Source organism: Xiphophorus maculatus, chromosome 11, assembly GCF_002775205.1.
Source record: "Xiphophorus maculatus strain JP 163 A chromosome 11, X_maculatus-5.0-male, whole genome shotgun sequence".
NCBI lineage: Eukaryota > Metazoa > Chordata > Actinopteri > Cyprinodontiformes > Poeciliidae > Xiphophorus > Xiphophorus maculatus.
Window position 1 is genome coordinate 4715183 of NC_036453.1, and position 71358 is coordinate 4786540.

At 37.3% G+C, this 71358-nt stretch overlaps 4 protein-coding genes across 5 annotated transcripts; 3 read left to right on the plus strand and 1 right to left on the minus strand.

The window, feature by feature from the left end:
- Nucleotides 1–969: 969 nt before the first annotated feature.
- Nucleotides 970–13451, plus strand: LOC102222629 (sodium/hydrogen exchanger 6-like). The gene is made up of 16 exons (XM_023342682.1): nucleotides 970–1358; nucleotides 2238–2437; nucleotides 2794–2871; nucleotides 3252–3328; nucleotides 3463–3575; nucleotides 3789–3894; nucleotides 4745–4886; nucleotides 5560–5665; nucleotides 6358–6446; nucleotides 7436–7549; nucleotides 7884–7995; nucleotides 8306–8459; nucleotides 8545–8575; nucleotides 9506–9594; nucleotides 10058–10163; nucleotides 10538–13451. Exons 1-16 carry the CDS (start codon nucleotides 1079–1081, stop codon nucleotides 10844–10846), a joined length of 2106 nt encoding a protein of 701 aa, XP_023198450.1. The 5' UTR covers nucleotides 970–1078; the 3' UTR covers nucleotides 10847–13451.
- A 298-nt stretch (nucleotides 13452–13749) lies between these two features.
- Nucleotides 13750–27764, plus strand: LOC102222378 (four and a half LIM domains protein 1-like). Its single transcript, XM_005805962.2, has 6 exons — nucleotides 13750–13914; nucleotides 24274–24453; nucleotides 24538–24712; nucleotides 25589–25758; nucleotides 25858–26044; nucleotides 27068–27764. The coding sequence occupies exons 2-6, from the start codon at nucleotides 24298–24300 to the stop codon at nucleotides 27220–27222; spliced, it is 843 nt and encodes a 280-aa protein (XP_005806019.1). The 5' UTR covers nucleotides 13750–13914; nucleotides 24274–24297; the 3' UTR covers nucleotides 27223–27764.
- Nucleotides 27765–28260: 496 nt separating this feature from the next.
- LOC102230291 (adhesion G-protein coupled receptor G4-like) lies at nucleotides 28261–45780 on the plus strand. The gene is made up of 32 exons (XM_023341942.1): nucleotides 28261–28328; nucleotides 28507–28592; nucleotides 30594–30718; nucleotides 30788–31025; nucleotides 31119–31403; nucleotides 33348–33445; nucleotides 33745–33806; nucleotides 33948–33993; nucleotides 34187–34215; nucleotides 34567–34721; nucleotides 34798–34995; nucleotides 35078–35151; nucleotides 35233–35300; nucleotides 35391–35424; nucleotides 36985–37007; nucleotides 37259–37401; nucleotides 37482–37611; nucleotides 38407–38507; nucleotides 38776–38980; nucleotides 39069–39234; nucleotides 39876–40022; nucleotides 40130–40261; nucleotides 40346–40391; nucleotides 40469–40572; nucleotides 41474–41595; nucleotides 41775–42043; nucleotides 42147–42258; nucleotides 42460–42538; nucleotides 42793–42994; nucleotides 43719–43820; nucleotides 44564–44728; nucleotides 45088–45780. The coding sequence occupies exons 2-32, from the start codon at nucleotides 28514–28516 to the stop codon at nucleotides 45168–45170; spliced, it is 3822 nt and encodes a 1273-aa protein (XP_023197710.1). The 5' UTR covers nucleotides 28261–28328; nucleotides 28507–28513; the 3' UTR covers nucleotides 45171–45780.
- Nucleotides 45781–46920: 1140 nt separating this feature from the next.
- On the minus strand, nucleotides 46921–55661 carry adad2 (adenosine deaminase domain containing 2). Of its 2 annotated transcripts, none has more exons than XM_014471384.2 (12): nucleotides 55589–55661; nucleotides 55014–55052; nucleotides 54150–54318; nucleotides 53473–53614; nucleotides 52392–52527; nucleotides 51909–52037; nucleotides 51685–51835; nucleotides 51114–51284; nucleotides 50731–50945; nucleotides 50131–50365; nucleotides 47672–47804; nucleotides 46921–47219 (listed from the first exon to the last, which is right to left on the minus strand). In XM_014471384.2, the coding sequence occupies exons 3-12, from the start codon at nucleotides 54302–54304 to the stop codon at nucleotides 47109–47111; spliced, it is 1578 nt and encodes a 525-aa protein (XP_014326870.1). In that variant the 5' UTR covers nucleotides 54305–54318; nucleotides 55014–55052; nucleotides 55589–55661; the 3' UTR covers nucleotides 46921–47108. The 2 variants fall into 2 exon arrangements, with proteins under 2 accessions (XP_014326870.1, XP_023198523.1); XM_023342755.1 differs by lacking the exon at nucleotides 55589–55661 and adding an exon at nucleotides 55424–55449.
- Between the last annotated feature and the right edge of the window lie 15697 nt (nucleotides 55662–71358).

Here is a 71358-nt window from a genome sequence, read left to right on the forward strand (position 1 = left end):
AGAACACATCACTCTTATTCTGGCTGCTCTTAGCTGGTGCCCATTTTGCAACAGAATTAATTTTAGCATTCTTTTTTTTGTTTTTAAATGTGTTAATTGACTTACTCCACCCTATCCATCATACCTGCTGTCCAGCTGCTCTTTTTTATGTATATTATGAGTTACTTGTACATTTGTGTGAGTTGATGTGTTGTGAAATATATTTTTATGTGTTCACTTTATTTACTATTTTATACTTATTCTCTTGATGCACAGCACTTTGGTAAACCATTTGTTGTTTTTAAATATGCGTTATAAATAAATTGGATTGTATTGTTATTTTAATATATTTTTTTTTTACTGTAAGCAGCTGCTTGTTTATATATTTTTGAATGATTGTGGGGTTTTTAACACTATTACCTTACAGCAAGAAGGTCCTGGGTTTTTATGTTCTCCACATGCACGCATGAGTTTTCTTAAGGTACTCTAAACAAAACTTTAGGCTTATTGGTGGTTTCAATTTGCCCTTGTGTCTGTGTGCATATATGGTTTATTTTGTTTGTCTCTGTTGAATGCCTTGTCTGTCATCTGACTGCTGGAGATCGCCACCTGTGCAAGGAAAAAATACAAATAAAATATTTACAAGAATAACACCATCCATCCATCCATCCATCCATCCATCCATCCATCCATCCATCCATCCATCCATCTCACATCCTTATCCCTAGTGGGGTTCAGAGGGGTGCTGGTGCCTACCTCCATTGATCACAAGAATAACACAAATAATAATAAAAAAAAGTTTTAATATCTCCAGCATAAATAACTAACATAAATAACTAACTAAATAACATAAATAACTAAAAAATGTTAGGAGAAAATATGTATTGTTTCGTTCAGGAGAACCATGACGGGTCGCTGTTGGTTTCACAAGCTAAACCAGTTATGATGGGACTTTTATTTTGAAAAACCGGAAGTCTCAGTGTTTTGGTAAAGGCTGCGGAAGGAGCTGTCAGTTGCGTTCCACCGAGAGAGGCTATTTCTTCTGCTAAAGCGTCGCTAATTTAAACGACAAATGTAATTTCCCCAACACAAGGCCAAAATGGGATTCACACCGAGGCGCTTCATGGGTTCCAAACCGCCCAAAGCATCTCTTTTGCTGCCTTTCCTGCTACCGGTCCTACTCGTCGGTGGCCAAGGCGACGAGAACGCCGCTCTGGATAATGTCGTTACCGAGAGGATGGCCGAGGAGAGCCACCGACAAGATAGTGCCTATTTGCTCATATTCATAATGCTACTAACGCTCACCATCCTCACCATATGGCTCTTCAAGCACCGCCGCTTCAGGTTCCTGCACGAAACTGGGCTTGCTATGATCTACGGTAAGAACATTAACGTTAGGTAACAGTCGTGTCAATCAGTCAAAATAAAAGACACCTCATGACTGACTGTCTGTGACGGAAACAGTCAGCTGCTTAAACTTGACCTCTAAGCCAATTAAACGCTTTCTCTTCACGTGTCGGGGAACATGGACAGCTCGAGCCTGCTTATAACTAGTTAATAATGTACGTACAAGAAAATATTTAACTGGACTGTCTTTCTGTTAAATTCTGGGAATTTAAATGATCCACTTTCCAGGTAATAAACAAAAATGCAGGTCACTCATTTTATGGTTTTTATAGTGGTTCCAGTTAAAATGTAATTATTAACATATGAAGGCAGTTGGTAAGACTGAAAGTGACCAAATTTTCCTTTAGAGTGAAGTTGAGATATAGTCATATGAAAACATAGGGTACCCTATGATTTGGTTTGGACATATAAATATTTTGGTATTTTAAATAAACCAGAAAAAGTGAGGAAGTTGCAATTTAAAGATATATTTAAAACATTTAAAAAAATGCCAGTTTGAGAAATAAATTGGATGCTCACACATTTATTTCCCCTTAAAATGTCTAATATAATAATAATAATTATATTATTACAATAATATAATCATTTTAACAAATCAGACACCGCAACAGATTATGTTTGGCATAAACCAAAGGCATTAATAATGATAATTATTTAATTAGTCAATTGTTCCATCACTACCAAACTGAATTCTGATGCAATTTTCTGCTTAAAAATTAAGCAAGCTTCTTTTTTGTTTTTCAGGTGCAGTTAAATCATTTTAAGATAAAAAAAAGAGGAAAAAAAGCTTCATGCTTCCTCTGGGTAAATCTATATGTATATCTTCATCCCCCCTTCATATTTACTCAAAGGTCTCTTGGTGGGTGTGATCCTGCGCTTTGGCATTCATGTGCCCCAAAGCATGAGCGACACGGTCCTCGAATGTGCCGTCAACGCCAGCCCTGCCACTCTGCTGGTCAACGTCAGCGGAAGGTTCTATGAATATACGCTTAAGGGGGAAGTAAGCCGGGGAAAAGACAACCAAGTGCAGGATGATGAGATGCTGCGAAAGGCAAGAAGCAGTGTTTCCTCCACACTTTAGCTTCTCATCCATAAAACAACTGTGGCAGTGATGTGACACTTTACATAGCACTTTATAGCTGGTGAAAGTATATAAAAAAAGAATAATGTTTAGCCAGGTTTTATCCATTTAGGACCCTCTTTTAACTATTGTGAATGAACAATTATATCATACATATGTTATTAACACATTTTTAGATTTCATTTTGATATACAACAGTGATTTCAATAGATTAACTTGACAGTCCTCGTGAAATGCTACACATTGCAAAAACAAGCAGAGAAGTAGTAAGTTGAATTGACTAATTGGTCTTAAACGTTATAACTTTTTGCTCTTTTTCTTTTTAGGTGACCTTTGATCCAGAGGTGTTTTTCAACATTTTACTGCCTCCCATAATCTTCCATGCAGGTTACAGTCTGAAAAGGGTAATATGGCAATTTGTCTGCATCAGCAGACAATTTTTTTTGTTTCTCTTACTGCCTTATGTTAAATACAATTAAACCTTTTCTGTTTTAGATCAGTTATGGTTAAATGCGGGAATAATGAAAGATTTTTTTTCTTTGTTCAAATGAAGATGTTTAAATATTGGTATTTGATCAAATTGCTTTTTACATTTTAAGACTTTGGTCAAGTAGTTTGTGTATCAAAAAGCTTCTTGGATAGTTTGCTGGAAATCTGACTAATTTCTATGGAGGACCAAAACTGGCATAACTATAAGTTAGTTTTGTTGACTGTTGTTTGACTCTTATTGTATTTTTCTACAGCCTCTGTCTGATAAATTAATATTGATCTTCTTTCTCCTCAGAGACATTTTTTCAGAAACATTGGCTCCATCCTGACCTATGCTTTCATGGGAACTGTCATATCCTGCTTTGTTATTGGGTAAGTCATCTGATCCTCTTTGATATAACAGTAAACTAAATAATCTGTTTCACTGACTTAAATAAGTTAAAGTTAATTTGTTGATATTTCCAGTGCTTATAATGAGTTTATAATGTTTTATGCTTCTTCTGTAGGCTCATCATGTATGGCTTTGTGTCCTTCATGAAAGTTGTGGGTCAGCTTGGGGGGGATTTTTTCTTTACTGACTGCCTCTTTTTTGGGGCCATTGTCTCGGCAACAGACCCAGGTAGGAAGTACCATTAAATCCTCAGTTACTTATATGCAGTATTAAATTAAAGCAGAAATTTGATTCCCATGATGAAAAATGCATGCAACATGGTTCCAGTTCTTGCATGCATAGCTAACATGTCAGCATTAGCTTCACTGGAGACTGTATCTGAAGACCTTCAGTGTATTTCTTCTGTTGTAAAATTGCACTGTTTGTTTCTGTTTGCCTCAGTGACCGTTCTGGCAATCTTCAACGAGCTGAAGGTAGACGTGGATCTGTACGCTCTGCTGTTTGGGGAGAGCGTTCTCAACGATGCTGTGGCCATCGTCCTCTCGTCGTGAGTACCACACGCTCTGCAGGACGCTGCAGCCCTGATAATCTGTGTGAAAATTGCATTAGAAAAGCATTGTTCTCCATGCCCATACTGTTACAAACTAACTGTGACTTTCCATGTGGAAATGAACCACACTAACATCAACATCCCTGTCATTCCACTGCTTGCCTTTCTCCACTCATCTGTGTCACTGACCGCCTGTCCGTACGTATGAACGTAGCGTTCTCCTGCGCTTTGAAAAGCAGAGCAGGCAGGGAGCTGTTCACTCCGCTGGAGAGGACAGCTCAGTTATGCCTGAGGAGATTGAAGAATGGCTGGGAGAAAACCAGACATTTACTCCTCGGTGGGTGGGTTTAGTTTGGGAGGACAGTGTGCATTTTGCTTGTGGTAAAACATTAGAAATTTTTTTGGTTGATGTGTTGCAGTTATTAAAATTAAAATGTAGATTTAAATCACCTTTAGGATAATTACTCCCCTTCCTCAGTATCATTTTGCAACTGCAGCCCCTTCTCCTCCTTTTTGATGTGTTTTTCTGAGTTTGCTTCATATTACCATGCTTGTAATCAGAAAATCAGACTTTGTTATAATTTTACTAACGTGTAAATGTGAGCAATCTATTATTGAATGGTAATCAAGTGGAGCTGATGCTTCTAATTACTCTTCAGCATGCTAACCTCACATAAGTTTTTTCTGTATAAAACCCAGCTCTGTTATAGTTGCTGCAGATATGTCTTATTTCTGATTCAAAGGAAATACAAGTATGTGTTTGACCACGTTCTCTTCCTGTTTTCTCAGAAGGACTCGACCTCTAGTTTCCTTGTAAATGCTTCTGTGTACTCCTACTGTCCTTTAGCTCTGTTGTGGCGTACCAGCCTGCGGGGGACAACAGCCACAGCTTCGAAGCCATGGCTGTGCTGAAATCCTTCGGCATCTTCCTGGGTGTCTTCAGTGGATCTTTTTCTCTTGGTGTGGCTACTGGAGTCATGACTGCTCTTATATCCTTTTCTATAATTATATAGATTAATGTAATTATATATACAGATATCTTTCTTATTGTGATACATACACTGCCGTCCATGCTAATTACCCACCTTGGAAAACATGTAAAAAGTCTAAAATAAAATGATCTTCCATCCTCATCTCAGTCTAAAAGACACATATTAAACTTTTAAACTGGGTTTCACAGTTATTAGCAACACTTAGAGTTCCTATAAAATAAATGTAACTGTAGACTTTTTTTTAGCTTCACCCAAACTTTTTCATATCTCCAGTCAAAACGGCTATAAATGGCATCACAATGTCTCCATAACAACCATTATTATGCTTTCATCCCCCCCAAAAACCTACTCTGTCCCACCATCTCAAACATAACATGCATAGTTTGTATCATATTGTTCACCACACACAAAAATAAACTTTCTAACTCAGAATCATCTACAGTGATTGTGCAAATAGGATATTTCAATTAATAATGTTTTGTGTGCCCCAACCGTCTTGGAAGAAATTTCTATTTTACAATATTTCTACCTTTTTTTTCTCTATAATGAGCTGAAATTATTTTATTGCTGTTATCACAGATTGAACTGTATGTAATAAGTATATTGTATTTGTTTGTATTTCATTGTCCAAAACTTGCTGCTTTGTTCCTTAACTTGAAGTTGTTCTTACGTGACAAAGTTTACTAAGCTGAGGGACTTCCCTTTACTGGAAACTGGTTTATTTTTCCTGATGTCCTGGAGCACCTTTCTGTTGGCAGAGGCCTGCGGGATGACAGGTACATCTACAACCATACAGCAGGCATGACATTTTAGTATCAGAGGATTTAAATGAATGACGTTAAATTCTTGTAAAAAGTTCTAAGTGGAATACCCCAATTAAATAATTTTTGCAGACCTTTCTGACTTTTATTTGAGGCATTTGCCTTAATGTGTTGAGTTTTCCTGATACCCGCTGAAGTCTCACAACATCTTTCATTGTAGCAACTTATACCACAGATTTACCACTGTAGAAAATACACTTTTTTCTTTTAAATAGCTTCTTTCACCTTCACTGACACCTCAACACCTCACTAATACTGAAAATAACTCCACCATGAATAACAATTTTCACAAGAAGGGTGAAGTGTTGCTAGGGGATCTTAGCAGTCACTATAGAGCTGCACATACATGAAATTACATTATATTGCATTATTAGCATGTGAAATATTGCTGTTTTAAAGAGTTACTTGGATGCAATGTTCAATAGGGTATTATTTGCTTGTTGATGATATAATTGATCACGTGGATGGAGTTTTAACTGCTCCAAAAACGTGACTGTTATGTTTATTGGACTCTCTAAATTGCCCTTAGGAGTGTGGAGGTGTGTGTGTGTGTGTGTGTGTGTGTGTGTGTGTGTGTTTTAGAGTATGTGCTTTGAATCCTCTGCGTTTTACTCCTCTTAGAAGATGAAATTATATTTGTTTTTAAGGTGTTGTGGCGGTGCTGTTCTGTGGGATCACGCAGGCTCATTACACCTACAACAATCTTTCTCGTGATTCTCAAGACAGAACTAAACAGGTAAAAAGTTGTATGTATAAAACTGTTTCAGTCTCTTCTGAAGCAGTTTTATTTCTCAACCAATTGTGTAACCACTATTTCTTGTCATGCTGCATCATACATGATTCGTATGTAGAGAAATTCTTTATAAAATGCTGCAGCCACAGAAAGTGAACAGATAAGGGAGGAGAAACTATTGCACCGATGTTCTTCATGAACAAATACTCAGAAAAAAGGATGTAGATTTTATTTACTGCAGATAATTCTCAGAAGTTTACATGGCGATGTCACTCGTCAAAACTGATGACTTTTTTTTAGGTACATCTTCAACAAATTCACCTTACCTCATTGATTCTACTGAACAAGTCCTCAAAAATACATAAAAACCATGATGGTTCACTGTGACACCTAATCTGCAGCAGGACACAAATATGGCTAAGCATGTAGATATGTAACTAATAAATAACTAAAACAGACTGAACCTTAAGTACACCTGAATACATTAATTGAAATACTAATTTTAAACGTTTTAGCATTGCTTACATAGTTAGAATTCTTCTAAGCTTAGTAATGTCAGAAGAACTATGTAATTTTCAAAAGTGCCAAATAGTTTTTAGATCACGGAAAAGTGAATATGGCAACGACTTGGTTAATTAAAAAGCACAAGTCCTGAGTTAAAACTGCATTCACAATACTGAGTCCACAGTAAAAATACTTTCAGGATTTATTAGATGTGCTAACTTATCAACTGGAATAAGAAACTATTTTTTAAAATTTCTTTATTGATCCCAAAGGGAAATTAAATCAAACACACGCTAAAGTATTTTTGAATTGAAATCGAATTGAATGAGATGAACTTCTTAAAATAACAATAAAAATCACTCTGAACTGATTGAAAGAAAAAATGAAAAAATGAGCAATCCGTGTTTCTAAAGCATAATTTGTTTAGCTTTGCTTATTGACACTGATATAACACTTAATTTTTAATAAATTTTCCATTTTTTTTTCAGTTGTTTGAGCTGTTGAACTTCCTGGCAGAAAACTTCATCTTTTCCTACATGGGTCTGACGCTCTTCTCCTTTCAGTCACACGTTTTCAACCCGATGTTCATCATCGGAGCCTTCGTATCCTTCACTCTGCTCTGCAATGGATCAGCACACACGCAATAACCCTTCGCAAGAAGCATTGAATTGACAGACCTGACTGCATCAACCATCACCAAATATTTGCATGCCCAGAAGCTATCAGTGAAACACTTCAGTTTATAATTTAATTTCCTGCTAACGGAAACCAAAATGGAAATTGAAAGCACACATAAAAGGACAGATTAGTCCCGACATTTAGCTTGGGGTTTTTAAAATGCACTTCAACCCACAAATACTTTCCGTTCTGCTGTTTTCCACCTGCTGTGTTGTTTTTTTTCCCACCGCGTTGTGTCCTTGACTGCGTTGCATGCAGTTGGCCGTATTTCTGGGCAGGGCTGCAAACATTTACCCCTTGTCCTTCCTGCTCAACCTGGGCCGTAAAAACAAGATTGGAATGAACTTTCAACATGTTATGATGTTTGCAGGTGAGTGGTAAATGTAAACTCTCAAATGGAGCAAAACTAAAATACTAAAAAAAAACAAAAAACGTGTAAGGTGCAGAGACAATCTATTTATAGATGAAAAGTATTTTTTAGACAACTTTTTAGAGCACTTCACATCAGACTTATGCTATCAATGCCAAGATGACAATAGATTTAGTGTTTATAGGGGCTTCTTTTGTCCTTGTCTTCAATGCAGGCTTCCTAAAGTGTGACTCTGTTCCCACAACATGAGTAACCCAGTTTCATAAACACAGACTCTCAGTCTCGCTGTTTCATCTCCTGCCCCCTCCAGGTCTGCGTGGGGCGATGACTTTCGCTCTGTCTATCCGGGACACAGCTACTTACGCCCGTCAGATGATGTTTTCGACCACCCTGCTGATTGTGTTCTTCACTGTGTGGATCTGTGGAGGGGGGACTACGCCCATGCTGTCTTTCATGAGCATACCGTAAGACTGACTATCTTTGCATCTGTTTTTGCTGCTGTTTCTACACCGTTTATCACATCTGTGTTTCTATTCCGATTCATTTCAGAGTGGGAGTGGATTCCGATCAAGAGCACTCCGTAAGTAATTACTGCGATGTCTAATAAAGTGGTTTTCAAAGTGTGGGTTGCGCCACCTACGGAGGAACCAGTATCATTGCAGGCACAAATAATGATTATTGATCATTATTTGTGCCTGCACAAATAATGCAGGCACAAACATATTTGTCAGTAGAACTAATGTCGCATAATCAATAAATAAATTATTCCACTGCGACTGGACATTGCGATTCAAAGCAAGCTTGTTTAGCACAGCGCATACTGGTGCACCCCATCTGATTATCAGTACAGAAGAAGTTTATCACCTCAACAGAGAGACGTGTTTCCTGATGTGAGGTGTGTTGCCTTAAATAGGGGAAGAACTGTCACGGGGCAATTATCAGCATAGAAACGTTATGCATCTATTGATAGAGGAGGGCAGGAAGTGACAGAAAAGCAGGGTGGGTCTGTTGAAGAAAGCCTCAGTGGTGAGTTAAGCAACATCAGAAGCTCAGTAATAAAGGAAGTTCAAGAACTTCACTGAACTTTGTTCTTTTGCAGAATATAGTTTAGTTTTTTATAAAGTGCTTTGCAAAAGTCTAAATACCCCTTGAACTCACTCACATTTGCTCATGATGCAAATAAAAGCATCAATGTATTCTGTAAGAATTTTATGTTGGACCAGGTCAAAAATTATGAAGTGATTTAGATTTTTCTTATGAATAACAATTCAAGAAATGTCAGATGGATTTGTGTTAAGTCCCTCTGAAGTCAGTACTTTACAGAACCACCTTCTGCTGTTCATGTATTTTAAGTGACTTAAACTTCACCTACTTTTTTCTAATATTGTGACAGGAAGCCAGAGAATATGCTTCATCTAAAGCGGGGTACTTGGGCTAAAAAGTTTGAGAACATGCTGTTGTAGAATGTATGAAATAGGTTTTAACTAAAGTGCAGTTTTGTGCTCTCCAGAGTTCAGCGGTGTTGGATGGGTCACAGAGGAGAAGCACCAAGCATGAGAGCGCCTGGCCCTTCAGGATCTGGTATAACTTCGACCACAAGTATCCTTTAACCTGCCGATCTCTTTCTGAAGTCGTGCTGAGTTCTTCTTCAACACTAGGGGGTGCTCTTCACAAGCTTTATTGTAGATTTACAAGGGGTTTTTTTCTCCCAAGGATATATTAATGTTTTTTTATGTATGAAAGTCTTTCATTTTGCAAATTTAGTTTCCTAGTGACAAGTGTTTTGTTTATTTAATCAATAGGGTAATATAAGTTTCTTCTTACACTGAAACCATTGAAAGCAAATTTAATTCACTTGAAGAGGCAATGATTATACTCTTCAAAAATCAACACTTGTCTTGTTAAGCATAATAGTGACATTAATTCTGTATAATAACTTTGCTAAAATCATTGTATTGGGAAATATTAGTGAAACTATAAATGCTAAAGACACTGAACGGCGTTTCCATTGGAGATTCCAGTGTTTGATGAATTAAGTCCTTGACTGAAGCTCTTCCTTCAGCTACCTGAAGCCCCTCCTGACTCACAGCGGGCCCCCTCTCACTGCTACTCTGCCGGCTTGCTGTGGCCCCCTGGCACGATGCCTCACCAGTCCACAGGCCTATGAGGTTTGCACATGAAGTTTGATTAGTCGCAGTTTAACAGCACCCAAGCAGCAACAAATCTCAGATTCACGATGATGCTAAAAGATTAGAGGTCAGATAAACACAAACATTTGTAAGAAAAATCTATAAATGATTTATTTACAACAGAGAAGCAACAAGCATCTCTCCTGCTAAAATAACATTAAATTATGTTATTTTAGCAACAGGTTTTAATGATTAAATTTATGTATTTTCATTTACTGTCATTATTTATTTCTTAGGGTCCCACAGGTTTACAGAGTCTTGAATTTAATAGCCTGAAAAAAATATCCAGCAAGAAAAACACTAATATCCTTAGGTTTACTGTAGTCAGCACATTTCACTTTTCCTGCCTTCAGAACGAAGGGCCGCTTCACGACGATGACTCCGACTTCATCCTGAACGACGCCAACGTCAGCTCCTTGTACGCCGACGTCACCGTCAGCACCGACGCATCCGGGTCCCGCACCATGAACCCCAAGCACTCCGGCGCCGGGCCGTTCAAAGATAGCCGGGATGGTGAGCTGGACCCGGCGGAGCGAGACGTGGCGATCCGCGGCACGCGGCTTGTCCTGCCGATGGACGACCCTTTGGAGCCCCCAACAACCGTCACCCTCCCACCTCCGCCCTCGCCCCCAATCTCCGAACCTCACAGGCACAGACTGTAAGATGGGGTTTGATGTTTCTGTTGCAAAAGAAAATAACTAAATCAAAACGTAGTTCACATGTAAGATGAAACAGTCTTTGATCTAATATTTCAGTGTTGACTGGACCAGCGTTGTGTCTAAGAAGCAGTTGAAAATCAATTTCACCATTTCCGATATGAGCCGTGCTTGATTCAGCTCAACATGTTGGTAGAATCTTGTGATCTTCATTATTAATGCACTATATGTAGACTAAAATCCTCAGTCTGCCCTCTACAGGAGGCTTCAATGTGTGTCTGTCGTCTGAGGTGATTCAGTTTTACTACTGTGGTCTCTTAAAGCTCCAACTTTCTCTGCGTGTGTTGTTCAACCACTAAAACTTGTGTAAATGTTGGGTTTCCTGGGGTTATGTTCCCTCTAATTTCGTCTGTATTTAACCAATTGTTTATTTTAAAGTTCACAACCACTCAGAAGATTATTCACACTACATTTGGAAAACTAATCGTTTTTCCACTTGTTAACTGTTTCTGTCAGTTTGTTGTAACTTCCTCAAACGAAGGTTGGGATTCTCAGCAGATAAAAATAGGAACATCGTTTAATGAGAGCGGTACGAATATTTGGTACGCACAGTTCAACCAAGAAGTTTACATTCTCTCATCATCTGCATTATTGTCATTTTATTTGGATCTTAAGATTTATTTGAAGGTTTTTTTCCAGGGTGGAATGATTATGCAACAATTAACTTACGCTTCTCTTGTTGATTATCTTGGATCAACATGAGGCTTGAATATAGACATGCACGCTCACTAATATTTTGCGTAATAATGCCTTTTAGTAAGCTGCAGAAAAACTACTTGCTATTTAATTTTAGATATCAGTTTCTGACAGATCTGACTGGATATTTGATTCCTCTTTTTATTAGAAGTGGTAGAAATCATTTAAATTGGTTTGTTTTTGAGAATGTATTCAACATTGAAGCACAGTCCTTGAGATGCAGAGGAATACCTTTTTAGAAGCTTAATGATGGTCAACTTTATCTATTTCCAACCAGTTTTGATGTGTGCTTTGGATCATTTACCTGGGAAAAGTTTTATATTCAGACAAGACAAATATTTATCTGCTTAAGCTTATAATCACTGTATCATCTAACAAGCAAAGAGTTGGCAGTATGGTGCTGAGTGTTAGACTGTTGTTTTTCAAACTTGTCGAATTCACCTGCATCACTGAAAGCCCAAAATGAATGATGAGTTTATGTGAACATCTGAGTGAAGGTCAAAGGAGCAACACTAAGTAATGTATTGACACTGAGACTAAGTTTTAGCACTACCCACCTGTTTGAATCTTGAATCTTTTTAACTACTGATTTGTTTATTTAACAGAAAAAATCTTGATATCTGTAATTATTATTTTTCTATTTATTATTTATTGTGTAGATTTTCAAACATTACTGCCAATTAGTGAACTCCTCATTTTATTAAAAATAAATAAAAGCGCACTAAATTTTCCCCACATGGTACCTTTTGCATTGAACTCTTCTTGAAGGAGGATGGCGATATTTATTTATTCCAGGCGTTTGTATCCTTCCCATATTGTAGCATATGCTTTTACTTTTTACTTCCCAGCCAGATCTTCCCTGTGTGTTTGTTTGTTTTAATATGTGTGATCAGATTTTTTATAGTTATTATTAGGGCTAATGCTTGTTTCTGGGTTTACTGCTTCCATCTGGTTGAAGTTTCTTTAAAAAATGCACAAAAAAAAAAGAAAAAAAAAATACTGACCAGGTCTTTGTGATTTGTTGTCACCATTGATGAAAAGAGGCTGACTGAACTGTTTTGAACTTAAGTGCCTATTCAGGACATGTTTTTGTACATATTTTGTTTTGCTCATGTGCAGTAAGATGACCCTATATAAATATCACATCTTCTGATTGATGCCAGATTCTACAGTATTCCCTGTATAATTTAACTAGAGTTTTCCCATCTGTCTGTGCTTTTACTGTTAAATCTTTTGTCTGTGAATCTGAAAGATTGAATACTTACATTTACAGACAATAACATGGTTCTTATATTGTATGCGCATTTTTGAGAAAGCTTCCAAATGAAGTGACATGAAAAAAGTCACTAAACGTTCACTGACAATGGATGAAAAAGGAGCAAAAGGGAAGTTTTTTTTTGTTACTTATGATGCTCTGCACTTTCTTTAAAATAGTTTATTCTCTGAAATCAGTCAAAAGTTTTTGTTGAACTATCTAACTCCGTAAAACATTTTTTTCTTATTTCTATTGAAGTGAAAGTTGACTGTGATGTCATAAAAAAAAGTGTGTCCTCTGTAACGTTGCCCATGTGTTACTGGTTTCATTAGGCGGTATTTTTTTAATGTGCTTTGAGTTTCTGCATTTATCCATCTATGTTTTCTCACATTTATCTACTTGGGAATATTTAAAAAAAACTGGAAGAGGTAAAACTGAATTTGTGAAAATATCTGATGTTTCTGCTGATTGTGGAAACTGTATTTTTGAGTACACAGGTTTTATTTACTTTTTAAGAGGCATCTGTAATCCTGAAGTAATTGTATCATCAGTTTAACATCCTACAGGTCTGGAGACAAATAAAATCACATTTGAAGCTGACACAGACTGTTCTGTACTGTTCATACTTTCTACTTATATTTTTGTCATGTTAAAATTACAAACTTCAGTGTATCTGATTGGGATTTGAAGTGATGGACCAATACAATCTGGTGTGTGAGGAAACACACACTTCTTATAAATTGCTGACGGGGTCATATTTTATAGTGCCTAACTTTTAGATAGTACAATAAGCCTACTTTGGAATATAGAGCAAATGCTTATAGATGAGATGGCAATTCCAGTTTTTTTGAACGTGCTTTTATTTTGAAAATCATCTGTGCAATTGGAGCGCACTGTCTTTTATTTTGAAGGTGGCGCTGTCCGCTTCGGTCAGAGACTGGCTTTGCTGTCTGGGTCCGACTCTCCCTTCAAAACCAGGTACGGTGTTGGGGAAGCGGAGCTCCGCAGCCTCCGGAACCGGACAGCAGCTCGTTCAACGCCGCAGACGTAACTCTGAGCCCGGGTAAGATCTCTGCAAAGTGCCGCTTACTTCTAACTGCTGGATCTGTACATCATTCCCAACTAAAACAGGTTTAGCAGAACAGACCAGTTACTGCAGGCTGTGCTTTTACAAGAGCCTAAAGATGTTTGAAGAAATGTAATATTTAGTTTAATAGGTTAATAAGTGGTATCTTGTTTGTTTACAAGCATCCAACAGAGTAACAGATAATGTGAGACAAACTCTGTCTTCCTATTTAGTTAGTTATGACCTCATGCACGCTGCATTGCTAAAGCAGCATTTTGATATCCGGAGAGGAAACTAAAGACTTTAACAAGTTCGGGGCGTTGGCTGTCTCTCTGTCTCTGTAAGTGTGTGTGTGCGTGTGTGCGCGCGCCTACGGGTGTGTGTGGTGGGGTGTGCGGGCGTGTGTGTGTGTGTGTGTGTGTGTGTGTGTGTGTGTGTGTGTGTGTGTGTGTGCGTGCTGACTTGTTAAAGCTGCTCCTGAAATCTGTTTCCAGTTAGGAAGTCTCCTTTTCCCCCCATCCTATGATGGAACCACTAAAACTAAAAATGCTTCACAGAGGTCAATTAAAATTCCTGCACTGCTATTTTTCATTGCATTCCCCTGACTGTGAGTGTCCATAAGCATTTAAGTGATGCACATGGCCTCACTGTGGCCTCTTCCTGCTTAACTCAACATGTGTTTTTCCTCTGTACTTTACAGTAGGAATGTAATATTAACCTTTTAGAAACATAAACCTACAGTTACTTTTAATGAAGTGGACAAAGGGTCAGATTTTTAAGTAATGTTGTCAAGGTAAACACCCATATGAAGCTGTGAGATGCTGAAGAGTAACAACCAAGTCCGATCCCACACCAAAGGGCCACAGAGTGTTATAAATTAAAGCTGGAGTCTGTTGTATTAAACTAATCCAGTTCTGTAAAAGACATGCGTAGCCCCATAAAACTTTATGTATAGATGGACTTGTCTTATGTCATGTTTAAAAGGTTAGAATTTAAATATGGTTAAGCTGTATGTGTGTGTTTTTCATATTATTCCCAAATTACATTCTAGTGGAGTCTTTGATGGGTTTCTGAAGCTTTAAAGTTTTTTCTGTTTGTTGTTCTTGACTTGCAGCCATTAAAGTCTGTTGTCACGTCTTGGGTGATATTTCTTTGCCGTGCATTATGCAACAGGGGAAAGAAGCAGGGGGATGAGTAATCAGTCACAAGTCTCCATCCATCCATTGTCTTTACTCACTTATCCTTGCAGGGTTAAGGAGGGGTGAGTGTGTGGCAGTTATTGGGTGAGAGGCGGGTTACACCTTCTGAAGGTTGCCAGTCAATCACAGGGCAACGCTGAGATACAGAACCATTTATGCACCTACTCAATTTTATAGAGATCAATTAACCTAACAATCTTAAAAGATTTTGGATTATGGGAGGCAGACAGAGTACTTGGAGATAAACCATGCATTCACATGGAGAACATGTAAAAAAAGCAAAGAATGATGTAGGAAAAGCCCAGACTGGGAGCTTCCTGCTGCAAGTCAGCAGAGCTTCCAATGACCCCACCATGATGCAGACTGCTAGTTAATACAAAACCAAATAAACCAAAATATTTCCAAAGTGATGCTGGAAAAAACACTTATCTTTGATGACACATGATTAATTAACAAAAGCAACAAAAAAATAGCAAAGAGGACTGTTTTGAGTGAAAACACTAGATTCAGACACAAAGAGAAAAAATACTTTTCAGAATGATTGTGAAACAATATTAGTTTCCGAGACTAATTTCATTTAAAGTGAGTTGAAGTGCAAATACTATAAAATATCTTTTTCAAAATATAATGCATCCAACATGCAAAAGAGGAACTGAGCCATTCGTCTTGTTGCTTAACCTTTACAATGAGGAACAGTCTTTAATTTTTTAGCTGCGAAAGTCATATTCTAACGACGGACGATATGGACTTACTATCTCACAAAGATATGTTGGGATATGTATTTATTGCCATTTTTTGGCTTTCAAATATCAATTAAATTACTTCACAAAGTCACAGTTGTTCAATCACGTTTCTAAAAAGTGTGCAATACTTACATTTTATCATAGCTTGGAACATAAGGATTTAATGATAGTTTCATGAAACCAAAACTGGAAAATAAAAAAGCAACTGAGCTATCCCAGTGGTAACTGCCATCAGTTTTAAAGATTTGAGTAACTTTGTGTTCAGTTAAACCAGATTGTAATTCATGCCCTGTTGTTTTAAAATGTTCACTTACAAGGCATGTCCAATGATTCTAGGTGGGGCCTTATGTGTCTTAGTGGAAACTATTGCTAAAAAAAGCATTGCAACAACATTTTGTTCATCTACCTGGCAGAGTGTTGCTAAAAAAATCTGTTTTGCATGATTTCCAGAATTGGGATATAAGAAAAAGAAGCGAGACGAGGCTGGTGGTGTTCTTTTTTGTGGCTACAGGAGCTTTTAAATTTAGTTAGACTCAACCAAGCAAGTTCTACTGATCATTTACTAGCTGTAAATTAATACTCAACAGATCAGAACATGAAGATTATCCACTCCCCTGACTTCTGCCACTTCACTGAAAAGATTTCACATTCCCTGTCAGCTAATTGAGAATAATTAAAATGTGTATCAATAGCACAGAAGTACATGAAAAGTTTTAGGGCATGTTCTCTAAAAATCTGTATGGATGTGTTTTTTAAAGGAAAAATGATTACCGAATATACAACTGGACGAATGGTTTAATACTATGATTTGTAAGGATACTGGAACAATGTGGAGCCAAGAAAACTGCTGGGATAAAAAAAAGTAACATTAAATTCAACATAAGCTTTAAACTTTTGAAGTGTCGTCAGTCAAGGCTGCTTTAGTGTTATTGTGGCCAGATTCTCTCACTGAAAATATCACAAAAACCAAAGAAACTTAAGTAAAAACATGGATTTATCAGTTTCTTCAAGACCTCTTGGTCACAAACTGGGGAATCTGGAACTGAGACAAGAAAATGTAACTCAAGACAAAGTGGGATGAGTGAACTTTCTGCTAAAGCCATCATTTCCATGTCAGAGAACGGCTCAGATCTCTTGTTCTACTGGAATGTGGACTCACCAGAGCCAGATAAAACAATTATTCCAATCTTCCATTGTGGGGTTATGTGTTGCACAAATGTTTGGTTGAACTTGCTGCTCAGTTTCAAACACTTGTGTATTTATTTTTAAGATAGCATGATTGGAATCAGGGGTGGGAACGCTCTCAGTGTGATGGTGGGCAGTTAAAGCAAGCCTGCAAACCTCAAAGACTGAATATTTCAAGTATTGGATCAAATGGCAAACAGAAACCACAATGTTGCTGGTTATTATTGTGTCATTGTGCTGCTTAGCATGTTTAACCATATGATGTACACTCTCAGCAAGAACACATCCCTAATCTTTTTACTACACAAAAATGCCATAATATCCAGTTAAAACCATTTTTCTTATGGCTATGTAAGGGAAATCTTTGGATTAAACAGTCATTGCTATTCAGCGCTGTCGAATGCATTCTTTACAAATTTGTGCATGTGAAGAATATATTCTGTTTGCTAGAAAATGCTAGATTTCTGATTTAACACTGTCCTTTGGCGAACTGGTTGGAGACACAAAGATTCTCAAAGGAATTTGTGAGGTAAATATTCTGCTAGTTTGCAAATGCTAAAGATGAATGTTTTACAAATAACTATCAAACTCCACAATGAACAGTCTTGAGGTTTTTAAGTGTTTTTTTTAACACTGTTGACAGTCACTGGAATTTGTGAGGTTATTTTTTTCACTAGCTAGCACATGGTAATATTTCTGTCTTTATGTGTCTTATGTGCCCAGCAACAGTTTGCTACAGTTTGCTACTGTTGCTAGGCTATTTCAGGCAACATGACAGCTGTAATTTGCATGGCACTCAAGTAATTGTACAGTTGTCAGTAATTTTTTGCCAAGCTGCTGAAAAGAGCAGGCCAAAGCAAAAACAAAGATACTGTCAAACTTCTGAGTAGTTGCTATTGTATTTAAAGCCAGTTTTGATCCGGCTTTAAATACTGTTTTTGACGGTTTCCAGCAAAAATAAAGATGTATTTAGCTAACTTTGAAACCAATCAGCTTTCCGCAAAGTATAAATCCCTCATGCAGCGCTCCTGACTTGTTTACACATGATTGAGCCCTCATAAAAAAATTTAAAAAACTGGCAAGTGCAAACGACAAATCAGCATTCTTTGATATCAGTGAGAAAAGAAATTTACTCCAAGGAAAATGATAGGATTCCTTGCAGTAAATTGCTGATAATTTTCCACTGAGGCTGCAGGATCTTTAAGCAATACTTGAGTCAAAAATTACCTAAATAAATAAACTTAGCAGCAAGCAAGCATGGACACATTGTCTTTAAATTGCCACACATAGCAACCGTGAACTTGTTTTATAGCAGATTACAGCAGACACTACTTTTATAACAAACTTATGTCAGATCATAATTTCTTGGTTAATGTCAAGTTGTCATAAAAAAGACATTTTGAATAATGTCAACTTTGTATTAAAAGTGTCATGATTTAACGAATAACTCTTTATGTCAACAGTCATAAATATTCATGAAGACTTACTCATGTTCATGACAGGTTATGTCATGTTTATGATGGTGTCATGACAGTGTTATTCACAACCCGTCAAATAAAATGTTACTGAAAATCCTTGCATATGACAACTGCTCTAACCTGTTTCCACCCCAAGTGTTTGTTTAACCTTTGCGGCCACCTGCAGCTCAGCCTGAATGAGCCATGAAGACTCAAGATTAATGACATGGGGACGCAAACAGTGAGCTAAAAAAAGTCAGGTTAAACACTTCAGTGTGTGTTGGTGTGTAGCTGGGTTGTGCCAGCCTCAACGTTCTGATGGAGACTTCCTGTCTTAGTTTTTCCACCACATTCTTCAGCAATAAGCTCATGCCAGCACACACACACACGCACCCCCCCACGCCCACACACACGCACGCACACACACACACACGATTTGTAAAGCTAGCGTCATTCTTTCGTGGCCTGTCTCTTGCACAATATACTTTGTCACACATATTGTTCTAACATTAATGACATGATGTCTGTTTTTTGGACGTGTCACAGCAAAATCATCTGACTTTTATGGAAGACGTTAGGTTAGTCTAGTTACAGTCACATTTTAAGCAAAATGCAAAACAGAGGATTCCAGGAATTCAAATGGATTTCACACTTAAATACCCCAAATCTGCCATCTTAATCTCTTAAGGACTTAATCCAAACTTGACAGACAAAGAGGATTATTTATTATCCAAAAAAAGGGTAAAAATCAGCAATAAAACACTCTTTAGCCACACACGTATCCCTGAATCTCAAATTTCACATTAAATCTTGCAGCAATTTTCTGTGAATGTCAGCTTATTTTAAAGTCAGATCTGAACCCAAGATTACTCACTGCAATTCTGCCTTGAGCTGAGTCAATTAGAAAAGCAGAGATTAACATAAACTGTTTACTGAGGGCATACCTGAAGAAAAAATGCAAAGTTAACTATTATGTGGGCAACAAAAAAGTGTTTTTAAACCACCTTTATTTTAACACAGGCAAGCTGCGACGATGTACCCATTTGTTTTGCCCCCACTTGTGTGGATTCTGGCTTCTTGTCAGCCATTGTTTGAATCCCATCAGATAAGATTTTCACATTGCTGACTGTCATTCATCATGTTGAGGTCTGCAGCAGTTAAAACTATGCAGTATTTCACTTTAGGCTGACGATTTCTCATCTTTTAAAGGGTAAAAACAGCAAGTAATGCAAAATACTTTTTTGAAAGTTAGCAGAGGTGAAGACTGAATGAAAAGAGGGTAAAAAGAGAGCAGGAAGCCAGCCGTTTCTTCTGTCTACACTAAATGGATGAGGTGCCTCATCCACTCTGCAAACAAAATGTCTTCTTTTGTCTTTAATAAGTAATGAATTAGCAGATAACTAAACAGAAGACTTGAGTCCACTCAGTGATGTCAGCTCCAGTTTATTGCTCTATTGTCTACGCATGAGATAACAACACAAAATAAGGCATTTGTCACATCTGCTCACAGTAACACATTCAACCTTAGACACATAACCGAGGCTAAAACAGCTCTGAGTAGTTGAGAAGGTTATACTGTACTTCCTTTTTAGACTTTTTAACTTTGTTTGAGAGTTTATCACTTCTATTAAGCAACTACTAATAACAAAGCAATGTCAAGATGTGCAAAAACAAGCTTCTTTAAATCTGCTACTATGCAGCTGTGGTTGACCTGTCAAAAAGACTGCAGTCTGGTCTTAATCTGGTTAATCTACATTAGTTAAAGGCCAAATCTTTAGAAATCTCAGTGGAGTTTACTGCACTTTTACCTGGAATTACTTTACTAGTTGTCTGATTTTGTACTTGCATCATTTAACTTTCTAAAATTAAGATTGTTTCTGCATAAATATGCATTGTATTAGAAAAAAGTGACAGTTTTTTCATTTAAAAAAACTTCTAATTTACACAGATACTGTGTTCTTCTGTCCACACTTACTTAGAAATAATTTCAAATTAATTCAAATTCCAGAACCTTGTCTATGTAGAATGCATTGTACCTGTACTTTATAATTGGCCCAAACTACTTTTATTCCACCTCCCAACAGAAGTGTTTCTCATACTACCGTTTGCAAAAACACAACCACTCAGTTAGAAAACAAGTTAGGAGAGACGCATGACAAATGCAAGAAATGTGAAACTCATGACACTAATTCCAACGTGATTGTTTTCAATGTTCCAAGCCAAGAACATCGAAAATGAAATAATCTGGGACAAAAATTCCTTTGAAATGACTTCATCCAAATAAAACAGCACATGTGCAGGTGTAATTCACATCAGACCTTCAAGTGCACATCTTTTAAAAAAACCCCTAAAACTTCATTGAGCAACATCAAAACAAACAACTAACATTAACGTAATAAAGTATTTACTCTTAAAAGCTCTTTTTGTTGCATGACTTAAATATTGTTTCAGACGACATTATTGCATCTGTTAAAAAACAAAACTGATGTTGAAGGTTGGTATTGATTTTAGTCTTTTATACTATAAAAATCAAAAACCAAAGAACCAGTAGCACTTTTTTTATTTCAAGTTAGAGATGACAATGACATCTGTTTTTTTTATTTTGACCTACATACAGCAGGCTTACACATAAACTCCTCACTGGTAAATTATGTGGCTCTATTCCTAGTTTTATTCAGCCACCTAAATCGTGTAACAAGTCTAATAGGCTACCGTGGTCATCTGTTCCCGACTGTAATCTGTTAGTCCCTAAAGCCAAAAGCCAAACCTAAACTTTTGCATGCTTTACTGAGAATTTGTCCCCAGCTTTAAACGTTTGGGTACCTTCTTCTTCCTTGACCAGAACCTCCTCCTCCTCCTCCTCAATCTGCTCTTGTTACGACCAGAAGAAGTTGATAGATTGTGGCTGTTTTGTGGAAGTGGTTCGTGTAAAACGTGGAGCGTTAGTGTGTAGGGTCCATCAAAGCTCTGTCAGCAGATTTCACCACACGTCATACCAGGCATTCCTTCGTGCGTTCACCTCACTGTGTCGACAAAAACACAGCTCTCTCTCTCTTGCAGCAGCAGCAACTTGGAGAATTCCTTGCAGCCAGCCAGCGTGAATTTGATGCAGGAAATAACCGAGGGAACAGGCTGCAAGCATCTCTAACTTGTTCTTTTTTAATGCCTCTTCTGTAGCTGTGATTTTCACTTCAAAGTGTTTTATTTACCATCTGAAGTCCTAACCCTGTAATCACAGCTCTGTGACCAGAGTTATGGTGTTCAACATGGTGATTTTAGTTCTCTGTGAAGGAAATTTATTACTTGTATGGAATATTTTAAACACAGCGGATTTTATACGATGGGAAACTAAGTCAGTTTATTTACAGAGAGAAAGCATTTAAATGAAAAGATTTGGAGAATTTCATAATATTACCAGAGTGGGGCATTGACTAGTTACATTTACTTGAGTAGCTTTTTTGAAAAACTTTACTTTATGGAGTATTTATACTATGCTGTACTTTTTACTTTTACTTAAGTAATTTTATTATGAAGTACCTCTACTCTTACTTGAGTAAAATATCTGGATTCTCACTGAATAAAGAACAAACATGTTTCAAACAAAAATTCACCAGACAGACACACAGCTGCAGTTCATAAGTTTTTTATTGAAAGAAACTGATTTAGAATTTGTTTTTTTTTTGCCTAATTTTGTCATTTTTTTGTCACTTACATAAATTATTGTCATTTTTGGTCCTTAAAATACCAAGTTTCCACTTTATTTTACATTTTGGTCAGTCGATTATGACATTTTAAATATTAAATGATTGATAATTTAATCTGTTACTCAGTACTTAAGTAGACTTCTTACCAAATACTTTTTACTTTTACTTGAATAAAAATATGTTGAAGTAGTGCTACATTTACTTGAGTACAGTTTGTGGGTACCCTGCCCACCTCTGAATATTACGTATTGTGAAGGAAATGGTGGAGAGCATCAGAGAGCTGGCTGTAGACAGAATAGAATGACATAATGATCGAACACACCAGGGAGTTCGGTTTTCCAAATGTTGGTAACAAATGATTAAAGAAAAATGCTGGGAATGCGGAGCAGCGACTGCTCAGCTGATCAGAGGATCTGCAACATTAGAGAGGCACAGAGATTTCTTAGTCACACCGCTTTGTGGGAAACGATCCAGTTCAGTGGTGTGAAAAAGTAACTGCGATCTGAGATGCTTATTTTTTGACAAACCTTCATGTTGAGCCAAGGACACTGACTTTAACTGAGGCAAATGAGGCATGCAGAGATTTAGAAGTTGTCCTGGGTTTTCTTCTAAAGTAATTTAAGTAGTTCTGACGCTCCATTAGAGGTCACATGACCACCTTGGTTTCTTTAAATTTAGATAATATCTGTCACTCTGCTGTCATATAGCTCAGTGGAGGCCCGACGCCTTAGACATGATCCTGTAACCTTTGTCAGAACATTGCTGAAATTACTTAATTTTTAAATTCAATGACGCTGGTTTGTCAGCTCTTAAGCAAGTATTTATTTTACTATTAAGCCCACATTTCAGCATCGACAGGATTTCTATTGACCTGATGCAATAATCTAAACTTTAATCATGTTTTCATTGGCTGTGGAAAAATCATTATAACTCACATAAATAATATTGTTCAATGCAATGTGTTTCACTTTACTGAAGTAAATAATTTTTTCATAAAATTTGAGTTTATTGAATGGGTCTTTATGTTTTTAATTTGATCGTTTTTTCTCATTTTTTAGGGAGTGACAAGACAAAAAATAAATGGATTTAAAAATCAGAAATGGGCCACATCACAGCCTGTCATTATTAAACTGGATCCGGGTTAAAATGCAAAAGATAGCAGTAAAGCATTTTTCTATAATTTGCAAACAAGTCAAAGATATAAAAGTGCCTTCTTCTGTGTTGAGTGCAGATAATTTAACCTTGGTGTTATAGACTTTAGAGATGATCAAAGTGAAGTTCTGAAAAAACTGCCAGAACAATCTAAAAAGTGTCTGATAAACATATTGAATTAAAGAAAAGTCGAGACAAGAATGAATAAAAGCACTGGAGGATTCACAAGCTGTGATGTTCAGACAATGAAAAACCATAAGAGTCTCAACAAAAAGCTGATTTTGGATTAAAACTGGACAAAAAACTTATAAAAGTTGGAGCCACAGCAGATAAGCATTAACTATCAAGGCTTATCTCACTTTTGACTGCTGCAAGATATTTTTCATCGGTATGATTTATCAGATCAACTTTTTCTGCTCAGTGAGTCTTTATCTGATCAAAGGGTGTGAACCTTCTCTGTGACACTCATGTAAACCATAACATTTTATGTCCACTTTTTATGAGCGTTTTCAGAGATAAGTTACCTGAAATAAGAACCAGCTGCTCGTCTAAGCTGCCTGACGCAAAAGAGTTGCGCATACAAATCTTTCTCTGTGGCATTGCATTAGTCTTGGGATAAGTAAGAACATTTATCCTATAAAGTGTACCAACAGCGCCTCTGTGTGGGCATTTTGTGCAAGGTTTATCCTTATACAAGGCTGGGAACAGATGGAACTGTGATGATAAAAAAAAAAACATATTTACAAAAGCAATTCAAGCATCACACATGAAGACACTCAGACATGAACTGTTCTTCTAAAATGAGTAATGTGTTCATTTGGTACAAGACAATAATTGGGTTTCTGTAATAATTTTAAAAAGCTGATTTAACGTCAATAGAAATTGACATTGTATTTTGTTGCTCTTCCTGCTTTAGGCCCGAGGCTGTATCGTTGTGACGATGGCAGACAGCTCCCGCTGCTTCTACTGCCGGGAGGACCTCGGCGGGAAGCGATTTATCCGAAGCGAGGGGAAGCCGGTGTGTGTTCGCTGTCACACAAAGTTCTGCGCCAACTCCTGTGCAGAATGCCACAGACCCATCTCAGTGGAGACAAAGGTGTGTTCTCCACATGGTTTTGAACGGGTTTGGGTTTGTACTTCTCCATGTACCGCTTGAGAAACTCTTGTTTTCCTCCGTCAGGAGCTGAGCCACAAAGGGCGTCACTGGCATGAGGAGTGTTTCCGCTGCACAAAGTGCTACAAGCCTCTGGCCAAGGAGCCATTCAACACCAAGGATGAGCGCATCATGTGTGTGAAGTGCTGCTCCAGAGATGCTGCTCCGCGCTGCCACAGCTGCTATAAACCCATACCGGCTGGTATGACCAATCACAGTTCAAAATATTACTCTGTAAAATGGAAGAACTTTGAAAAAAGTGGGCCAATATCCTGGTTGCACGGATCAAATTACTGTGTGTGCAACTTCTGCTGCTGTTCAGTAATTCCTGCACAGCGTGGACATTTAAAAAAAGAAAAATCTAAATATTTTTCTTCTTTTCTGATATCCTCCTTCCCCATTTTCTTCTGTCACATTACTTCCTTGAGTCTTTTCTTCTTTGTTCTCTTTAACTTTGTAAAGAGAAAAAAATAAATTAATTACCTTTCTTTTTCTTCCTTGTGTCATTCTTTATTTCATCTGCTTCTTCCTTCTATCTGCTTCTTCCTTGTATCTTTCCCTTATTTCCTCATTCTACTACTCTTTCTGCCCTTTCTTCTTCAATTACTTTTATTGCCCATTCTTTCCTCCATCTGCACGTACATTTTGTCATTCCATCCCTCTTTCTCTCCTCCCTTTTTGCCATGTCTCCTTCCTTTCTCACTGTCTTTCTGTATTTGTTCTTCCATCCCTCCTTGTGGTTTTTCTTCTGTTTTTTTATGGTAGACTCTACCTTATCCTATTTTCATGTATGAAGTTGTGAAAAAACCTGTCATAAATTAACAATATATTGTACTATTACATTTTAAAATGGACAACTTTGGAATCTTGAGTCTGGAAATAAGATACATTATTATATAAAACTTGTATAGAAATCCACAGGATCTGACATTCATCCCCCTGGTCATTAGATAAATGACCAACTAATTTAGTCATTTAAATTAGCTTAATTGGAGCAGAAACACACCTAAAGGATACAGGACACTCCTGCTCTAGTTCATTTGGATCAGAATGTGACATTCTTCCTAATCTCCTATAGGCATTGAGAGTGTGGCATACAAAGGAAACTCGTGGCACGACGAATGTTTCACCTGCTGCAGCTGTAAACGACCCATAGCATCGCAGAGTTTCCTCTCTAAAGGAGATGATGTTTACTGCAACCCCTGCTACGATGAGAAGTTTGCCAAGATATGTGTCAGCTGCAAAAAGGTAATTAATTTAAAATAGGGGGAACTTTTTGTTTTTGAATCTGATCTGACCGAATTATCACCTTAATATGATCGTAACACTGTTGCTTTTCGTTTGCAGCCAATAACGTCCGGAGGAGTGAACTACCAAGAGCAGCCGTGGCACAGCCACTGCTTTGTGTGCAGCTCCTGCTCAAAGCCTTTGGCTGGGACTAGCTTCACCACCCACCAGGACCAGGTCTTCTGCGTCGACTGCTACAAGAGCTCAGTGGCAAAGAAGTGCAGCGGCTGCCACAACCCAATCACAGGTTGGGTGAAGTCGAAACTCTTTCTGCTAGACATGATGAAACAGAATCAAATTTTAACCATTTTAAAGGTGCTTTTCCAGATTATATCTGAAGGCTGATACCTTGTATACTGTGGTCTTATAAACTCATAGACAATTAGAAACATTCCTTTCTCTCTCCTGGATTAGTGTTAGTTGCTCCAAAACCAAATATCTGATCTGTTCTGCCTAATATTGAAATCAATAATCTTTCAACAATCAACCAGGAAACCAGAAAATAAAGAGAAAAACAAATAGTCCTCTGGTAATCTTAAATTATAGGTGAGATTAAACCTATAGCTGCACAAATCATCAAAAACTAGTCAAAAGAATGGCTGAGAAGAAGTGAAGTGTTTCTCATGAGTTCACACAAAGTGGTTTTCCACATTAATAGTTATAATAACAAAACATTTTATTTATAAAGCACTAAGACGCTGATGTGATGCTGCGGCTACTAGTGACATCTAGTGGTGAACTTCTAAACTGTAACCAGCTGTTTTTGCACAATGATTTATATATAATTATTTATATGTGATCGAAAAGCAAAACATGGTCTTCTGAATTTTTTACAGATAAAAAACTGAAAAGTAGGCACACCCACACTGAAATGTTTGCCTATTTTCCTTTGTGCAATAGCTTAAGATCAGTCATGTTGGATGGAAAGAATCTAACTTGGAGGCTACAAGGTGACAAAATGTGTTAAAATTTAAGGAGTATGGGTGTTTTTAAAAAGTACTGTCAAATTATTATGAAACCCCATACAGTGAGGTTTTAACATTGATGACATCCATCCAAACTCCATTAGGTGTTTAACACACATGATAAGAAGAGATGTGTTAACAGAAATGTGAAAGTTTTAGCATATAGCACCACTGTGACAACACACACACACACACACACACACACACACACACACACACACACACACACACACACACACACACACACACACACACACGCAGGTTGAAAAAGCTCAGTCTTCGTCTCTGCTCTGCTTTCCTTACAGGTTTTGGTAAAGGTGTGAATGTTGTGAACTTTGAGGGAAGCTCCTGGCATGAATATTGCTTCAACTGCAAGAAATGTTCCCTCAGTCTGTCCAACAAACGCTTCGTGGCCGAAGGAAAAGACATCCTCTGCACCACCTGCGGCAACAAGGAGTGACGGACAGAAATCCATGTTCTGTTTCCTAACCACTCAGGCTGTTTTTACACGACGACTAAAGTCCACATTTCAACATGTTGTTATCTAATTCTCTAGCTTTCAAGGATGGAAAGACATTGAGACCTTCTGGTGCTGAGTGATTGTTTGACGATGTCTGTTTTTCTAGGATTGATGAATTTCTATTTTGATAAAGAATACCTATCATTCAGCACACAGCCAGCATAAAACCAAAGTTTACCTTGAGCGCATTTTTTTGTTTACTATCATGCAGAAATCAATAGAGATCAATATCAGTATAGTTTAAATAGTATTTCCTTTGTTCAATATGTTAGTGTCTTTAATGCCTATTACTTGTTTCTTTTATTTTATTAATACCATCCTGGTGTCAAATAATCAATGTCAACATGTTTTGTTATTTGCCAAAGAAAAATAATAGAGCTTTTTAAACATTTATTTACTCTATGTAAACAATAAATTCATCTTAAATTCAAATGTCTTGTTGTGTTGCTCAAGTGAAATGCAATAAAGTTTCTACAAAACAAGTTTGGGATTTGCTGTCAGTGTTTCAACTGGTTTTATGTTAAAGTCAATGTAACACAAGCAAAGGAAACTTTTATGGTTTACTATGTGACTAAAGTAGCAGTGAAATCCACTGTCATCTCCATTATTCCAATGTCTCCATCAGCTCAGCTAATGTGATAAGGTTAATTTATCTGTCAACTTCACATTTTATCTGCTGACATAGAATCCCCACCATAACAACTATATCAGAGAAATTGATGAAAAAAACACATTTTCTGTCTGCCTTTAAACTTAAAACTTGTGTACTAATGTAGGTATACAGGATGCATGTTTGTCAAAACCAATAACATTTCAATTTATGGTTTTTATCTAGCAAAAGGTCACATTTCTCTGAACTACACAAAGACACAGAACAGACACCTGCTGCTCCTCTCTCTTTATTCTGTGGTCATAATTACACAACCTGAACCAATCACAGAGAGACACCACTTTACCTCTCCATCAGCTGCTGCAGCTGCTGAGAACCTGAAGGAAAACGCATGTGGAAGGTTTTCTTTTTGATGTCCTGGTGGTTCGTTTTAACGGTAAGAACTTCCTTTGTTTTAAGCTGTGATATCCTGACTTTATTTTGAGGTGATTGATAAGAGTCAATTCAAATTATTTTATAATAGTGGGGGTAAACATCTACACCTATATTTTACCATATGTATTAAAAATGTGTTTATTATTAAATTACAATTAATTTCTTCATTGTTTTTTTAGATTTGAGATGATTTTTTTACATAAACAACTGGCTTTGTTCCTGACTGTATTTCTGCTGAGAAGCCAGGTTGTGGCTGAAGAGCAAGGTAGGAAATGTGATCAATAACCACAAGTTTTTCTACAATCATGAATGTTTTCAGCTAACACAATTATAGCAAAGTGTTTTTGGCATCTCTAAAAACAGAAGTCTGTTTCAGTATTTCGGTTCGTTAACAATAAGGTCACCATATGTGAGGCTGAACTCAAACACATGAGAAAGCTACAGTTTCAGCTGTAAAAATGTCAGAATAATCCAAAGCAAACACACACATGTGAAATGTGAATGGTGATTGTGGAAGACAACATGGGAACATTTTGTGTGTGTTCAAGTAAATTATTTACTGACTTTTAGTTTGTTCAAGTTTCTGGATGTACATTTTTGCTTATTTTTTGCACAGAAATTTATGAAGATACACGACTATATGACATTTGTTTGCTTTTCTCAAATACCAATGCAAACAATTCAGATTATAAGCAAATCAGATTAAGGCATGGATAAGCAAGACGATCTAAGAAATAAACTCAGGGTAGCATCATTACTTATTATAAGAACTTCTCAAACACAAAAGCAAATTTTAATATTTGTTGAATTTTACGTTAGGATTTTTTTCAGTAGTAATTTCTGGAAACACTCATTAAATTGTTCCTGTTTATGACAGAGTTCCTAAACATTTTTCATTACAAGACATATATTTTCAGACTCAAATGTCTTGAAACTTTCTTGACATTTCTTGGAATAAAGTCTTGGACATTTCGCTGTAAAAAAATGTTCACAGTTTGTAGGCTCCACAAATAATGAAACAACACATTGTTGAAATTGGCTTTCTGATTTTCAGAACAGAAGAGGAAATGTTGATATATTTATTTTAGTTTGTAAAAAAATCCTAAAACAACAGATTTTTTCTCCTTACATTTTAGAATGTTTTAGATCTAGTGTCCAGTAGAGATATGGACACTAGATCTAGTGTCCATATCTCTAATCAGTGTGAAATCAGTTATTCACACTGATTTTAGAGTCACTCTGGATTAAATTGGTGAAAATCACATGTATTTCATGTACATGTTCATGTATTAACATGAACATGTGATGTGTACATTTAATATGCAGTTAAGCCTAAAATGATTCCTACATTTGACAGATTTAGACCTGAATAATTTTGGCCAAATTGTTAATCATTGTAAAAAGTCAGCATGAACTAAGAATTGACAGATATTTGTCCTTTAAAAATGAAAAGGGGAAATGAAAACATTAGGAAAATATTCTAAGCTATTCATACTCAAGATCTAAAACGTAAAACCAAACTCCACATATTTAAACACTAAGTTTGAAACTTCCAAAGTAATTATTAAAGCCACTTAAAAAGTCTTTAAACTATTTTGATCACAAAATGTACAGAAATTGGCTGTACGCTTTGAAATGAACATAAATGAAGAGATTAATATACAATTAACATAAATCTAAACTCTGAATCTGCTTGGGCAAAGAAAAAGTCAATCAAAAGCTATTTTTTTTTAATTGAATTTTGAGTCAGATGGCACAATTTGCTCATCCTTTGCCTACATGGAAAATGATGATGCGAAGGGACAAAACCTACTCCTTTCCTCAGCTTCCAGTGTAGATTCTGGTTTTAACAACAAATCCGTAAAGCAGACAAACATGCTGCTTTACATTGTCTAACAAGCGTTTGCTTGTTAGACAATTTGTCATTTTGTCATCAAAATGAAGAAGGAAGAGACAAACGGGTGAGTGGAAATGGAAATAAGTCCTTTGGATCAGGCAGTAAAGAGTTACAACCTTGAGACACCAAGATCCCAATAGTCAGTCTATGTGGGGAACAAAGAGACATCATGATAACACGACTCTCTATTCAATGATAGAAACACCTGATGTACACAAACAAACAGACAAAACATACAGGTTTTCTATGTTTTGTTCCAAAAAGTCAAGAATCCCTATAATGTTTGTGGTGACATTTATGTTATGACAAGGTCCCTGCAGTAAGGAAGCTAAAAGTTTAACTTTTAACATATTTTCATCTGACTGTCAGAAACGTTGCTCAGCCTGTGGGGGAAGGTGGCTGACCTGACTGGATCGAGCCACTGGATATTAAAGCCCCAGATGTTCATCCCCGCCCTGCAGGAACTCACCGTCTGCCTTAACGTGAAGCTGGAGGTACTGCAGGGGAACAAACTGTTCTTTTAAACGGTATGCTATTCATGATAACTAACTGATCATCTCTAGGTCAAAGGTTTCCCACCTTGGACAATCTTCATGTATCGTCATCCTGAGGTTCAGTACGCAGAGCTGGGGATGGGGGGAAGGAACGATCGCTTGGTGGTTTGGCTGTTTGGAGAGGAATGGACCACCCAGGACATCAACCTCCAGTTGATGCAGTGGTACGCCCTGTGCCTCACCTGGTCCCATACGAGGAACAGGCCTGCCCTCTATGTTAACGGGAGCCTAATTAACATGACAGCAGGTGAGCTTTGCTTTGAGTGATAAAAGTGATTCACTGTTGCAGTTTTTGCCTGAGAGCAACTTTCTGATTGCTCTCCTTTGTTTGTGCTTTCAGCTTACACAAACATCCCTCCTGTTGCTGCACCAATGTGCTGCCAGCTGGCCCCGAATGGATCTCTCACACTCGGGGTCGGACACACCATCAACAATGGGAACATCGAGATCATTAAGTACAGCGGTATGGTGGGAAAAATTTCCCTTTTTCGAATGTGGGGGAGAGAACGAAGCACAGAGGAAGTGACATCACTGAGCTGCACAGAAGGGGATCTGGTGAAGTGGGTGAGGGACAACTGGGACACGAAGAACTATGACCCGGTCCGTGATACCAGCCTGCAATGTGGTGAGTTTGTTTCTCATAACTGAATCTGAATATGTTATGTCAGAATCCTTTACAGCTTTTTCCAATTTCATCTCCACAGCTCCAGTAGATTCATATCCACCGGCTTTATTCTGAGAATAAAGCCTGGCCAGCTGTGCTTTATTTAACAAATATAAAAGCATTTCTACAAACAATAACAGGGCCCTCAATACAAATTTGCAACCATGAAAAGATTTGCGGAAAGTCTTAAAATAAATTAATCTTTTATTAATATACTCAATATACTCAAATCTTGTGATTTGAGTATATTGTACAATGTTTTTAAAAGTGATTTTTAAAAACACTGGCAACCTTAACAACTCCTATTAAATCAATAAAATGGAATCATCTGAATTTTTAAAAAGTTTTCTAAGCAACTTCAAGAATGGCAGTTTTTATATTGATCTTAATAGTAAGAAATAATTAACACAACATGGGAACAGAAAAGGAACATACCTTGACAGAAATCCTGCTACTGTAGCTGTGGTTGTTTGTTCAGGCTCATTCTGGAAGGTGAACCATCTGTGTCAAGCGTTTTGCAGCGTCCAACAGGTTTTCTTCCAGTGTTGTCCTGTTTTTAGCTCCATCTAACCTCCCATCAACTCTAACCAGTTTCTCTGTCCCATGAAGCCACAATCAATGTTTCAACATTTGGATGTGACTAGCATATCGTCTTCGCCATGTGATACATTTTTAACTAGAAAGTTTTCTTTCAACAACGGTTTTCTTCTTCCACTCCCCAACGGTCAGATTAGTGATGAACTAACAGCTCGTTGAACTACTTCAACATATTTTTTACTTAAATAAAAGTAAAAAGTAGCCATCTAAGAAATTACTCAAGTAAGGGTAAAACAGTATTTGGTAAAAAGTCTACTCAAGTACTGAGTAACTGATCAAATTATTAATAATTTAATCTTGAAAAATTACATAATCAGAGGGACTAAAATATAAAGTCCTTAAATTTTGGTAATTTAAGGACGGAAATGACAATAATTCATGTAAGTAACAAAAAATAACAAAATCAGGCAAAATATGTTTTTTTCTAAATCAGTTTCTTTCAATAAAAAACTTGTGAAATTTTAACAAAAACTACAGGTGTGTGTCTGTGTCTGGGGGATTTTTGGTTAAAACATGTTTGTTTTTCATTCAGTGGCTCAGGAATCCAGACATTTTACTCAAGTAAGAGTATTAAAACTTCATCATAAAATTACTCAAGTAAAAGTAAAATGTACAGCATAATAAAAATACTCTTAATTTTTTTCAAAAACTTTTACTCAAGTAAATTGAGTAAAAGTAACTAGCTACTACCCAACTCTGGTTTCCATATGCAACATATGAATTTAACAATACTCCATGACATTTTTAAAGTTTATTTAGGGGTATCGGAGTTAAAAAGACAGTGAAAGTTACTGTCAGATTGTAAAAGAAAAGTATGTTAATTCTTTAAATTTTATATTTATGTTGGTCAAATAAAAATCCAAGTAATTTACATTGAAATTTCTTCTTGTAATGCGACATAATGTAAAAAAGGTGAAGGTGTATGAATACTCTAGGACACGGTGCCACTTCACTGGGGGTGGAAATAAAAACGGACAGTGTTGTTAATGTCAGCTTTTATTGCCTCTCTGGCTTTAGTTTCTCACTGAGTCTGAGGTTCAATGTCAAGATGAGGAACAGCTAGTTTAACAGTTTGTAACTTGATTTCCTGTCTTTTATACAGAACAAACACAAGTTTGTCATAAAAAAAGTAATGAATCTAGGATATGTGACACAAAAAGCTAATAAACTTTCAGGATTTACACTCACATAAAATTTTATCTATGCAACTATATCAAATGTTTGTTTTCATCTGTCTCTCTCTTCTTTTTTTTTTTTTTTTTTTTTTTACCTAACTGGAGGTTAATATTTTGGTTTATATTTTGGCAGAATGGTCCTTTTATGAGGTGAATCTCCAGTTTGTGATCATGCGCACCGACAAAAACACAACAGAGCACTACATAGCCAGAGACATCGCACATCGCTGGGTAAGGAGAGCAAATATCATCTCTGTCTTTACAAGTTTTACTGCACGCAAATCTGAACTGACCTTTTCAGGATGTGACCAGTAGTTTTGTTAAAGCTTGAATGTGTTAAAGAATAGATTCACTAAGAAATAAAAAGAAACGTATCAATATTAACAAATTTAAATACTGATGTCATGACTGATGTTTGCATAGATTAATTTAAGGGGTTAGTAATTTGTTTTAGAATATTTTCTCCTTGTTCAACTGCAAAGAACCACAAGGTGAAACAATATTTTTGGTTCTGTTTGTTGATCCTGCAGCTCAGACAGGTTTTACCGACTGAAATCTATTTACACAGAGTGTCTGTGTTTGAAGTAACCAGGTAAGGGAAAAAAAGATCTGAGTTTACAACTTCAATATATTACATACTTCCAATAAAGCTCCTTTGGTTTATGCTACTTAAACTCTGCTTTATAGTGGAACTATTGAACCGTAAGCAAAGTTTCTGTGATCTCTCATGCAGATCCGACACAGAGGAACACATAAAAACGCCTTATGAAGATGAACTGGTAAGCACACAGCAAATTTTATATATGCAAAACAATCCACATTAACTTCAAATGACTTTTTGTGATATTTCAGTTAATACGCCTCTTAATTCTGATTAATGTAAAGTCAATTTTACAGTAATACAATAAATGCAATAAAAATAACCCAAACTTTTTAAAATAAAATCTAAAATGTGTGTTTTCTCTGCTCCAGATGCAATGGGCTCCTGAAAATATTTCCAGGTAAAAATCAAGGTTTATTTAATACTTTAAATAAACAAACATTGCTATGCAACAGTAAAGATTGTACTGATCAGAATATTTTGACCGGGGCTGTTATATATAAGCAAATACTTTACAATTAACCCTCACACTAAACTAAAACAATTATATTAAGAGTGTGACATGTACTCATCACTTGTGATCATATTTGAGATTACTTGGGTCATCTTTTGGCTGTGAATGGCATCTTTAATGTCACAAATTAAAGAAATTTAGGATATAGATGTGAAGTGCAGGGTATGTTGAGATTTCTTTTCAGGCTTTCCTACATTTCTCTGTAGAAACACCGTTAACTTTCTCCCCACCCCGCAGGTTCCGCTGCCTTGTTTACACCAGCGTCATCCCAAAGTGGGACGTTGCGGCTGTTCAAACAGAAATGTACACTGACCTTTCAAACACCTACACTGACCCCAGCGGTCTGCTGCTGCTCCTAGCCGACACCAGCTCCATCTACACCACCCCTGTTGGTAGGAAAGAGCTCTCAGTAGAAGCAGGATCCTAAAGGAAACCTTCAAAATATCTGATGAATGGTTTCCTTTCCAGAAAGATTTTCCATGATGACCATCAGCCCTCAGGTTGTCACGTCAGCGTCCGCTCCTGTCACAACCTCCACTCCAACCACCATGACATCCTCTGCTTTCACCCAATTAACAACTCTGGAAACATCGACCATCAGCATAATTTCTGGTACCAAAGAAACCGCCACCAACCCCATCACCAGAACCCCTGGAAACGTCTCTGGTCGGTCTGGTAGCACGATCCACAGTTCTGTTTTCTCTACATCCTGAGGAAAGCTTCTGATTCGTCTCAATCCTCTTAACAGAACTCTACTTTGAAGTCCAAATGAACGTCTCCATAACGGGAGAATGTGACCCACAACAGATCCTTCCCTATTGGGTACGTCTTAAAAAAAAAAACAGCCAAAATCTTATTTAATCAAATAAATCTCTTAGATGAATATTACATTTTTCATATCAGCTTAACATCAGTCTGCCTGATGACTTAATGATGGTGTTGGATCTGCAGCTGCTCCCCAAACCAGAAAGGTGTGTTATATGAGGAAACTATTACAACATCGTTCAACAATATTTAGAGAAACTTTTAGAAATAAGCTAAATAAGCTCTCATTGTTTCAGACGTCATCCTGAAAGGAAGCATCGCTCAAACCAAGTAAGTAAATAAAACTGTATAAATCCAGTGTTTGCAGAATCCTGGATAAAAATTCAAATAATTTTTTTTTTATTGGTTTGCAAACGTACACAACAAAGCATATAAAAAATAACTTTAAAGAAATCCTTTTAATTTGACCAACATGTTTCTGGTCAGAAATCATAAGAAGGGTTTGGTTGCTACCATGCCAATAAATTCACTGATTATTGAGAAGTTTACCAACACATTTTGACATTACTGTAAAAAACTGAAAAGTAAATAAAAATGGATTAATAATACCAGTGATACTTCTCTAATATTTATTATATTTTGACAAATGCTTGTCAAATTTATTGTCAGATTATGAATCGGTTTGGACTTAAAACTCAAAAGAAAATCTTTTGTTTTTATAATCTTATCCAATTTGTGCAATGCAATAGTACCTCTAATAAGAAAATAGCCCCACATCATGATGCTGCTACTGCCATACTTGGCAGTTAGTTCAAAATGCTTTTTCAGGTCTGAAAGCATCATCTTCCCTCCACCAAACATTCAATTTGTCATTGTGGCTAAAAGACTGAATGTGTTGGAGAAGCGACTTGTTAAAGGACATTAGAGCAAATAATAGTTGAATGTACACATTTATAATTTTTAAAAGACAATTTAATGTCTACAGTAAGTCCAAAAATGTAATGTAGCAGACACCCCCTCAAGAGAAGGATTTTGGCTTTACTGATGAACATTGAGGTTTATTGGGAGTAAAACCTTACTTTCACCGTAAGAGCCTTATGCACAAACACACACACACACACACACACACACACACACACACACACACACACACACACACACACACACACACACACACACACACACACACACACACACACACACACACACACACACACACACACCCACACACACACACACACACACACACACACACACACAAAATACAATATAAACTACAAAAACACTCTCTCACAACCATAACGTATCAACCAAAACATAACGTTCACTACTAAAAAATATCAACTCCAATTCAAAACTATGCCCTAGTGTTAGTACAAAATAAAATACATTTACAATTCCAACCAATCAATAAAAGAAATATCCTTATTTACAAAATAGACACACCTTGTGCCTCTGTCAAGGGGGCCTCTAATAATAAGATACATTTTACAAGCTTGTTGCAACTTGTTTTTTGTTCTTTTTGTCGTTAAGCTGCCGTCCTATATTATAAACAGAGGAAGCTCTCTTATCAAAATAAAAGCATCAAATTAAAAACCGGAAGTCCTTTATATATTATACAAAATAAAACGAAGTAACTACAATAAGTGCTAAAAAGGAAATACAACAAACAAACAGGGAGCTTAATGTGGGGTTATTTACATGTAATCTTTGAAAATATTGTGTTATGATTCCATTATAGAATAAGAGCAGTTCAAATTAATCATTAGAAGCTAAGAATGAAAATTTTAATTCATCTCCATAGTGACTGCATATTATAAATGTCTGAGCAATTACAATTGCTGTATATTTATTTTTCTTTAAACATTTCTTTCTTATTTTTTTTACCAGGTGTTCATAAATGAAGACTCAAGGTACTGATTGTTCAAAATCGATGTGCAATAAAACATTTCAAATGCAACTGAGTTAAGTGCAGCATAAAAATGCACGTCTTCATTTGTGCATATTAGAGAACTTCCATTCAGTTTTACATGAATTGCATTTCAATACTGGGGTAAATCTCAAAATGTGTAAACAGCATTTCATAAGCGCTTACATTCTGATCTTCTTTTCATGTTAATTCTTTAGATCTTTGCAGCTCATTGTTACCTTTTTCTGCCTGCAGAGAGAGCTTCGTTTTCCAGGTCCAAGTGTTGACGCAATTAGACCAAAATGAAATTGAAAACAAAATATGGAACTGTCTCCAGAGTCCCTATGACAATGGGTTGTTCTCCATAACAGCACACGACATAAGGATATGTCCCATATGTAAGTACAGCTGAGGTTCACACACCCTGATAACCAGCTGAAAAGCTGAAACTCTCTTACTAAATATGTTTCCCTCTCAGCGGTTATTCAGTGTGCTGCCGAAGCCCAGCAGACCCTAAAAGGCCTGTTCATGTGGCCTGACACTCTAGGAAGACAAAATGCTACATATCCCTGCCCCAAAGCCCCTCAGTACTCTGCAACCCGACTTTGGTGAGACCTCTCAATATAAAGAGCTAGGTTTTTAAGGTTTTAAGGTTTTTAAAAACTGATCACATGCTGCCTGGGCATTGCTTGTCATCAGCAACATTTAGATAAAGGAGAAAACTGAAAATATACACGAGTTCAAAAGAATCATGAGCTAAAAACCTTAATTTGAAAAGTCCTGCTGATTGTTATTAAAGTTGGATGTTACTTTGAAGCACAAATCATTTCAGCAACATCATTATATTTCTTAATGGACCACAAAACTGGTGCGTCAGTAAAATCAGTGAGTGTTGCCTGACAGAAACACTCAGAGCCAACAAGCTTCAAACACACAGAAAACATCTGTTTTTCTTTCTGATATTTACAGAAGATATCAAATAATTGACTCATTCGTTTAGCTGAACAACTATCACCATTAATTTAATGCATCAACAAGTATAGGCCTATCTGAGTATTGATTATCTCTATTTGTACATATTTGCTCTGTTTGGTCCATGTTTTATGTTGACTCAGTGTCACAGATTTTACTAATGGCTCTGTTGTAAAAGACAATAAAGGGGAAAATTAAATGATTTTCAGATTAAGCATTCCATTTTTATATTCCCATTCACATTAGGGCAGTTGGAAACAAATAGATTGAAGATGAAATATGAGTAAAACGTCACAACCATCTCTTTTTTTGACGAACAACATATTCTAAACATCCTCAGAAAATAAAGGAAAACATTGAAATGTATCTTTTCTACTTGTGTTTTTAAATGGTAATAGATCTTAAGTCTTTTTTTTTTTTTTTTTTTACAGTAAACTGTCCCAGAGGACTCACTGGATGGAGCCAAATCTTGAAAACTGCCCTCCATTGGTGGAAACTATCCCTGACCTGGATCATGTTGAAGTCACTCCTGGTCTGTTATCATTTAAATCCATTCCTTTGTGTGTTCTTCATTTCTAGGATATAATTTTTAAAGTGTATTTAGTACTGAGTTTAAAATTGTTCAGTTAATAATAATCATACGTTAAAACTAATTACAATAATATGCTTAAAAACTGCACTTTATCTATACATCTGTCTGTTTATTTAATTTTTCAGATCTACCTACAAATTTGTTGAGTTTTTAAAGTGTTTCAAAGTCTTGACTGTCACATTTGTTCTGTTGTGTCATTTATTTCCAGAAAATGCATTTGACGTGTTGAAGATGATTAAGGATTTAATGAGAAACCACTCCAGTCTCATCTACAAAGAGCTGGTCACAGTCCTCAACAAGCTGAAGGACATCATCAGCGTCAGCGTTGTCACACCAGATCTTGGCCAAGCTCTGATCGACACCATTTCCAACATACTGGAATCGGACAGCAACCTGGGGCCGTTTACAAACACGTACGGACGTGATGCAGATTTAAGCATTCAAGTAAAACCTCAACTACGCTCAATTGTGTCTAAACGTATAATGTGTGATCATCTGCAGTATTCTGAACCTCACAGAGGAGGTGGGAGACAAAATGGTGGGTTACAAGGGCTCCTACACGCTTGGTGCTCGAGCTATCGCTATCTCAGTGGTGGATGTGTCTCCTGGACCGTTTAGCAGCCTGAGCTTTGGAGTTCTTTCTGATTGGTCCGGCAACAAACCTGAGGTAGTGAAACACCTTTCATATCAGAAGATTCAGAAGGTTTTAACTTGCGTCTCAGTTATTGAGACACCTGGTAAAGATTTGTAAGAGAAAGTCTGTTTTTAGTAGAAAAAAATTATCCAATGATATGAAACAACGATGGGATTTTTTTCCATTACACTCCTGGTGGTAATGTGGTAAAATATATATATATTCTATTTATTAAATGAAGAAAAGCTATCCGAACAATCTGTGACTTCTAAATCACATAGAAAGCCCCACCTTTGAGCTGTCCTAATATATTTTTTTCCAACGGTTTTTGCAAGGCTCTGTTTCTATTCATCACATCTTTACATCCAAACAGAAATGTGCAGAACCTAATTCATTTGAATGAACTTAAACTGTATTTACAGAGAACTTTACATTCATCTAATGTCCAGTCTACTATAATTGAGTTTGATGCATCAGAATATCACAACCAATAAAGAAAAGATATTGTAAAACAAAGTCCATATTTAATAACACAAAGGTTATTGCTTTTTAAATCTTTAAAGCACTATCACAATTTTGACACTTGATTCTCCAGTTGTTCAAAATAAGCAGTAAATATGAATATATTTATAAATGCAGTGTGGTTAAAGATTTTTTTATTTGGTGTGGTGTAGATTTTTATCAACAGGTATCCGTCAGACGGCATGGTGGCTTTCATTTCCCTGCCGTCTGCCCTGCAGAACAACTTCCCACAAAACGGCCTCAACCAGAACCAACCTAGAATCCAGTTTCAGTTCTACGCCAACCCACTACTCTTTAAGGTACATGATGCAGAAAACTGAATACTCGCAAAATTAAAAATAATTTTGTTCAAACTGACCTTTTATGGATCTTTGTAAAGAAAGTGGTTGATGTTTATTGTCTCCAGTATCAGGTGAATGAAAAGGAGCCTTTCCTCAGCACCTTTGTGGTGTCAGCCAGTGTGTCCAACGCCAGCTCACCAATTAAAGACCTTCATGAAGAAGTTAAAGTCATGCTCCACCATCTGCAGCCTAGTGTGGTAGAAGAAGCATATTAAAAACAATGTTACACCCTCCAGGAATGAATAAATGAGATTATCATGAGTTTATTTTATACTTTCCAGCATGATAGACAAATGCAGTGTGTGTACTGGAACTTCAATAAAAACAGTAGGTCTTTTTTCAAATGAAAAATTTCTTTAATACTGAACAGAAATTGATTTTAAGAAATTATTGTTGACATCTAGACGGACACGGGGGCTGGGATGATCACGGCTGCCGAAAATATAACAGCACCCCTGATTACACAACGTGTCTCTGCGATCATCTCACACACTTTGGAGTTCTTCTGGTACGAATCCTTTGGTACATATATTTTTATTTATAGAAAGCGCCACCACTTAGGAGCCAGAGGCAGAGCTAAAATGTGAAGATTTTTGCACTTTAATGTTATAAGAATTTAAATTGTAGAAATATTTGCAGTTGTAAAAACCCAGTAAGGCAGCTAAGCTAAGATTTGGGCAGCAGAGGGCACTCAGAGTTTAGTTTTTGGAAAATGAAAAGCAATGTTTGAATAGTTTTTGATTTTCAAATGATTTGAAAAAATAAAACATAAAACTAAAACACTATCATTTTAAATCAAGCAAAACATTTTGAGTTTCTTTCTTTGAAATAATATTGATGTGTCTAAATTGATACAAATTGGACACATTTTTGTTTTCTGCCAAACTAATGTTTACAATTTAGTTCAGATACTGTGGATATATTAAGTGCCTGCCAAACGTTTTCCCACCACTTAAACTTTTTCTAATGTTTTCCCCATTACAACCATAAGCTTAAGTATATTTTGTTGTGTTTTTACAACTGAAATGTACAATTTGAATTGCATGCAGGACACTAAGGTGAAAACCAACACCAAGTGTGAACCTGAACACAGTGTTCCAGCTGTGGTGGTGGCAGCATCATGCTGGGGGAAAGCATTTTTTTTCAATGGTGAAAAGAAAGCAGGATCTAAACACAGATCAAGACTAAAAAGAAAACCTAGTAGGAAAAATTAGGACAGAGATTCAAGTTTCAGCAGCACAATAAGCCGAGATAAACAGGAGGAGCTGCAGCAGTAAAACTCAAGACTTAGTCCAATTGGAAATCTGTGACAAGGCTTAAAAATGACTGTATAGACGCTGTCTGAAACCAGCAGAGGCATCTAGTGAAGAAAATGTTGAAATATTTTCCCTCTCTGTCTGTTCTCCTAGGACGTGTCCAGGACTCAGCTGGACCCGCTCCATGAACAGATCCTGACTATTATCACATATGTTGGCTGCGGAGTCTCCTCCCTGTGCTTAGGAATCACCATTCTCACGTACATAGCCTTTGAGTAAGTTGTATCAAGATTAATAAAATATACTTTCAAACTATTCTACATTTTTTAATGAGTTTATCTTCCCATTTATAGAGGACATTTGTTATTATGTAACAAATGTCTGAATTGCAGGGTTATAAGTAATCTTTAATCTGTCTTCTCTTCTTCCTTGACGCTCATTTCCATTGATTTAGGAAGCTTCGTAGAGACTACCCCTCTCAGATCCTCATAAACCTCTCGCTAGCCCTGCTGGGATTGAACCTGATGTTTCTCATCAACTCCTGGTTGTCCTCCTGGAGTGTTTACGGTGTCTGTGTGGCAGCAGCCTCCCTGCTGCACTACTTCCTCCTAGCATCCTTCACCTGGATGGGATTAGAGGCTGTCAACATGTACTTTGCCCTGGTTAAAGTCTTCAATGTCTATGTTCCTTCGTATATCCTCAAGTTTTGTGCTCTGGGATGGGGTAAGCTATAACTAAAGCTTAATTCCAACTAGTAGCTCAATAATTACAATTTAATTGCAAGGTGTTTTAAATGTCACTTCTTGGGCTTTTAACTCTTGGTCAGGTATTCCTCTGGTGATCTGCATCATGGTTCTCATTGTGAATCGGGATGCATACGGTAGTTTCTCTGGGAATGCTGAGCACACTTTCCAACCTTTGGACAACTCTGATAACTTGTAAGATATTGGTCTGGTTTGAGTTTATCTTTCATAGTTTAATTTATTTTGAAGAAAGCTGAGTTACATACTGTTGCTGCAGAAAAAATTTCCTTGCATACTCATATTTTATATGTAAATTGTGGGACTAAACAAGCACATTGTCTGCAGTATTTCCTTCTTTGTCCTTTGCACCATAACATTTTGTCAATTTGTCAACAGCTGCTGGGTTCAAGATAATGTGACATATTATGTGTCTGTGGTTGCCTACGCTGGGTTGATCTTTCTCTTCAACATCGGGGTAAATATGATTCAATTTTATGCACACATTTTCAGTTTTGTTCAGAATAGATCATTATTGCAGAGCTGCTTTGTTTTGAGAAGCCCTTAGTCATATAAAACTATCAGAAAGTTCATAATTTAAATAAATGACAATAAATTGCAATACAGCCTGTTTTTCCGCAAGTCAACGATTTGGACAAAATTGTCTTTTATTGTTTGAAATTATACACGTTTTTCTGTAAGTTTAAAATGTTTTTATGGATCTCTCATTAGGTCTTTGTGGTGGTTCTGATTCAGATCCGCCACATGCGGTTCAACAGCCCGGCCGGGACCCGGAGAGGGGTGCTGCAGGACCTGAAGGGAGCTGCCAGCCTCACCTTTTTACTCGGGCTAACATGGACTGTAGGTTTCTTTACCTGGGCACCAGCAAGGGCAGTTCTGATGTACCTGTTCGCCGGACTCAACACCCTGCAAGGTGAGTTCTGTTTTGTGTGGAGAAATTGAGACATCGGGTAAAGCAGCTTTTGAACATGTCAATATTTCTTTGTTTACATTTCTAATGAGGTTTTTGACATAAAATTCCCACCAGATGCTGGCAACAACACAAGTAATCAACACATTCAAAGAAATCTAAGCAAATCAGCCCACAAATAAAGTTATAGGCAAACAAAAAAATGCAATTACACATGGGATAAATATTGGACATACTTCCCATCAACCAGATTCTCTATAGAGGAGACTCAAGATTTTTCCCACAAAGTATTCAATCACCAATATCAGGAAGTTGTTAATTATTTATCTCTCTGTCCTTTTAACTTTTTACACGTATCTTAATTTGCTTAGATTTCATTGAGGATTACTTGGGTTGTTGTCAATATGTGTGTCAATTTTAGGTCATTGGTCTAATTAGAAATAATTAAGCAGAGAAAAATGTAGTTGTGTTCAATACTAATGACTTGGAAAAAGCGATCAGCATGAATATCATAAGTTTGATCATTTATTTAAACAGGTCCTTTCTATGGGTGATCTATATAGACATAAAGACTCAAACACAAACACTCCAAGTGTATATTTGGACTAGGCAGGCTTTGAGGTGGCTGTAGTTTTTTCAGCGAACTCTTGAATCTGTGTCTTTTGTTCACTCGATGACCGTGGATCACAATTCTTTACAGGCTTTCCAAAAACTCTGTTTCTTCCAGGACTTTTTGTCTTCCTGTTCCACTGTCTGATGAAGGAGAACGTGAGAAAACAGTGGAGGATTCATCTTTGCTTTGGCCGATTTCGACTTGAGGAGCACTCTGGTACTAACACTCAACATAATACACTGGTTATGGTTTTATTTGCCTGAATCGGTTTGTAGCTATTTGCATTGAATGGACTTTTCTATAAATATACTATTTTAAGCATTTTGTACGCTGCATGAGTCAAATGTTCACATTTTTCCGGATGGTTTTGATCTAATTCTGGTCATCTACAATGTTGGAGCTCAATGTTGCCATCTTCTGCAAGACATGAAGCAATCTATGGGTCGTTTCACAACATTTTTTGGTCATCTGTACTAATTTAGACCAACTACTTCAAACTGTACAATGTACATGTAATATCTGGATAGGATTATCCAACATTAAATATAAATTCTTTAAACCACTACTTGTAATTTATTTTTTCTTTTTTATTGGAAAAAAAAGTTTTGTTTTGCGTGTATATACATACATCCAAGGTTAAAAATTATGACCTAGGAAGGTCTAGAGATCAAATAATGTGCGAAATTCACTTTAGACATTTAAATGCAGCCCTAATACTTTTTGACCCACAAACAAGTACGCCTTACAAATATGGCACCATTATTTATTTATGTTTTGATAATGAAACAAACATTTTTCCATATTCTGTGAGGTTTGTTTATTTTTCCCCATTTTGCGAGAATTGGAAATCTATGCATTTAAATAAAAAATTTTTAAAAACTGGATAGGAATCCTGAAAGAAACACAAGGCTTGATTTCATCGTGACTGTGTCTGGGACCTTTTTTTTGTTTGTTTTTAGAGTGGAGCAATTCAGCATCAGTTCGAGTACTTGCAAAGCCCAAAGAAAAGTTTTTAAGAGCAGCGATTCCATCTGTCCGTTCTGTCAAGTCCAACTCCACAAACAGTACTTCAGCCTCTTCCGACTCCAGCCAGAGAGACTCGTCCTGCAGGAGGCCAAACCTCGGTGAGCAAACCAAGCAGAATCTCTCAGTTTGGGTAAACTTACAAGATAAATTAGACTTTAAAAACATAGGATAAGTAATGATAAGCCACAAGGTTTTCCTGGTGCTTCTGCAGCTGGAATCACATTTAAGGTCACTGCTTGAATTAATGACACTGCTCTGACATTAAATAATTACAACCTTTTGTAATGAGGCAGACTTAAACCAAGCTAAAAGGACGTGACTGTTGCTTCTCATGACACTTCCTTCTCAATTTGACAGTTCAATTTAAGCCAAATCCCCTGGTGCACACGCCTAAGAGACATAAAAACAATCCCTTCCTCTCACCTCTAAATGGTTCATATGTTTAATTATCTTGTAGATCTTTTTGTGAACAGCCTGGTTCTTCCTCGAGCCCAGACCGGAGCCCCAGATACAGAATCTCTGAACCCGACATCTGGATAAACGACCAGCCACAGCAATAAAACAACCACCCAAAGTGCTAACCTGCACACATCCCGTCATTTACTCGCATCTCTCTTTCAGAGGCAACAGATGTCTACATTTAAGCAGTGCACACAGCATCGGCTTCATTAGCTAATTTTTCCACACAGTGCTATTGTTAGTTTTGTTTCCGCTAAATATTGTAAAAGAGCCTGTAATTTCAGAGAGGAGCGGTTGCATCAGTACCAAGGAGGAGTTGGTTGCCAAGCAACTGGTGAGAGGAGCGATGGTGACAATGAACTGTGAAACATTTTGTGTAAAAAAAAAAAAAGATAATAAAATCCAAAATTTAAGGTGACAGGTTTGGCCCCTTTTTATTCTTTGCTCAATTTTTAAACGTTTTGATCATTTCTCAGTTACTTTATGCACAAAATGTCAGTGGAGATTTTTAGGGCAGCTTTGTTCTTGTGTAAAATCTGACACCTTTTGTTTGATTAGCATATGGTGGTTTTCAGCTGCTCATTGTAGTGATTTCCCCCCTATTACAGGTATTTTAACCACTGTCTCTGCCAATATATGTCTGTCTGTGTGTACACTATTAAACTTAGCGATGTTTATGTACAAAAAAAAAAAAATCAGTGGCAAATGATATTAAAATTTCATGAAACATGACTAATATTCCTATTTCTTTTCTTTATTGTCTCAAGTTTTGCCATATTTAAACAAATAATCTTTTTATTACAGACTGCAGCAATGTAATCAATACATTTTCTAAAGATGTAATTTTCTAGGGATTACAAGTTTTGTGGTTACAGTTACATCTGACTCAATTAGAAAACAATCCAATTAAAATTATTTTTTTTAATTTTGCATTTTAGTTGCAATAGCAGCAATAAAAAGGTAAAAAAAAAAAACCTTTGTATTTTATAACTCACGTTCATAGGAAACACTGCTGTCTTGAGAGTTGACTGGAGGCTTGTCACCAAAGCCCTCCACAAAAAACTGGCTGCTCACAGAACGCTGCATTAACGCAGTTTGCTGGAAAGTTGAGTGGAAGGAAAAGAATGCGATGGGAAAAGTCAGAGCACAGCAATGAATTTACCAGAAAACATTTAGAACATTTCCAGATTTCCACTGCTGACCAATTTTCCGTAGACATTTCATTTTCCAGGAGAACTTGGATGCTGCTTACAGTCAAAAGTACCGATATCTGCTTCAATGACCGTGATATCACTGAGCTTGACTGACAGCAAACTCACCCGGACCTAAACCACAGAGCCTGATGAGTCGAGAGGAATTTCAGACACCAGAGCAGCAACCAATCTGGGCTTCTGTAACACCTCAGCAGTCACACTGCATCAATGCAGCACTTCATGCAAGACGACGGTGTATAAACGGAACTTTATACCAACAGTTTTCAGAGAGCAAAAACTCCTGTTAAGCATTTAACTGATTTTATGCAAACACATTGAAATATTTTAATTTACATTCTTTTATTTTAGAATAAATGCTTCAATGATTCTCTAATCAACTGAGCTGCAGCTGAATTTTGTTATGATTGAACTGTTTTCACAATTACAACCTTCAAAATATTTGAATACTCAAAACTGAAAGTAAATGATTGAACATCATTGTCATCCTGTCAGCTTTTCCTGCAGATCTACAGAGGAATAATGTTTCATTCCCGACATGGCAGAGAAAATCTTCCCCACTTTAAATCTGAGCCCTTAAGCAAAGCATTTCCACCCACAAATCAAGCAAACTGATTTCTCCTGCAAACAGTTGGCTCTTGTTTATTTTCCATAAACACCTACACAAACTGAAAGCTCCTGTGCCAAACAACCAAACAAAACAATTACTTGTTAAATTAACATGCAAATAAAATCACTAAAAGAACAATAACTCCAATCTCAGGATGAGCTTCAATAAACTTCCACGTAACCCGTTTGAGAGAAGTGTTTAAGCGCTGAAGCAATCCACGAGCTTTTTTGAATTCCAGGGCCCGGCCTGGTTGCTCAGGAAGCGCTGCTTGATCAGATCTTTCACCGTCTGGTAGATGGAAGCTTCCATCTGTGGAAAAAATCCAACACAAAACATTTAGTGGTGTTGTAAATACCAGCTGGGAATCATATGAAAAGCATATGAACCCTAAATACATTTAGGAAATAATAGTACAAGTTTGCAGTGTTGTGCTTTTCTGCCCTCACTTTTAAACTTTCCTTATTTCCTAAAGACATCAAGTGAATTTTCAAACCATTAAAGTCATTCACTCCATTCTTAATTGAAGATTTTCGGCTATTGTGCTTGAACAGAATCAAGTTTTCATTAAAGAGGAACTCTCTATTTCCTATTGACTAAAACTACACAAGATAAAGCACAATTTATTTATTTTACGGCCGTAAAATTATCCAAAAACGCAATCTCAGTTAAGGACGTCAAGTTCCAGTATAAATAAATAATTCTTATCGTCACTTTTAATGTCATCAGAATAGCAGCACAAAATATGAATGCAGTCCACTCACCTTGACACTGTGGTAGGTGGGCAGCTCCACCAGGTAGCTGTGCCCACCCAGCAGTGCAACTCGCTGGAAATAACTGTAGAGGGCTCTCTTGCAAAGTCTGCTGGTGAAGCTGGGCCCATTCACAGAAGGAGAACTAGGAAACAAATAAGACCACAAGAAATATTAATATTTCCAGTCAGGTATTAACAGAGCAGTAATAAGCTTGTTCTAATGCTGGTGGAGGAGAGGACAGAGTGATAAAATGGTAGCTTGATTTTGCCTAAAGACTATAATCATAACTGCATTAAATGCAGTGTCACATTTAGGTCACAATTCTTAATGTTTTCAACCTCCATTTAAAAGAAAAATGCCTCTGCTCCAGCACATCGGGGTGTTGAAATACTTTTACAGTATTAACGCGCCGTGTGGCGTTTCTCCAGCTGAATAAGAAAAGAGAAGGTTTCCTGCAGGCAGCCCTTACTGTGGTTGGAAGAAATGAAGTGGAACCCTACGAGGAAACTATTGTGACTTTATTTAAACGTAGAAAAGAATAAGAAACCTCAGCCATATATTAGAACAAACTGATTTTAGCAGACTACGGCGGGCCTGCAATCTATTTTCTATAAAGTTATTGGTTATTATAGAACCAATAACTTAGAAATTAGAAGGTATTGAATACTTTTATTACAATGCATTTTTACTTATTTTTTTCTAATGATTGCGATTATTTTTTTATAAATGTATAATTTTTATTAGCTATTTTATTACATTTAGAATGTTCACATTGATATTTTTATTCACATTGTTAAATGTTTAAATCTAAAGTTTTATGCAACTATAGAAAAATATATATATTCCAAAGTGTCCATACAAGAATTCATAATTCAAGCCGAAGTTAAAAAAAAACAAAAAACAATTAACTGCTTTCCATCTGGATTTACTGGATTAAATTCAGTTTTCTTTTGAGGCCTGTTGAGCTACTTTTGGTCCAAAAGGCTCCTAATACATTAACTCCATTAACTCATTTGTCAAAACTCTGTCAGTCAATAATTAAATGTAAACATACAAAAAAAAAAAACACAAATAGTGAGGCAGGTCCCTACATATATATAGTTGCTAAATTCCAAAAACAAAATATTTAATTTATTTATTATTAGATGGGGTTTCACCAACTGTATTTTAAGAGTTTTTAAAACCATTATGAATAAAATGTAAAACTTGTATCACAACAGACATGTACAAAACAAATAATTTTTTTTAGGAGACAAACTGTAAAATGTCTGGGGGTTTTCTGCAGCTCTTGGCAGCAGTTTTGTGCTTTCCACATGGCATATGGCTCTCTAAAGCCTTAACCCAATCAGTGCCAAACTTTTCTGCACAGGAAGCATCAAGCTTTGTATGGGTTGGCAACAGAAGTGAGCCAGTAGCAAAGATGAACATCAGCCAGCAGATAAATTTACACTTATCTATGAAAGACGCGAAAAAATCTAGCGACCTAGCAAGCAATAGCAGCTTGTTAAGAGTAGCTTTAACCGCCTCGAGTCACAGAACATAATGAGTGAAGATGCCATTTTAAGGCTTTAATTTCAGATACTTCATAATTTTTTAAACATTTATACACAACAGGACATACATAAATATGAAGGTCATTCAACAGCACCTAGAATTAATCAGTTTTGGTGCATTCAGGTGGTTTGGACTTTGGTGGAATATTAAAATTGCTAAACAAAGAGCAAATTGACAGATTTCCATCACTGGTAAATTGATTGATGCATTACTTCTAAAAAGAAAATAAAACATTACAATCTACTGCAAAGAACACAAGATTTTACCAAGAATTTTGATCTACTTTGTAGTTCAAATATCTTAGTACACTTTAAATAAAAAGAGCTAACTTATAAATAACTTTTAAGCAAGATTTAGGAGCTTTTTGTTTTAAAGTGAATAATTCCTTAATATTAATGAAAAAGTGCTATTTCCATTGTCAGATTATTGCACTTGTAATATGGGAAAAATGTCTTGTTATAAGTGAAATTATCAGCCAATGTGACTAGAACTTGTTCACCAATATTAATGAATTATTTATTTAAGCAAGTTAGCTTAGTCTTATTTCAACTGTACAGAGATTTTCACACTAGAAACTACACCAAAATTATGTGGTAAGATTTTGTAATTTTGCAGTATATGAGATTCCCAGGTTTTGCTAACGCTTCCTATTGGTGTCATCTCAAGGTTAACTGTACAGCCTAATGGAGAAAAGCTGGACAGGCAGCAGAATAATGTGGGCGATCCGGTTCTGTCAAAGATGGCAGGAGCCGCGGGTCAGACAGGACCAGTTAAACAAGTACAGCCTTCTGCCATCATCCATTAGCCGGTAGTAACTTCAGGTGGGTAAGGAAGGAAAGCTACAGGACAGAAGGGCATTAATAATAACTTCACATTTCTTTTATCTAATGGTGAGCATAAAAAGACGACATCACCCTTCAACAACGCCGCCTTTGCTGCTGTCCAGAACTTCAATGTCTTCATCTCCAAGACACCAGTTGATGCTGAGGTTGTCATGTATCTGGGACGTCTCCGCCGGGCCCACGTAGTCGCCGGACAGGAAGAGGATGTCCTGTTTCTTGTAGGACAGAGGCAGAATCCCTTCCCATCCATCACCCAGTCGCTTGTTGGTGATGTCAGATACTTCCTCATTAAAGATCGTCTGACCTCCTAAACAAAAGCAGTTCAGGTTTAAATGGAAAGACGACTAATCTAATAAATGTATAAGTCATCTTAACTTATATCAAGCGGCTTTATTAAGAATTTGATGTCTATATTCTACCTTGCATATAACTTTGTTTAATTCAAATTTTGCAAAATTCTATAAAATGAACTGAAGTTTGAGGTTGTAATGTAACAAAATGTGGCAAAATTCAAGATTGTAAATACTTTATGTGTCAGTTCATAAAAGCCTTTAAACTCATCAAACAGCAACATGTTTTCATAAAACTTCACATGCAAAACATACAAATAAAATGCATAAAACCACATGTTTTAAAACTATCAAATATAAAGTGACTATTGAATTACTTTACCTAGCACTATGGTGGTGATGTAAAGCGGCTGAATGAAGTGGCTCAATAATGCGCCCTGAACTCCAATGATGGTCCAGCAACATAATTTATCACTTCCGGAGACGCAGCACACTTTGGCACCCCACAGGCCCGGGTCCAGGTAAGCCACTGGTACCAGCAGGCCCTTGGCGTGGTACTGTAGCTTTAAATTGGTCCAACAGTTGTTCCCCGAGCTCCTAAACATCAAGTTACATAATATTAGTCATTTATTGGCTCTTCTAAACAAGAGCAAATGATTTTCTGAATCACAAGTGCTTACTGTCAGGTATTCATCTCCAATATGTCAAATTTCTAAGAGAATAATAATAATAATAAAAAGATGAATGCTGAATAGTCAGCTTTACTTGAAGTAGAAGTTCTTAGCGGCTCCCTCAGGGCACCGGTTGGTGTAGAGATGGAGGCTGATTTTGGGTTTGAGCTGCAGCTGATGACTGTCGGTGCTGCTCTCAAAAATACAACTCTGCTTGGCTGTTGGATCGGCTTCAAAGAACAGCAAAAGCTGTTTATATAGAAACCTGAACAGAAGCCAGAAAAAATATTTCTCCACAACAGTGTCTTGAATGAATCACATGCACTTATCAGCACCAAAGTGAGCACTTTGATCTAGTCTGCCAGTCTGAGCTTCACTCTGAATATTAAAGAAATGCATTTCAGGAGGATAGAAAGCTGGCAGGCTGGATGACAAAGCTAAAAAAAGTAAATGGATCATAGAAAGCAAAAATGAATAAAAAGGTAATAGAAGGACATATGTATGATAGAAGAGTGGATAAATCTTTTACTTAACAGGATAGGTCTAGATTTGGTACATTAGGTGAAGGCTGTCTCCATCTTGAGCACTCTACCAGTTCAACACTTAATGAACTCTCCAAAGACTTGCATGAGATATTATTAATTGACCAAAGGGGCATTTAGCACCTCAGGAGAGCCCTTCTTGCGATGATTATGGCGTGGCAGTCGTGGACCATCATGCCGCTGTAGCACAGCCAGCCGCTGCAGCACGAGCGCCCAGCTCCCATCGCCACAACCTTATACTGCTGACATGGACGACCTGTTATATCCACGACCTCTGTGGAGAAATTAAACGATTCCATGAATGAGACATTTTTAATTATTAAATCCATAGTGTGCCGGAAGCTCACCACTTATCAGGACGAATGCTGCCATGTGACTTTTACAGCCGTAAAAATCTGGATACATTCTTAGGAGGACGTCAAACTTCTCGCTGCTTAAAGCTGCCATGTGACTCTTGTGCCACTCCATTTGCCAAACTATGAGAAAAACCAAAGATCTAAACTGTCAGACATCATTATCACTGAATAGGACTCTGACTGTACAGGTAAGACTAATGTACACATTTGTTGTTTACTGCAGTTAGTGCATTTAAAATACGTTATTTAAAAAAAATGCATCAGTGGAAATGTTTTGGACAAGAATAGAGATGTGAGACAAAAGGACTCAAAATGTGGTCAAGTTTACGTTTTGAAAGTAGTGTCCAGTTCTTCATTCCCTTTAGGACAAAGAGACAAAGGCCAGCAGTTCTATAGACAAGCTGCAGATGACTGAACAACAGGTCACACTGACACTTCATTCATTACTTCACTTCTACACAGACAGAACTCCACCTTCAGTCCCAGTACTCTCATATGTGGTCTGGAGGTCCTTGAGCTGGTCCATTAGAAACTCCTCATCTGAGAGTGTGCTTGCAGTGGGAGACAAACCGCGGAGAGAGAAAACCACTGCATCTTCAAAATCTTCATCCTGAAACGAGGAAACCAAGCAAAAAGCTTCGGCCTGTATCCTTCTTTCTCTACAGTTGGTCAATAATGGCCATATGTGATGGATATTAAAATACTGAAGATCAACTTCTCCTGTGTGTGACTCAAGATTAACTTAAAATGACCAATCCTTAAAACGACAATATCCTCAGAAAAGATAAATAGAATTTTATTTCTAATGTTTTCTCTGTTCTGGCTAATTTTCTTCCTCTTTAAATTAAAATTTTATACCTTTTAGAAGTTACATTTGCAAAATCTTTATGTTGATAGACATTTTTAAAAACAGAAATACAAAGTTTCACCATACAATCATTGCACATAATACTACAGTAGTGATCAGATTTTATATGTTTGAGTTTCCATACTTTATTTTTTAACCACACTTTTAATTTTAAATAAGATTCATTTTATCCCAGAACTCCACTTCTAACAGAGCTTTAGAAATCAACTGCCTATAAAACCAGCAGCAGCTTTTAATAGCAATAGCTTTCTATTTCTGGTAATATTTTGATAATAAAAGATGTCCAAAACACCATTTACATTTTGGCACAAACATCCTAAAAAACATTGTCAAGCACAAAGTGTGTGGGTTAATTAAGGTATTCAGTGTGACATTTTCTTTAGCCCTAAGAAGGAGCTAGTGTGATTGCTAAAATGAATTAGGATCAAAAGCTAGAGTTTCTATCTTTTCTTCTGGCACACCAAACATTGGATGTGGTGAACTAGTGTCTATGTAGATTGTGACAAATTTTGTCTACATGCAGATTGAGGTTTACATGTCTGTGTTTTCTTCTTTCTTTAAATGATATGGACCAATTTTGTCTCAAATAAAGGTGAATTCAACTACATAAAATATATAAATATATTTAGACATTTGCTGCTCTGGAAGCTTTTCTCAGATTTTTTACAATTTGTTGTTTTTTTTTACCTCATTTTCCATGAACAAGTCATCAGAATCAAGCAGATTTTTTCTGATGAGGATGGGAGATGTCTCGTTTGATCCGTCGTCACCTTCACTAACTACAGATTCCTGTTTATGGTTCGAGTCTTCAGCTGCAAGTGCATCATTTCTATGAAGCGAAAAGAATCAAAATGTTTAACCTTATGTTTTGTTTTGTGAACTCCCTAAAACTTTCAGGGAAATTTCCATTGATTTTATAATTTTGATATAAAAAGGTAGACTTTAAGTAGACTTCTAATCTTGTTTAAACCTGTCAAGACAAGCATACTTTAGCTGTATAAAAAAACAGCAACAACTTTGCTCCTTTTTAGTACAAGTACTTCTTTGTTCTTTTACCCAACAACTTTGCAAGGATAAGCAAGTATAGACAATGGCTGAATGGATGGTGCATAGAACATAATAGAGTCAAAGTGGTAATTTAACATCCCAAGTATATGAATATATATAAATAGCAATCAAAATAATACTCAACTATAGTAAAAAAAACAAAGATGAAAAATTTACTGTGGTTAGATGATAAGAAACAAAAATGTGTTTACATACTACATTGCAAAACAATTAACTGTACCAGAATTAAAATGTGTCAATAAATATTTCCACTTCTTCAAAGCAACAAAAGAGACATGTACTCCTCATCTCATTACCTCAGTCCTACTGTGCTGCCATGAACTGCTGCATCCTCTGCCAAGTGGACTTCATGAGGATGATGGTGCAAACCTGGCTCAAAGTCAGGTTTTAGGGACCTAAACATTGCACCACCACCTCTTGGACTGTATTTAAATATTTCTTGATCTGACATGTTTGTCAAGGAGCCTGAAGGAAATTGAACAACACTGGTGTTAGTGTTATGAATTTGAAGAGCCAGAATAACAGTCTAAATGATAAAACACTAATTTCAAGAGTGGATTTTTTTTAATTTGATTGTTGGACAGGACTATCACTCCAACTAACATTTATTAGCAAATTGGATTTTCAAGAATCCCTGTTGATAGAACAGAGGGAAAACTCCCTAAATTCCATTCAGCAGCTAATCTTTCACCTCCAATTTGCATGATAGCAGCAGAAAATGTCATTTTGGTCCAACAAACACGTGCTTGATTTTTCTGGAGCTAAGTGGGACTTTTAAAAACTGCCTAATGCTCGCTTAGCTCTCTTTGTGAAGGGTTGTTCATTCATCAGCACGCCTTTCTATTTAAAAATGAGTCTACGTTGGGTAGCAAAGCTAAATTGTAACCTTTCAAACAACATTTCCCCAAACGATTTTAGCATAAAATCAGAAATATGAACTGAGTATTTATAAGTTCATATGTATATTACAGAAAGAAAAGGAAGATAAGGACACAAGAAAGTAAAAAACGAGAAAAAAGCAACAGAGGAAGAATAGACAGAAAAAAACAATCTTCATTTTCTTTCAAGTTTATCAGGAAGGAGATCTTTCAGACAATTAATTTGAGAAAACACATTTTCAATACCATAATTTATTTAGCCCTGACTTGAAAACAACTTACCGTAAATCTTTTCCAGACCGATGAAGAGTGTGTAGGATCCTGTATTAAAATGTTTTATTAGCGTTAGCAAAATATAGGCTAAATCCAAAAACTACCAAACCTATGATATATTAATCAAGCAAGATCATTATATACTTTTCAATAAAGAGAAAAATATAAATGCCAAAGCACATAGCATATGAAAATATTAATTACTTGCAGCAGTATTCCCTTAAACCCGGTGCTTTACTTTGAGTTGCTAGTTTTTGATCTGAACTTGATTAGCTAACTTCCGGTTATAGCTAGCTAAAACAAGTTGCAAGGACAAAACCTAAAAGCTCAAATAAAAACTCACATATTTCGCCACTTCACATGTTAAACAAAACTACTAACGTTGTTTATCATCAAATGTTCGAGTATTTTCTCCTCACCAGTAAATGATTGAAGTTGCTCTCCGATGCTGCTAAGCTAACAACCTAAACATTTCCGCAGTCACAGGCGCACTGTTCATCTCTGACATTTAAAACTTAAAAGTCTGAATGACTCTGCAGTTTTTCCTAACTCTGAAACGTCTAGACATACAGATCAAATGTTACCTGGACAAATAAATGATTCCTCGACACTGAAGACAGGAGATGAACCGCTTGTTTCTGAGAAGTTGCTGGTAAAAGGTCAAAATGGCAGCTTAACACGGTACAGGAAGGAAACTGTTCATTAAACGTCATTCTTTGTTTAAAAACATTTCAAGTTTAAATATTTTTTTATTAAAATGCCCGTCAGTCTCTAAATTCGAGATATTATATGTAGATAAATTGGGTAGATTTGCATTTACAATTTACATCAACATAAAAAGACAAACCAAACATGAAATCAGATCGAGCCAATGTAATTCCTACAGGTTCAAATTACGTTGGTTCAACATTATTATAAATAAAATCTGAATTAAATCTGCTTCTTTCCCACTCCCACAAAAAGTAAAGGAAATTAATTTCAAAATTGTGAATTAAGTTTACTCTTGTAATGACTTCTTTAAAAAAAAAAAGAAACAAAACAAAACAACCCCCCCCCCCCCCCCCCCCCCCTGATATATAGCCTACCAATTCCTGGGTGTTTTGTCTTGATATAAAATATCTAAAGTTTCAGTAATACTACAATTTATTCAACACTGAGTTTGACATACAAAAATCATAGAATCAGACCTTGGAGGAGGAAATGCTGCTAACCTGTCAAATTGACCCTATCAACACAAACGCCTACAGAGAGAGTTCCAGCATATTGGAAACCAGCAAAGATAAATCCCATTCAAGTAATATTGGTCTGTGGCTTGGGTGTGCTCCTGCATGGCTGCACACTGGGATGTTATGTGATAGATCAGCACAAAGCAGAGCATAGTTGTGAAGATATGAAAAATGAGAGAAGAATATCTTTGTGTTCAGCCTTCCTGAGTCAATTCATTGAAGAGCAACTGTAAGATGCAGTTACACCTGCAAGTCTTCTGTGGCTTGCCAATCCTTATAAAACGCCTCCTTCTAAGTCCGATTGGATAGGAAGTGTCTATTGACAACGATATTAAAATCTTGCCACAGATTCTCGATTGAATTTAAGTCTGTACTTTGCATTGACCCATCCAACACATTTAAAATGCTTTGATATAATTTCATTTAGACTCTGAGTTTGTTTGGGGTCACTGTCCTGGTGTAAAGTGAACTTATGCCAGAGTTTGCTGCTGTCATGCTAGAATATGAATTTTTGATCCAGTCCTATGTCCTTTTCGGCTCTTTAACTTTCAAAGATTGCCTTCTGTTTATCACCTCACATTTTACCAGCTTCACTGCTGATGAAAACCTTCATTTTACATGCAAACCAAAAAGTGAAAATTTTGTTTCATCAGCCCAGAACACTTTCCTCAACATGTTTGATCTAGCTTGTGGAGAGAAATGCAAATTGAACTCATTTTGGGTTTCACCTTGCCACTGTTCCATAAAGATGATGTTTGTGAGATGTACAGCTAATATTTATATTAACACATTTTTCTTTCCCAGCTGGTAAACTCTTGGCTTCTTCTCTGATTTAAAATGTACTCTGCGAGATGTTCAAAGCTCAGGATTTTGTCTATAACTCTGATGAAAACTTCTCCACTCTGTCGCTGACCTGTCTGCTTTGTTCCTTGGTCTTTATGTGGCTGTTTTTTCTCTAAAGTTCACTTGAAAACCTTTGAACCTTCACAGATCAGCTTTAATTATCATAAGGATGGGTTGTGGTTGAAATAAACACTTGCCACACTTTTCAGATTTTGATTTATAAAAGAAATTTGTCTTTGTCCTTTTACTTTTCAACTTTGTGACTGTTCTATCATACAAATTTTAATTAGATAAAATGATCCATTTCAGGGGAACAAAAACATTTACAAAGAACTTTAAGTTGCTGTCCTATCCCGTGTTATTTGGACTCTATGCTTCTGTTATTTCCCTGTATTAATTCCTTATTTTCCTTCATCCATGTTTAGTACCTCTGTTAGTTCAGTTTTTCCATCTGATCAGTCTTGTCATGTTTAATTCTTAGTCTACTCTATTTTTATTATTTGTGATACTTATAGTTAGATTATTTCCTGGTTCTCCTGTTTGTCCTCCCTTGTTGCCTTGTGTCATGATCTTCTTCTTCTTCTTTCCTTCTTTAGATTTTAACAGCAGCTTGTATCCATTAATTTTGCACTACTGCCATCTCTTGGATTTTATTACTTATCGTTCCTCAAATTCTCCTAATGAGACCAGTTTAAAAAATAATAATCTTTAATTTTCCTTCATTACTGTGTTACTGAGCAACCACATTCTCAGATTTAAATTCCCTATTATGTTCAATAATCTTCTTTGATTCACATATTTCCTACAACTAATAAAAACATAGTTTCTGTGGTATTACACCAATTACATAAACCAGTAAAATGTTTCCCTGTCTTAAACAGTTCCATTCAAAAAACTATGACCAGTTCTTATTCTATTTATAATTATCTCCTCCCTCCTGTCTATTCCTCTAATTCTTATAACCTCAATGTACTTTGTGTCCTATATCAAAGGGCACAAAGTACTTATAATAAATGTATTTATTAAATGTCATTATCCCAAATGAGGCAAGATAATGACATCCATGTCATTATCCTGCCTCATTTTCCATAACTTCTAACTTTATTTCCAAACTATACTGTTGCCTTCAGACCTGGATAACTTATTGGCATATCAATAACTACTTTGCCTTGTGTTAGTCTACCAGTCTACCGTTTACTCCAGCTGATAGTTATTTACCTCATTAAGCCTTACTCGCCCTCTTCCTAGCTGTAGTCAGTTTCCTTATTGGTTCCTCTCTCCCTCCTCAGTCCACCTCTTTGGTCTTTTCTCACACATGAAACTTGTCAGCTAATCAGCCCTAGTTTTGTGTTCCAGTGTCACAGTATTTAAACCTGTGTTCTCCATGTTTTTTTTTTGTAAGTTTCAGTTTTTTCATTCTTTATTAAAATTTCAAATGCAACTCAACCTGCTGCATTTGGGTAAAAACACCAACAGACATCATGACAGTTGCAGTACAGTTATGTTTATTTTATATATATTTTAATATTTACAAACTAATAATCCAAAAATAGTATTAAAATAAAGGAGCATTCCACTCACATCATGAGACTGCAAATAATAAATATAATCCCTCTTGGTGAGTAAATGCAATCAAGCCTAAACTTTTTTTTACACGGTGATATCTGTCAGGATGTCCTCTGTTGATGGAATTCAGATTGAATTTTTAAAAAGAAAGCACAGATCTGTCATGTTTTATGTATATACAAAAAAATAAGCAAATAAGTACAGGATGGTTTGGTAATTTCTATGAATTTTAAATCTGTGACTGTTCACACACACGCATGCCTGCTCATTCATACTTTAGAAACATCTCCCTTGATGCAATGATTATACAGGAGTTAAAATTAGACCTCTCTCTCTTGCTAACACACTCACTCAAGTGTGCCTTTGCGGTAGAGAAATGTCTTCCAGATCGCCGTGAAACGCGAGACTGAGCACTGTTTGCCTTCCTCTCACCTCGGGAGAAAGCCTTCACGTGTGTTTCCAGCCAAATGAGGGTTTGTTCTGAGGAGTGTGTGCTAAGGCTTTCAGTGCAACTGTGTTTCACACAAGACTGTTGTAACACAAAAGTCAAAGCCCGTCTCAGGAGATCCTGCTGATTCTCGGCGGTAACAGCCCCATGTGTCATCTTCATTTTAAATACCAAATATTCCCTCCCTAATTCTGCTCTTTTGTGTCTTTGTATTCTTTGCTTTCCCTTCTTCTCTGCCTCTGTTTCACTTTTTTTCTTTCACACCCACACTCTCACTTGCAGGCTGAAATTTCCCTGTTTATTTTTTTAATATGAAAAAGAAGTACACATGGAAAAGCATTATGCTTGATTTATTATTGTTTTTTGCTCCTCAGGGACACTGTTTCCCAAATACATTGTCACAGTTTTAGTGTTGGACTATAGACAAGCAAAACTGTGAAACACTGAGCCTGCTTGATAATTTTTCTTAGCATATGTCATTGTGTGGCTGTGATTGTGCTGAAGCGCTTGTATGTATCTGTGTGTGAGAGTGTTGTCGATGAACATTGCTATTGATGGCTGGGTGTCAGGGATAACACTATCCTGCTAATTAACACTTTAATTGGAAGCTTGAATTTAAAACAATATGATCTCTGGATGGTGGAATCACTGGAATTCATTAAATTGCTATTCAATGTTGCTTTTTTGACTCTTAAATGTTTCAAATCATCAATAAACAATGGAATCAGACAGAGATAAAAAAATAGTACACATAGCAGTTTCTTTATCAAATGGTAAATATGTAAATGGCTACTAAATGGTAAAATTCCCCTTCATGTTCATTGGTCCAACAGTGACACCTAGTGGTTAATTTATGCCTTTATTTTGAAGAACGGTAGATTTCTTCTTCGTGTGTTTTGTCATATGCGGCACTTCCTGTTCTTAATAAGTACGATGGGACAGCATTAGATCCTGAAGGAACCCGAAGAAAATCGTTAAAATAGCACCATTGGAAAGCAGAATGAGGTATGAATATGCACAATTGTGATTTGTGATAAGAAATGTTATTTGTTTATTGAAGACGCAGTAGAACGGCATTGGTTTATTGTTTAAAAACAAAATTGTGTATGTTGACGAGCTAAGGACACAACGTATTCTCTTTTATGTATATGCGAACATTAATATGTTAATTTTATACAAGAGTTAAGCATGTCCAACAATTCTGTATCCTTTTATTTCATGCTACAGTTTTCACTGTGTCTATGACAAGAAAAGTCAAGGTTAAACTGCACCAGTTTGGAACTCCCTGCTTCTGGCTGTTTATTCCAAGTGGCCGCTACAAAATGGCCTGTACTCGCTTTATCAAAACCAGAGCAGACCAAATCAGCAAAAAACTTAAACTTGTATGCCCAGTTCTTGTTTTGTACATTAATTGAAGCTTTTTGTTGTACAATCAATCCGCCTCAATGAAGAAGGCTTCAGGTGAATCACTGAAAGCCAAATAAATTCCTGCTCACAACTAAATTGTTTTATTTTTATTAATGACAAGGATAGTTACATTTGGTGTTTAAATGCATAAGGAGTTTACAAATTCAATCATTTTCATTAATTCTGTCCATCCAACGTAGATCGACCAGTAAATCGAGAGCTTCACTTTTTGGCTCAGCTCTCTTTCACCACAACAGACTTCACAGCTTGACAGCAGACGCTGCGCCAATCCACCTGTCGATCTTCCGCTCCCTTCTTCCCTCATTCGTGAACAAGATCCCGAGATACTTGAACTCCTCCACTTGGGGCAGGACAACCCCCCCAATCCGGAGACGGCACTCTACCCTTTTCCGGCTCAAGACCATGGCCTTGAATTTGGAAGCACTGATCCTCATCCCCGCTGGCCGCTTCATACTCGGCTGCGAACCGCTCCAGCGAGAGCTGCAGATCACGACCTGATGAAGCCAATAGGACAACATCATCCGCAAAAAGCAGAGATCCGATCCTAAGGCCACCAAAACTGATCCCCTCAACACCTTGACAGCGCTTAGAAATTCTGTCCATGAAAGTAATGAACAGAATCTGTGACAAAGGGCAGCCCTGGTGGAGTCCAACTCTCACAGGAAATGAGCCTGACTTATTGCCGGCAATGCGGACCAGACTCTGACACCAGTCATACAGGGACCTGACAGTTCGTATCAAAGGGCCCGGTACCCCTGCCGGAGATGGGAAGTTCCGTCTCACAGGGGATTCCGCCAGACGTTCCCAGCAGACCCTCGCAACACGTTTGGGCCTGCCAGGTCTGACCGGCATCGTCCCCCACCACCGGAGCCAACTCACCACCAGGTAGTGGTCAGTGGACAGCTCCGCACCTCTCTTCACCCGAGTGTCCAAGACCGCAGATCCGATGAAACGATGACAAAGTCGATCATCGAACTGCGGCCTACGGTGTCATGGTGCACAAATGGACACCCTTATGCCTGAACATGGTGTTCGTTATGGACAATCCGTGACGAGCACAGAAGTCCAGCAACAGAACACCGCTCGAGTTCAGATCGGGGGGGCCATTCCTCCTAACCACGCCCCTCCAGGTCTCTGTCATTGCCCACGTGAGCGTTGAAGTCCCCCAGCAGAACAAGGGAGATGGGAGCAACAAATATGCCCACTCCTGCCCGACGCCTCTCATCATGGGCAACTCCAGAGTGGAAGTATGTCCAGCCCCTCTCAAGGAGACTGGTTCCAGAACCAGAGCCATGCGTCGAGGTGAGACCGACTATTTCTAGCTGGAACCTCTCAATCTCACACACTAGCTCCGGCTCCTTCCCCACCAGAGAGGTGACATTCCACGTCCCAAGGGCCAGCTTCTGACACCGAAGATTGGACCGCCAGGGTCCCCTTCCTTGGCTGCCACCCATCACACATTGCACCCGTCCCCTTTGGCCCCTCTCACGGGTGGTGGGCCCATGGGAGGGCGGACCCATGTTTCCTCTTTGGGCTGAGCCCGACCGGGCTCCATGGGAAAAAGCCTGGCCACCAGGCGCTTGCCATCGTGCCCCCCTCCAGACCTGGCTCCAGAGTGGGGCCCCGGTGACCCGTGTCCGGACGAGGGAACACGAGGTCCAATGTTGCCGTTCGTCATCGGGGTCTTTGAGCTGCGTTTTGTCTGGTCCCTCACCTAGGACCTGTCTGCCTTGGGTGACCCTACCAGGGGCATGATGCCCCAGACAACATAGGTCCTAGGATCATTGGGGCACTCAAACCCCTCCACCACGATAAGGTGGCAGCCCAAGGAGAGGTTGGGCTGCCTCTCCTTGGGCTGTAGACATTCTGTCTGCATTACATTTTATTCTGTCTACAAAATTTCTTGGTTTCTTTAACTGTATCAGACTTGCTAGTGACTAAAATATTAAATCTGTAAAACTAAATTTTGAAGATTCCCAACTGGGTCACTTCAAAATTTGCACAACCAAGCAGGAATAATTGAACATTTTACAATTTATTTTTATTTTTCCCTTACCTACAGCAAATTTAATAGGTCTTTCCTCAAGCTCGCCACTAGAGGGTAAAAGCCCTTTTCCATTCCTGTCTTTCACTTTATTCCTGATGCTCACTCATGACCTAGAAATCACCAGTCAAGAGAGAGAAAGAGAGACAGAGAGCATGAGCCTATATAATCCAACTCTGCTCTCTTTAAATGATCGCAGCCTGAGAATAAAAGGCTGTAATGCCCCAATCCTGCAGACAAAATGTGAGGTGCATCATGAAGACGAAGGGACACACCAGAAATAAATTAAAAAAAAACTGTAGAGAAACTTAAAGCAGAGTTATGTTTCTACTAGGAGTTTTCTAGCATGGTGATTAAGCACAATTAATCACTTTGTAAGCTTTGAAATGTAGACATGCATGTTTCCAAAAAATGTTTAAGAATATGTTTTGAACCAAATTCAAATTGTGATTTTAAATTCAAGAAGGTTTAAAGAGGTCATTTTGTTTTAAAAGTTAATTTAGAAATGTTAACTGCTTTCGTGGAATGATAATTCATCGTTGAAATGTAGGCAATAGGCTACTACTTTGGTTTTATCGAAACATTTTTTAAAGGAAAATGTGAAGCTGAGCACACCAGTTTGACTCTCCACGCCTGTCTTTTCACTCTCATTTTCGACTGCATTGTTGACCGCAGTACTAGAACATGCAAAACGCTTCTGTAAGTTAGGTATCCCTCTGCAGGAGAAAGGCTTTTAGGTCAAAATAGGTGGTGCAAGTAATTTGTATTATGTAATATTAACATGTTAAACTTTTTTTTATTAATCACATGCGTTAACGTTGACAGCCCTAAAAATAACTCATAATGTTTTTTTGGGTTTGTGACTCGATTCTATTAAAAACATGTATAAAGTGTAAAATTTGCTAACCACTGGTTTGCAGCATGACAGTTTGCTACAGCCCCACCACCACATGAATGACTCTAAGGGCAGAAAGCTCAAAGGAGATAACTCACTTCTGTTTAACTCTTTAAGTGGTGGTGCTGTGCTCTAACTTAATTTGGTTTTTATCCAGGTTGTAAAGAGATTAAAACATAACAGATATGTTCGTCTGTCAGTAAGGCAATGTAATACAGTACGTCTGACATATCTGTAACAGTACTCTCAGATAAAGACCATCATATGTGTGTGTTTCCCATCTACGTAAATGTGTAAAGAGAGAGGGAGATAGTATTGTGGTGCATGCTATGAAACAGCTGTGCTAGCTTTTATGCTCGAGACACAAAGAGACACAAATCCTACTGTTTGAGCAAAGCCTGAGATTGCCATCTCTGTGCCATCAAACAGTGACAGTGGGTGGCTGCTGAACAGAGTAAGCATTTAGTAATATTGATATTGGATAGTTTATTTTATTAATTTAATTGTCTTACCTCTAGAAATAAAGACTTAGAGTTTTTATGTGGAACATTTGTTTATTTAGACGACCACTACACCCTGTGCTCCTTCTTTCTTTATCCCTCAGTCTCCTGCCCACTTGCTGTAGAACCTGCCTTATGCATCTTTTAAAAGATGAGAGGGAGGCTCCACTTTCTCAAAAACATGCATGGCGAGATGGGCGAGAACACGAGACGGATGAGGCAGAAACAGTAGGTAGCAGCACAGCCTACAAGAACACATCCAGTCATCGCACCAGAACACATCTATGTAAATAGAAAAGAATCGTCCTTTGTTTCCTTCAAGCTCTGTCGTTTCTGCGTCGTGAGGTCTTCCCCAGATCCTGCTCCTCCTCTTCCTCCGCATTTTGTGCTGCTCTCTGTGAATCTCATCAGGATAATTATTCGTGCACAGGCATCCCAAGCACGAGCATCTGCCTCTCCTTCTGTTGACCTCCCTCTTCCTCCCCCTCATCCTCTCTTCTCCCTCGCCTACCCACAGCATTTGCTTCCTTTCCCAGCTTCACCTGTCTTGTTTTCCATGCTCAAGTCTTTTACTTGTTAAGTAGAACATCTATCCTATTTACTGGTCTTTGCAAATTCTTAAAATATTGAGAAAAAGTGAATAAATGGAGCAAAGAAAACTTGAAAAGGTTACTACAGAACATGTTATATATTAGAAATTTTACATTTTGTTAGGTCAGATGAACAATGTTGGATTCCTCAACTGCTCTATAATGAGGACAATGTGTCTACAATACCTTTCAAAGGTATTTATTAACCTAACCTTTTTCATGTCTTATCACAACTATAAACTTCTTAATATTTTATTTATTTATCAACACAAATTGTGAAAAGTAAAACTGATACAAGGCTTTCAAAGGGGGACATATAAAGTGTTAATTTTTCCCCTACATAAGCTATTTTAGTCTCATCTTCCACATGTTTGCAGTTTTCCATGCATGAGTCGTAGACTTGTTTGCAAACTGCAAACGGATTTTATATCTTTCTTTTTGCCTCTTTTCAATAAAGGCCAGATTTATAGAGCGAACTGTCTGGTTAATAGATCTCTGTAGCTACTCCAGAGTTACCCTGGGCATCTTGTTTGCCTCTGAGAAAATGATTGCAAGGTTCTGTACATGATCTGAGGCAACCCTAATTCAACTACAGCATATATCCATTATCAGTCTATCTGTAGTCATAGATTGTAAATCTTATTTCTTAATAAAAAACCTGAGGTTCTCAAAATACATTTAGCACCTAAAAGATGACCAGACTGCATCCTGCTGAAATAACCTCAGGGAGAAAGGTGTTATGAGGTTTGGCTATTACCGCCACTGTTAAACCACCTACATATGCCCTTAAATGTCCTAATGCAATCAATACTTAAGCAGAGGTGTGTTACAGGCACCTATCATGAGATCCCGCTGCATTCTACAAAGCATATGGTCTACAGATGCTGACCTTATATTATCACATTGAAGATGATAAATATGTGTGCAGAGACAGGGCCAACACATTACTTACACGAGGTGCTGCTGGAAACCGCATCAGTATGACTCACTCATTTGAAATGTGCTTTTACTGGTTTTAGATAAGTACCAGTCCTGCATTGGCATCTTGAAAAGGTAGATTGATGTATCGGTGTCTGCATGTAACTCTCTGCTGTCAGATGAGGGACAAGATGAAATATTAGAACCAGCTGCAAAGGTTGGTTGGATCTTTGTCTTTTTGCTGATTTGAGTCCTTTCCTTTGCTCTGAACACGCCCAATGCTATAACAATTCCAATCTGTGCTAATAAATGTTGCAATCAGGTCTGTTTACTGTAGTTTTCATTTTCGAGTTCAAACCTTTCGCCATACTAACACTTCACCTAAATGCAACGTCCCTGCGGGAGTGAAAGTTCAACATTTTGGTGATGAAATGTTTCATGCACATAGGCTTTTTTGTCACTGGTATTTAAACTGCCTTTATTCAATTTTACCCAGATTTTTACACACAGTTCCCCACCCCAAAAAAAGAGATTTGTGTGCAAAATCTCACATGTATCTATGGTGAAATTAAGAAGCTACACTTAACACAGCATGTTAGCATGTCAGATTGTTAGCATTTAGTTCTTAGGCCCTTGAATAAAATAAAACTTTCCTTGTTCAATTTGGATCATGTATATTGCTTGTTTATTTTTTCATCCTCTGTGTTTCAAAGACATATTCATCAGCAAAAAAATAGTAAAGTCTTTATAAAAAGGTTCCACATGTAACCAGAAGCATTAATATTGTCTTTAACTTCACAGCTTGCTCTGGTGTAATTTTGCACCCATCTGTTAGCACATTTCACTGGCACAGACTAAATCTTTAAATAGCAGAAACTGCTCTGTAATTACTTTATCCTTCGTTTATGCTGCGTTTAACTGTCTGCAAAGCTACAGAGGGTTCTTTAAAACAGTCTTAGTTAAATAATACGGGCCTAAGATGGTTTTAAAGTCAAAAGTTGTTGAACTGGATTTAGCAATAAATCAATAAAAAATGTTTTCAAATTCAGTTAATACAAGCAAACAAAGGTTTAGAAAACAAGACATTCTCCAAATTTAAACACGTATTCCCATAAAAACGATTCTTTAAAGGACGAGCCCTTAAAGAAACTCGCATCTTTCTGTTCTGGTATTTACAAAAATCTTTGTAACACTTTTATTACAGGACACTTTACCTATTGCAGCAACACAAATTAAAGCATAATGGTTAAGTAGAAGTGAAATGAGACAATTTCTTTTTTTCACAAAATACGTTTGCGGTGCTCTGAATGTCAAATTGTGCAGATCCACCTTTTGCTGCCATTACACCTTAAAGTTTTTGCACCTATTTGGAGACTGAAATATTTCTCCCCTTTCCTCTGTGCAACATATTACATCTTAGTCAGATTGGATGAAGTCTGGTTATCAGCATTAATTTTATATCATGTCCCAGATCCTCATTTGGATTTACAGCTGGACTTCAACTGACTGAACATGCTTTGATTAAAACAATATCATTATAACCATTGTTGTGTGTTTAGGGTTGCTGTCCTGCTGTAAACCTAACATTCATCCCAGTCTGAAATCTTTTGCATCCCCTACCAGCATTTCCCAATATTTAGCTGGGACCCATCTTCATATAAACTATAACAAACTTCTCATGTTCCTGCTGAAAAAAGGGATCCTCAAATTATGATGCATAATGATATCTGAGTGATGAAATGTGCTACTTTTTCTTGATGCAGTGGTTTAAATGTATGCTCAAAAGTATTTTTTAAGAACCACCTTCCACATGTTTGCATTGCTGTAAACGTAACTTCTTCTGGTTTTATTCTTCCATTTACTCTTCAATAAAGACCTGATTTGTAGGTTGAAGTTACTCTGTCAACTGAGAAGGGCAATGATTATAAATGCACACAGCATTTTTCAGATTTTCACAAATCTGTAAGCTCTAAAGGACTTCTAAAATCTTTGTAATTCACTACTGATACAATCCTATATGTAATCCTGTATATCAAAAACCAATACATGCTCTCTTAGATATTGCAGATATTTTCAGAAAACTGACATTAAAGCATTGAAAACAATCAGAAAAGGACAATAGAACAAGTTCACAAATGAAAGATTTAGTGAGACTCAGCTAATCAAATATACAATTACATCAGTGTAAAATTAATTAAATGGATGATAAAGTTACACAATGAGGGAATCTTTCATGCAAAATTAGAAGACATTTACATTAGACTTTGGATGTAATATTGGGGGATGGGGTCTCCTCCTAACCGCCACAGCAGGGGAGCTTTGTGCATATTCATATTGAAAAGACAACATAAGGTACAGGATATTGCACCAAGATGTTTCAAGGGCAGGTGCAGTACTGTAAAGAGTGTAAAATCCAAATGTCCACAGTGCATGAGTCTGCAATCATGCAAATTAAATGTAGACATGGTCCATATAAAACAGGGCCTGTACAGCACACAAAAGACCAGTTAGTTACAGGGAGACATAAAAGTGGGGGCATCAGCATGACATTGTATGGCTAAGACCTATTAATTAAACATCAATGGCCAGTGAGGGATCACTCAGGCTAAGCTGAGTCTATTTTTATATCCCACAAAAAATCCTTGTGCTAAGCCGGGCCTCAAGCCCAAAAATAGAGCTGCGTTGATTAAACACGAATGAGGACGCGATTGTTCGATGAGTTTCATGTGCGAGTGGCTCTCTGGGTCTTTCCCCAGAGCGGTTCTGTTCCGTTCTTCTCCAAGGTGACGCTGGTTACCATGGCAGCAATGCCAGCTCTGAATCTCTCCCTCTTCCTTTTCCTCTTCCACCCATTTATCCCCCCTGTCTTTTGCTCGCTCTGTGCTCTTCGTTCCCCCTCATCCTCCCTCTTTCCGTCTTTTTTGGCTTGCCGTCTCCGCAGCCTCCATCACACAGCACAGTAAGCAGGCCACCAGCCATCATTTGCATCATGGCACAGTTGGTCCGTATCCAGGCACCCCTCATTCCTGGCAGAGAAATTTACTGTAGGTGGAAATTATAGAAAGGTCACAAAAATCACCAAAACATCAGCAAGTTATCTGTAAATATGAGGTCATTTCTACATTTTCATTCAACATTTTACTCTCCGGTTTCACCTGGATTGTTTCACTACAGTTGAATATATAATTAATTTTATATCCTGAGTATTTTTTCACTTTTATTCATATGTTGTGAGGATACATGCACATGGCGCTCAACCTGCTGTGCTTTAGTTTAAATGTAACTTACTTGCTGCAGTTTTTCTTTGATTCAGTGAAGCAAAGCATTGCTTTGCATATTTTTCCCTTATCTGTGCATCCTGCCTTCTCCATCTAGTTTGCACACTGAAGCAACATTTATCAGCACCAAGATAAAGACAGTAGGACGAGTGTGATGATGAGCAGGGTCTGCCATTCCCTGTGGAAATCAGCATCAGTGTGTGCACACACATTATTTTCATTCTGTTGTCTATTTAAATTATTTTTTTATTGTTTATTTATGTATTTATGATTTATGTATATTGTTATTTATGCCACATTTGAGAGCAGCTGTAACAAAAAGATTGTCAAATGTTCAGATGCAGAGTGCCTTAGAAATGTCCCTTGAACTCTTTCACAATTATTACTTTACTTTCACAAACTTCCATGTATTTTGTTGATATTTTGTGGATATATTTTTCATTACCAGGGCTAGAAAAGCTGGTGAGAATAGAAGGTAACTTGTAATGTTATGTACAGGATGAACCTGAAAGCATATATTGTTGCCATGTTTGTTAATGTTGTTGCAGAACAAAATAGCAGACAGTACAACTGGTATGGTTGCAGTGCAGATGAAGATTATATAGATTAGAAAACAGTTCAAAGTTTAGCAAAATCTTATAACAAACTGTAAAGTTCAATGCGTTTGCAAGATGCCTGCAGCAGAATACTGACATGGATGGAATCTGCGTGACTGTGTGTAGCTCTGGTATTTGATCCACTATGTGTGTGTGAGAGGGTGTGTGTCCTTCAGTGCAGTGGAAACAGAGAGGGTGTGGCTGGTGGGCAGACAGGGTCCCAGTCTCAGTCCTTGGTGTATGATAACAGTAATTCAATTGCGCAAGGGAGGCCTGGCCTGTGGGACTCACTGCCTGTGGTTGTGTGTGTGTGTCTTTCAGTCATTAGGCAGAAACCTGATCCTACTGCCTCTCTTCTCAGGTTTGAATGAATAAGTGATCAAGGTCTGTATCATCCTGTGTGCACGTGTGCGTGCGTGCGTGTGTGTTTGCTTTCTTCCTGATCTTGGTTATTCCCTTTCCTTTCCTCTTCATGGTTCAAACTGTTTTCATTCTCACTGTTGGCCAACTGTCTCCCATTCTGTTCATCTGTATGACTAATCAAATCAGGGTTATAAATACATATATATCCATAAAACATAACTTTGGGGATCTTGTGGAGTTCATGCTTTGCCTTTTTAGCACTTTTGGTAGAAAAGTGTGGGACAAAAACATCTGATTGGTGTAAAATGGAATGAAAGGATTTCACACAGTACTTTATTGTTAAGCTGAGGATGACAGTACTTTCTTATGGCATTATTCAAGTGAAATTAATTTCACTTTTGATTGAAGGCTTGAGGCTTTTGTACATCATTGCTTTCTCAATTAATCTGTGCCTTTTTAAAAGCTAAAAGATTTATCGTTTGCTCTCATGTAACAAAGCAGTAGGAATAAAATGGTTGCATGAACACAATAGTTTTTGTAATCTAAATAAGAAATTCAGCTGGTTATTCTAACCAAAATAAAGCAAAATAAAAATGTTTTCATCTTTTGTTGTTTTGACTTCATTCCTCACATCATCCACACCCTTTTCCTGCTTGAGCCAGTATCTGGCATTGCCCACTCCTCTCTGGGCCAAACGAAAACAAATGGCTGCCTCCATCTGCAAGAGCTTGATGCTCCACACAAGTGCATAAACACGGCTGGACATGGTTTCATCAAGCACCCACGGGTGAGCAGTGGGATGCACACAGAACCAAAGATGAAACACGCTTGCTATGCAACAGCATGAACAAAAGGTCTCTTGAGCAGTCACAGTGCATGCATGTGGCAGATTCATGGCCACACGCAGAGCGACAGAAGAATTGGACACTGAAATGGTCACATGACTCCATCCTGCAGCGATGTTCTGGTGTAATCCTTGGTTTAATATTTGCCCCAGAGCGACATTAGCTTGCTTTACTATGACAAAATCATCTACAACACACATACACACACATACAACACATATTCGGGTTGGACCAGATTCTTCATGCCAACTAGTCCCAGATTGGGTCCTCCTGGTGACAGGGTAATGAGAGCAGACCAATATGTTTCCTGCCTTCTTGCCTCCCTGTTTTTTCTGCCTCCTTGAGAGTTGGGATCCTTTTTTTCCTTCTCTTCAGTTCCAAGTCTTGGAGAGCCTGACCACCTCCCACTGCGCCCACTTACAAGCCTCCCTCCTCTGTCACATACTGTTTATCTGACGTGTCACAAAACTGCGGGAAGAAAAAGGGGGGAAATAAACACAAAATCTACTGTAGAGTCAAAAGTCTCAGTCTGAATATGAGATATGTGGAAATCTTTGCTTTAATGCTAATTAAGTTGATAGAATATAAGATTATTGGCCATAACTAAGAGAAATGGTGCTAAGAAGGCATTAATTACCCATTTAACATCAACAAACGGTAAAATGTTTGCTTTATGAACGTAAAATGTAAATATGTTATGTTGACAATAATCACAGTGCAGATATGAAATGCAAAAATCAAGAACCGTGTCAGAGTGGTAATGCCATTTGTTGCTGCTGTAACAAGATTCCATGTTCTTCCTAATGTTGTGCAA

Excerpts from the sequence above, each read along its gene's own strand:
- LOC102222378 (XM_005805962.2), top strand. The coding sequence starts at position 24,298 with ATGGCAGACAGCTCCCGCTGCTTCTACTGCCGGGAGGACCTCGGCGGG. Across the intron at positions 24,454-24,537 it reads CCATCTCAGTGGAGACAAAG|GAGCTGAGCCACAAAGGGCG; the intron begins GTGTGTTCTCCA and ends TTCCTCCGTCAG. Across the intron at positions 24,713-25,588 it reads CTATAAACCCATACCGGCTG|GCATTGAGAGTGTGGCATAC; the intron begins GTATGACCAATC and ends AATCTCCTATAG.
- adad2 (XM_014471384.2), bottom strand. The coding sequence starts at position 54,304 with ATGTCAGATCAAGAAATATTTAAATACAGTCCAAGAGGTGGTGGTGCA. Across the intron at positions 51,285-51,684 it reads GCAAGAAGGGCTCTCCTGAG|GTTTCTATATAAACAGCTTT; the intron begins GTGCTAAATGCC and ends GCTTCTGTTCAG. Across the intron at positions 47,805-50,130 it reads AAAGGCGGCGTTGTTGAAGG|TTCTCCTTCTGTGAATGGGC; the intron begins GTGATGTCGTCT and ends TTTGTTTCCTAG.
- LOC102230291 (XM_023341942.1), top strand. The coding sequence starts at position 28,514 with ATGATTTTTTTACATAAACAACTGGCTTTGTTCCTGACTGTATTTCTG. Across the intron at positions 37,402-37,481 it reads CATAAGGATATGTCCCATAT|CGGTTATTCAGTGTGCTGCC; the intron begins GTAAGTACAGCT and ends TTTCCCTCTCAG. Across the intron at positions 42,539-42,792 it reads TCTTTCTCTTCAACATCGGG|GTCTTTGTGGTGGTTCTGAT; the intron begins GTAAATATGATT and ends ATCTCTCATTAG.
- LOC102222629 (XM_023342682.1), top strand. The coding sequence starts at position 1,079 with ATGGGATTCACACCGAGGCGCTTCATGGGTTCCAAACCGCCCAAAGCA. Across the intron at positions 2,872-3,251 it reads CAGGTTACAGTCTGAAAAGG|AGACATTTTTTCAGAAACAT; the intron begins GTAATATGGCAA and ends CTTTCTCCTCAG. Across the intron at positions 3,329-3,462 it reads ATATCCTGCTTTGTTATTGG|GCTCATCATGTATGGCTTTG; the intron begins GTAAGTCATCTG and ends CTTCTTCTGTAG.